Below are 72089 nucleotides of genomic sequence, written 5' to 3'. Positions count from 1 at the left end.
TTGTTTTGTTCTCAACAAAATCCTGTTTTCTGTTATTGGTGTGGCTGCTGATGAGCTCCATCCTACCCTGCAGGCATTCATTTTTATCTCTGAAACAAACATGTGTGAGTCCTCTTGGGTTTGGGATGACACTAGCCTCCTAGCATATTTTACCAAAATCAGGTACTAACCTGTAGAAATAAAATAGAAACCTTTTTGCGTATGATCTTGTAAAGAAAGGCCTTTGCCTTGTCATGCTGCACTTCGTTGTCCCCCCCATCCCAGTCTGCAAGGCAGGGAGATGCTTGCATAGTCTGTAATATTTAAAGAGCTGTCAGAGGTATTATATAGTGCTAGAAGAACGTTGGGTACACGCTGGTGTGTGTGTGTGCGTGCATGTGCGCCCCTCGCTGTTGCCTCCCAGATGAAATATACATGAGGCCTGCTCAAGTGTTTATCAATTCTTTCCACTGGCTGAGCCTGCGAAAATGCTCTTGTAGATTGCTGGGTAGAGATGTGTCCTTTGGAGGTAAAGGGCATAAATGCTGTGACTGCATTCTGCATGCATATAGTTATCCTGTGTATAGTTACACCAATTATTTTACCATCTGAAATCACTCAGCTGAAGAGTTCTCCTATTTGTCTGAGCATCTAGTAGAGGGAACAATATTTCTTAGACTTGAGTTTGATACAGACCACTAAAGGAGGAGGTTAAGGTGGTAAACGTGCCACGGACCACATTTGGGTGCGGGTCTGCAGAAAGGCGTGTAGGAATACGAGTGAATAACAGCACCCCAGGGAGCTGCAGGGAGCATTAATTCATGTGCTCTTCTGCTGCCTGCTGCCTATTGCAGCCCCAGTGGAAATACTCCAGGTCACCGAAGAGGTGAGTCCTTATCACTCCCCCAGAGCACAGCAGTCACTTTGCATCTCCCTGCTCCAGCTGGGGCAAGTCAGGAAAGTCTGGGTAAGGATGTATCTGTCAGGAGCACCAACCTGGTGGCAGCTGAGTTATTACAGGAAAATAGAGTACAAGTCTTGCTAGGAGCCTGGTAAAAGCCAAAGGGGAGCATCATTAAAAGGTGCATTGTTACGGATGCTTTACAGCTAACAAGAGTGATGCTCCCGGGGGGAGCAGGGCCCTGTTCAAGGCACTGTCTTGCTTGCCTAAGATGGATCAGCAAGTAGATATACTCTAGAAAAAGTTAGAGCTAAGATTAATAGCAAAAGTGCAGTTAGCAACTTCACAGGGAACATTCGCGAGATGATTTATGACAGTGAAGGAAGGAAGGGTATGGACTGTGGTAAGTGTTTGTGTAAGAGAATGGCAGTTCTGCAAAACAGGCTTATTAATATGAAAAAAAGAAAAATGAGATTTTTGCATTTCCATAGTTGAGGAGACTTGAAGGTACTTCTCATTTGTTACTTTTTGTGCTTTCTCCATTAACTCTTTGCAAGTACTTGGTTGCCCCTACAAGAACATCTCTTCTGATTTTTTTGTTGGCTGCTTCCCTAGGGAAAGCCACTCCGAGCTCAGTGGCATCAGCTTGACACTGAGTGGAGGTGATTGGGAGCCAAACGTAGCCCTGTGCCATGGTGCTGCTTCCCTGCCCCTTGGGCTGGTTGGAAGGCAAACTGACATCAAGTCAGGGCACAAAATCATTCACAGACCAGGTCGTTAAGAGCAAGATGCCTTCGTGAAGGTTTATGTGTTGGTAAAATTGCTGATCACTTCTTCATTCGTCAGTGCCTGCTTTTCCTTTGACAGCAGCAAGCTAACCTGGAACAGCCTGGTAAGTATGAGACACTAGGTGTTATGGATTCGGCCTTCTAGGCTTGCTTGAAACAAACCTAGTAGCTTTCTGTCAGTGGCTTGGGAGTACTTAGCCCACCTTCACTGTGGCCCAGTGCAGCCTGAGGTGAGCTCCTCCAGCTCATCATCCTTCAGCCCTGAAGGAACCTCCCTTGCCTGCCTGCTAATGCCTGTTCTGAGGTCTGATTCTGAGATATGGGCCTGAGGTAAGAGATCCATTGCACATATCTCTCCCCAGTCACAGCAGGAGGCATATACCACTGAGGGGACCTCCGGTTTAGATGGCAACTGTCAGATCAATCCCACCTCAAGAGCACAGGGTCATGCAGGGAAGCAGTGGCAGAGTAGAAAATGGGAATCAGGTCTCATGGCCTTCAAGTAGGGGGTCATCACCACGGCCCTATCTAGTGGAGGATACAGGAGGGTGCCTTGTCAGTCCCTAAGGATGAGGTGTGTGACGGGGCAATGGCAGGGATTACTGTATGTGAACGTTGGTTTAGTTTAATAGCAGAGCTGTTAGGAAACTAGCTGGAAGGCTGCACAGCGCCTCTAGATTAGCAAATGGCATGGCAGGGGTCATGACAAGACAGACAGAGCTGGCAGGTTGCTGTTCCCAGAAGCCAGCTGCAGATTTCTTTTGCTAAGAGAGGGAAATCAAGAGATCCCAAGAAACCTGGACATTAGAAAGTTTCTTGAAAAAAGGCTCAGTAAGCTGTCCGGGAGCTGTTTGCAGGGAAAGGATAGACAGACTGCCAGTGTCCTGGAGAAGCAGAGCCTGCCTTTGTAGCCTGCCTTAGGAAGAGGTCAGAGGGGCAGCAAACCCTGTAACTGTGACAAATCCTACATCTCAATCTTTTACACACCGGCTTTCCCATCCCTCTAATCCTCTTTGTCACCTGTCCCCAGGCCCCTGCTATTTTTACTGTCTCTCTTTTCAGATCTGAAATGGCTGGAATGAAATGCAGTCCTTCAATTTATATAATGGCACAAAAATAATACTAAAAAATCTCCCCTATGGAGTCTTGAGACAATGGCCAGCATGAAATAGCAGAGGTTTCAGTGAGTTGTTGAGCCCTTTTTTTTTTTTTTTTTTCTGGATGGCTGCAGTCCGTTCAGGACACAGCAATGCATGCAAGCAGTTCAGATGGTTTCTCTGAGCGTGCATTACCTTGCATTTGTTATTTGCCATTTCAACGCGGACTTTCCTCATTGTTTTTCAGAGGAGATACCAGTGCATCAGCTGATGTTTTCCAACAAAGTACAAAGAAATGGCCATTTTGAGGGCAACGAGGGAAGGGCCCAGAGAAATGCGAGTAAGGGAATCCTAGGAAAGCACTGGCGGCAGATCATGTGATATATTTTTAATTTTTTTTGGTCTCTCCTCACCTCCTTTCCTCTGCTGATGTTGCAAAAGCCTTGCAAGGCGTGCTTCTGCGAGAGGTGCCTGCTGTTTGAGGCTTGTTTGCCGATGCCCCTGGTGCACGCAGGGCTGGCTCCTCCCTGGCAGCAGGGCTCCTGCCACAGATGATGGTGCTCAAGAGGTTGGATGCAGACATTTGCTTGCTGGGGAGTCTCAGGAAGCATCTGGATTCCTAACGCTTCCCTTCTGAACCTGACATTGGGTAACAGCAGTAATGAGGGACCCGGGAAAACTGTTTTTCTCCCCCGTCTGTCTCCTTCATCTGTGGTGGTTTCACAGTGACGGGCAGCTGAGCTCCACCACGCTGTTCTCTCAGTCCCCCTCCTCAGCAGAACAGGGGGAGAAAATAAGATGAAAAAAGGCTCATGGGTTGAGATAAGGACAGGGAGATCACTCACCAATTACTGTCATGGGCAAAACAGACTCAGCGTAGGGAGATTAATTAAATTTATTGTCTATTGCTAACAGACCAGAGCAGTGAGAACCTAAAAGCAACTAAAGACACCTTCCTCCCATCCATCCTCTTCTCCCTCCTCCCCCCAAGCGGAGCAGGGCAATGGGGGCTGCGGTCAGTCCCTGATGCTTCGTCCCCACCGCTCCTTCACGGTCCCTCTCTGCCCCTGCTCCCCGTGGGGTCCCTCCCACGGGATGCCGTCCTGCCCGAACTGAGCCTGAGGGGGCTGCCCACAGGCAGCAGCTCTTCAAGAACTGCTCCCACATGGCTCCGTACCATGGGGTCCATCCCCCAGGAGCAAACTGCTCCAGCACGGGTCCCCCACGGGCGGCAGCTCCCCCCAGACCTCCGGCTAAGCCCAGTATCTCGGCCCACCCTCAGACCCCTTCTCTCCTTTTTCAAGCCTGCACCTCATCCTCCGTCCTTCCTTCTAGTGATGTCAGAAGAAAAGTGTGTAATAGGCAGAAAAATCAAAACTATCGACATTGCTGCTGATTTCAGCAGTGACTCATCCGCAGCCTCACACGGTGAGAGCTAACTTTCATTGCTCATTATAAAACAATATCTCCTAATGGGGGTGTGGGGGGTGCAGTGCTCTGTTCTGCCAATAAGAGGACTTTTAGCCTGGAAATCTGTGAGTGTAATTTGCCGTCAGGCATGCCCGCCCGCACGCACACACAGGTAATGATGGTGTTAGCCGCCTGACAAATTGCGGGGCTTTGCACGTTTGACCTCCTCCCCTGCCCTGCCTGCAGTATCGCATCTCCCAGGGGGTTCATCCTGACATCCCACCCCGGAGCAGCTTCCAGACGCTGCCATTTTGGGTATCCTGCTTATTTGTTTCTTTCCAAAGATCCTCCCTGCTCTCACCTCTGGGGTTACTCTGTCTCGACTGCCACTGCACCCAGGGATTGGGTTTGTGCCAAACCTTGCTGAAGGAGCAAATACCTCATCATTTGTCTGACTAGAAATATGAACTTTATATCGACGGTGGAAAGGAGAGCTTCAAAGCATTCTGAAGAGACGTTTAGCTTTCACCTTTACCCCTGAATATTCTCCAAATATTAGACTTCAAAGCTGAGACCTTCTTCTATGTACAGCAAAATTATTCTGGACATCTTCTGAATTCCCTTGGATTGATTAAGTTTAATCTTCGTTTCCTTCCTAGCCCTGTACTGTTCACCTTACAGTAGCTAGGGCTTGAGAAGGAGGGAGATCTAAAAACCGTCTAAAAATTTTTTTAAAGTGTTCACAAGCCTTGCCACAATAGTTTTACTGTAAAAAATGCAGTGTATAGTCTCTGATTCAGCCCATCTTTATCTTCTCCTGGATTTTAGTACAGGTTATGTACTTAACTGCTGAATGGTAATAGATTAAAACACGTGTTTAAACACTTTGCAGAACAGTGTCCATACAAAATACATGATGTTGTGCTGCAAGGTTTTTTCTTCACCCACTCAGGGCTGAAAGGACACAAATGCTCTGGTGGCTTTGGTGCTTGTGACTAAAGAAAGCTTTTCCCCTTTAGCCGGGTAAACAGCTTCATACCGCATTATCTGATGTCCTCGTGCTCTCTTTCTAGGCTGTTTGTTTATTTGGGCCTCTTTATCGTAGCATTCAGACAAAATACTTAATCAGATATGTTTGTATCCTAGCATGGTAGTAAATGACCTCAAATTACAGTGTTATGTTTTCAAATTTTCTGATGCAAAGATATTCCCATTGCAGGAACACATTAGTAGGAGTCAGTCCTTGACATATATTCTAATTAGTAGATCGTGATTTTAATTGCTAAACTTTAATAAATGTCAGTGTTGGCCCTGCTCCCTTGGATCGTCTGCTTTTGATTTCTGATGATTTGCAAGCTTTTTCCTACACCCTCCAGCTTCCTTCGCTTCTGTTTGGTTCAAGAAGAGTTGTTTCACATTTCCCCCTGCTTGCAAAGCCAAGCCTTCCCTTTGCTCTTCTCAACCTGCACGTTGTAATTATAATCAGTAATGAAAAATCAGCAAATGGCAATTTAAGCAGTTGCTTTTCAGTAAAAATAGATGCTGGATCCTCTTGAGCAGGCGGGGCAGGCGCTGAGCCTGTCAGTCAGGAACTCTCATGCTTGGCAAGGCGATTTACCTGTCTGATGTTCCTTCTCATTCTCCGTCATAAAATAAAAACACTTCACTTGTCAAACATCTTTTTTTTTTTTTTTTTTTGGGATGCGTCTCGCACGCCCACTGCTCGGCCATTTGAAACTCAGCTGCGCCTCTAGCAGTCAATCTGACAGCTCAGCCAGACTCTGTCCTAAAGAGATTTCCCAGGAACCCACTGAAGCATCTTGAAAGCTTGGGGACTGCACAATGGAAACATTTTTTTTTTTTCTGCATGATTTTTCTAAACAGTGAATTAACTCCTTCTAGAAACAGGATAGGACTTTTGAGTTCTTTGAAATGGGGGAAAACAACAACAAAATCCTTTCTCCAGTGAAGTGTCCTGGCCAAAGCGCAAGCTCTCCCCTGCCAGGAGAGCTTGTGTTGAGCCAGCAGATCTGGAGCTGTGCTAGTGGTGGGCCTGGCCACCCCAGCTCATCGGGCTTGGTTGCTCCACAGTGACTTTGGGATGATGCCTCTAGTACCAGCCATGATTCTTCTGGCCATTCCACCTGGCTCTTTATCACAGCCCTTAGCATTTCTCCTGAGCTTGGCTCTGAGAGCCCAGCCTGGCTTTTATACCTTGTCCATGTGGGCGTCAGGAAGGGTAAAGGCTGACCCCACTGCAGCGTGGCCACAGTTCCCAACACGTACCTATCAGGTACCCTACCTACCAGGTAGGACGTTTGTTGTCCTCAACACCACGCAGACCCTCCCACCAGTCCCTCCCCACAGCTGCCCCAGCTGCAGCCCTCAGTGGGAAGCCTGCTTTGCTCGGGGATGTGGTCTATTTTAAGACACGAGGCTCTTGCCATGCAAAGAAAGGTAGTGTTGCACATCTTCTGAAAAATCACCACCACTCAACTCATCAGCCAGATATTCATCTCACATCGTAATTGTGGTGTGTGTGCCACTCACCATCTCTAGGTGCGTTGAGTGAAATGATCTCATATTTAGGAATTTGCCAACAGTATAACTCGATGCAATTATTTTGACAAAGATTTTCCAACACGGGATTTTACAACACAGGTTTTTTCTCCTGTGTCCTAAAGTGAGGGTGCAACCTCAGTAATTTAAAGAACAGTATATTTCTTCCTGACGTTTACACCTGGGAAACAAGCACAAGGTAGATGGAGTGATTTTCCGATGTCCGCCCAGGAGGACAGTTGCCAAAATGAATTAAAATCCAGAACTCAATCCACTAACTTATCCCCCAGGCCATATCGCCCACAACAGTTGTACATAAGCTAGGAGGCAAAAGCAAGCACAAAACTGATTTTGGGAGAAGCCAAAATGCTCCTCAAGCTCAAGGCTGACAGAGGCAGAGCGGGAGGATAAGCTAGCTGACGAGCAAAGGACTAAGATGTTGGAAGAGTGAAAAAGGCCACTGACAGTATGAAGCCACCTCTTCTTCCCTTTGCCAAATGATGCACCAATTAGCGGCTGGTTAATATTTAATATAACATATGTTTTAGCATTAGAGTAATGTGCCAGGACAAAGGGCATCACTATTTTGATAAGTGATTGAACTTTCAGCAGCAGGGAGAGGGAGATTTTTATTTTCAAAGCAAATAAAGGGATTGGCACACGCTATGGCCTAAAAATTTAATTTCCTATCTTTTCCAATTATATTAAAGGCAAACCAAATGACTCTTATGTTGGCTGAAGATCTTAGGGTATTGAATACTCAGTTGAAAGCTTTTGCATTATAGCAGCTTAACAAATTACCACCCATCTGGTAAGCCGTCCTATCTGGCCCCATGTGTGCTCTTAGCAATCCTTCTATCATGAGCTAAAGCCCAGCAGCACCGGTGGGTTGGCCTGTCCCTCAGAGGTGCTAATGCCATTTGTTTGGAAGGGCGACAGCACTCTTTGGCCAGGTGGTAAGAGCTTGCAGCCATCTGCTGGGCTTCTGAAACATGTGGCAATAAGGGCTGGGAGCTGTTGTCAAATCTCCACCTTCTGCGAGACAGATCCTGTGGGGTAAGAAAATGACAGGAGCTGCAGACATGAAGCTTTCCGGGATCTAACCCAGTGATACCTCTGGCAGACATCTGCAGCCTCTTCCACCTGTCCCAGGCTAATAAATGACACTGAAGGCACATGATGATGGCCAGCTGTTTGGCTCCTTGGACAGCGAGCACTCTTCTTACCAATCTGAATGACTTAATTGTTTTGAGAAGGTCTTTAGTTTGCAGATTCTACCTTGAGCTAGCCTGTACGGATGCAGCCTGATGAGGTCAATTACCTGCATTAATGAGAAGGGGCAGTGCCTTGGTGCTCCTGCAGCAGCACTTTCGGATTACATAGCAAACATCCGAGTGTGGCAGGACAAGGGGAGACAGTGCCACTGAAGACGTTGATCTGAGCTAGATGCCTCTTCCAGAACCACACGTTTTTGCTGTACACGCAATCAAATATGTCAAATGGCTGCTAAAATGTAAATGTTAGCAGTCAAGGTCACCTTCCAAGGGATGCCGAGCAGTGTGCCCCAGGCAGGCCCCATTAGCGGCAGCACTGACAGCGTTCCCAACACCTTCTCCTCCCCCAGCTCTTTGCTCCGTGCTGAGAAATATTCCAGAGGCAAAAGTCTTTCCTATCTGATGCTAAAGAGCTGTTCCCTCCTCCCAGCCAGCCGAGGCTCAAGTTTAATAAAAATCCTCATTAGTTGTCATCTAAATATGCAGGAGGCCCATGCAAAGTACTGCAGCTGAGTGAGGGAGAGCCAAAGCAGGTTCTAATTAAAGGTGGGGCCAGACCAAAACCTTGGGTCACAAGCTTGTACCTTGTGGAAATATGGATCCAAGCGCTGAATGCTATTGATGAGGACGATCTCTTCACTCAAAGCCCTGGGTCCTACCTGAAAGGGCTGTTGCAGACCCCTTGGAGAGACCCTTTGATTCATTTGCCTTGCGTAACATGGTGGAGGTTCACTGACTGCTTCGTTTTAATTAAGGGATGGAAATTTTTAATTAATATGACATGACAGTGAAAATATAATCAGTGGACTGGCCCCTGTTGTTTGTTCGCATGTTAATTTTGCATTTTGCATGCTTTTTTTTTTTTTTTAACACGCTTGTTTTCTTTTAATTCTGTGCAGCTATGCTGGAAAGCCTGTAGCCACAACGAGGTGTTCCTCAAGGAGCCCGGGGGAGCAGGGTGTTAATAAGTGCTGGGTTTGGCACCTGAGGATCCACGGGTGGTGCTTGGGGGTTATAAAACAAAGTAGCTGGGTTTTTCTGTTAATGTGATCATCAGGGAAAGAGTGAAAAATCAATGGTATTTTGTATTTCTGTCTTCATGTTTCAGGGTCAGCAATGCACTGATATGTGGGATCAATAAGACACAGATTTCTCATATTAGTTTCATGTGTTCTGGCCCTAGCAAAAGTGAGATTCTTTTTTTTTTTTTTTAGGTCTCAGGTCTACAGGAAAGAGTGTCACGTGGCTGTGAGGTCTACAGCACAAAAGAGAAATCCCGAATCTGAAACCCTGTGGCCAATTATGCTCACCTTGTCTTGCATCTAATGCTTCAGAATTGCTCCCAGTTTAAACTTCTTTTTTCCTGGTCTACTAATATCCAGAAGGAGCTGAGTTCCCCTCCAGCTGAGCAGAGATGCTGTTTTCATCCTTCAGCATTTGCGATGAGATTTTTTCCCCTGCAGCTTCATTTCTGTCTAGCAGGGCTCTTGGGTTGCAAAACCACGCGTCTTTGAGCAGCGGAGATGCTGTTGGCAAAAAACAACGCTGGAGCTTGGACACATCATCACATTTACAGCAAATCCTACAACAGGAGCTAATGTTAGCACTTTGTTATTGACAGGGGCCTCAGCTGGAGGGCAGGTATAAATATGGGCTTTACAGCCACCAGGAACACCGTGTTCTCCTGATAGACCATGACTGGCACAGCTCAGATGTCCTAACCAAATGTGTCTGCATCTGAACTGCACGCCTCCGTTTGCTTTAGGGCTGATGGTGTGGAACAGACATTTCGTCTCACCAAAGGGGCTTCAGAAACAAACCTTAAAGTGCCTGTGTGTCCTTCCTGATCACAAGTTGTTCCTCTGGCGACTTGCTTGTACACAGAATTCGCATGGTGGGCATTGAGAGCCAAATGGGATGAGTCCCACTTGTCACATATATCATCCATGAGGCCAGAATCCTTCCTGGACATTTTTAGGAGTTCTAGTGAGTGGTATTTAGACTAAAAATTTATGGTTATAGAACTTCACAACTGACACACATTTTTCCTCAGCTTATTCACCTGTGCCTAGAGCTTACAAAACTCCTTCTGCACAAAACATTTTTTTATTGAGCTTAAATTTGGACACATTGAAAGTAATTGCATTAAACTTGATGAAACTTTCTGCAGACAATACCTGCTTCTCACCTGATTCTGCTTGCCAGCAACACCTAAGAAGCTCTGAGGTGTCCATGCTGGACTTACAAGTCATTTTTCTAAATCGCATCTGTGTTACACTGTGAACAAGTAATCAGAAAAAAACCCTTACAATATTCCAATGGCCTTAAAAATTCAGGGTCTTTTATTTTTCACCGAGCAATGTTTTCCATTAATCACCTGGCAACTCAGGGCCACAGAATGAAGAGCAGGTTATATTGGATGTGCCCTCAGCCAGAGCTGCAGCTCCTGACCTGCCGTGCCTGCAGATCCAGACAGTGCTTGCCTGAAACACCGTTAGGAGCTGCAGTCGGCCACGTGCACACAGAAATGTTAGCTGGTCGCAGCAGAAAGCATTGCGAGCACTGTTAATTGAAATTGCATGCTGTTGGTAGTGGGCTAGGACTCAAACAACCTTTGGGAAGCATCTGAGAGAAGAAATCAGAGCTGATGGACAAACATTAATATTTCCTTCAGTTGTGTGAGACTCCTGTGAAGATTTACATAATTAATCTTCAGCAACAAAACATTTATAACACAGTTTAATATGCTGGGTGATAGACTGGTCATGTTAATTACCATCTTGCTTCCCGGTTTTAAAAGCCATTGTTTCCAGGCTCTTAGCTCAGAAGTGACTAGCTTGTATCAGCTTGAAGACAGAGCAGCAAGTTTGCAGATGATTAATGCCTGAGTGCCTCGCACCAGCTGAGGATCTCTGAGACAGGTCCAAGCCCTTGCCCTGCCACAGGCTTTGCATATGACCGGGAGCGAGTTGTGGACATCGTTCTGTGTTGCTGATGTCCCAGCAGCTGATATCCCAGCAGCTACCTGATATCCTGATAGCAGGTTCAGTCACATCCCTCCTCAAAAAAAAAAAAAAAAAAAAAAAAAAAAAATTGTGGGGCTTAAATGCACGTGTAAAATTGTGTATGTAACTTGTGGTTGTTTTAGTGGGTTTTGTTTGCTTGGTTGTTTGTTTTTTAAAGATACCTCTTTGAAAGATTTGTTAAATCCTTTTGTGCCGTGGTCTGCTGAAGAGGCGCTAACTTCTTGTAGGAGAAGGGCAGAGGGGAATGAACAGCTGGAGAGGGACTTTTTGCCAGTACCCAGAACTTGTTGCCAGCTATTATAAAGGCTTCTGTGGCTCTCCTGTACAAAGTGGGCATAGAGGAAGCATTTCAAAGACAACAGCAAGGTGGATTACATCTCTTTGGAGACATGCTGTTTGAAACTCCAAGGGGTACCTTGCAGGAGAACATGGTAGGAAAGAAAAGGTGCTTGTTTGGGATTCAAAGGGGACAGCAGCAACTGGAGCAAACAGGAGACAGAAATCACCTCTTCAGTGCTGAAAAGACAATGATAGCACAGGGACATGCAGGGACAAAAAGTGGAGGGACTCACTGGAGATCTGGCACAGTCAGGCTACGAGAAAGGTCTTTGCAGAGGTGCTCTAGAGGAATACTGGCAAGGCAAAGCTGTGCTAGTGCTAAAGGAAAGGATGCTGCAGTAACTGAGACCCGAGATACCAAGTGCCTGGTTGAGAGTTTCAGTTGTGAGAGTTTCAGTTGGATAAGCAAGCCTAGATTCTACTGTTATTTAAAGAAAAGGTGAGACTGTAAGATATGGGCTGGATGTGAGAAGCCAAAGAGAAGCTCACACCCAGGCTGCAAACTCGATGCGAGGTAATGGTGTTACCCAGCTGCTTGAGAGAGCTGTCAGGAAAGGCTGGGCTTTGAGAGGAGGAGCTGTGCTGCAGCCTGGCACAGCTGGCTGGCTTCTCCTGGTGAACCAGGCAGGTATTGTTGCTTGGACAGGAGAAGACCTCTCCTGCACAAAGAGCAGATCCATCTGCCAAGGAAAGGGACAGCCAGCCAGTGGTGTTGGCAGACTAGATTTCCCAGAAGGGACAAGGGCAGAGCCATAGAAGCAAAAAGAAGGAGCAGGTCTGGTGATGATGCAGGTGGCTGGAAAGCAGGGAGGGCTGGAGTGGAGATGTGTCCACAACCTTGCTGCCCACAGGGCTGGGAGAAAGCCAGAGAGGCTGGAGCTCAGGATGGTTTCCGAAGGTGTGAGCTACTGCTTTCGAGAAAGGACCCACAGAGATCAAGGTGAAGGTGGCTGTATGACAGGGCAGAAGGTATGGGATGAAGCAGGGAAATACCACTTTAAATTACTTTATCTAATAAGCTATTAGAGCTGAGAATATACTTGCCCTGTAATTCTCATCACCTGGTAGTCTTCACTTCTAGGCATGTGTAAGCCAAACTTCCCATCATGGTGGCTCAAGAAGTCTCTTGAAACAGTCATTGTCTCACCAGACTAGGAGATAAAACCTATTTCTAGCAGTGTCCTTTCCCTCCAGGCTGTACAACCAGGGCTTCCAAGGGGGAAAAAAGGGGTAGCTGGGCTTCTGTGAGTCAAAACCTGTTTGGTTTCCTTACCAGAGTAACTCTACAGAGTGCATATTGTAGGAATGCTTACATGCTTCTGTATCCTTTGCTATTTTGCCATTTCTGCATCAGTGCAGAGTCAGAAGAGCAGAATTTCACCCTACAAGAACTGTTATCCTGGCATCAGGCTGAGTATTGTATAATGCTCTTGGGAAAAGGTTTTAGTGCAGTCATTTGAGACTCTGGTGCCTGAAGAGGATGGGAAAAAAAAAGAAAAGAAAAAAAAAAGAAATCAAATAGGGATCTCGATAAATAGAATTTCAGATCTTGCATAATATCATTCAATGGCAACAGCAGGTGTTTGACAGTACTGTGAACTTCCTCAGAATGGGATCCTGCCAACATGGCTGTGATTCAGTGCAATGATTCAATGACTGCAGGACGGTATCCTGCCAACCAGCCTTCCAGCAGAAAACTGTTCACCCCACTGCAAACACTGCCAGTCCATTAGCATTTCAGATTTTGTCTATCTGCATGTCAGTGGAAGGCATGCATCCCTTTCAGGTAATGGAAGGAGGGAGAAAAATTCCCTCTTCTCACAGTGAATAAAAGACAAAATTATCACCTGCAATGTTATCTCTGAGGAGGAGCATGGGATGTGCTTTCTTTAAAGCTCAGAGTTTGAAAGAAATGGCTTCCTTTTGCTCCCCAGCTCTGCTTTTCCTTCCACCTCCAACCAGGAGCCCTGTTATAATAAGACAAGAGATTCTCATCAGCTTTCACTTGTACCTTCCAAACTGTGCAGAAATACTACCAACATCCTGAGACACGCAAAGAAACTCAAGGAGCTGTTGTTCACATTCCCTCCACAGATACTTTTTTCATCTGCTTCCCTGCACCTGTGCTCCCCATGGTCCTCCCCACGCCCCCACACCGAGCCTCCTGCGCTCCTGCAGCACTGATGTGCACGTATAAGCCCATGGCAAGGACAGTCCCTGCATGCTGAAACCAGAGGCGGTGACCGCGTGGCTCCTGGAAATGAAACATCTTCCAGACAAACATGCCATCAGGGGTGCAATGCTTTGGGAGCAAGTGTGATTTAGCTCCGCTCTCTTCTTGCTCCATTTTCCCATTGTGTAGCAGAAAGAAAACCCAGAGTGGCGCTGAGAAGCAATTCACAGCTCTGCTACTGTAATCTTTGTTACAGCACAATGTTCTCATCCTTGCCCGGCTCTTTTAAACCTGCTGTAATATGAATAATGATCTACTCCACTTATGGCGACTTTGTTAAATACTTTGCCTTTATCGTTGGTGCTTCATAACCTTCCAGGATCAAAAGGGACTCTCTGAGAGGTGATTAGAGCAGGAGGGAAGGGTTTAGTGGCCTAAGCATCACATTTGCAGTAATTAGGCTCCCTGGAGTGATAGGTTCAAATCCTAGCAGGGTTGACTCAGCCCTTTATCCCTCTGAGGTAGATTAAATGAGTTTTCTGTAGTAGGGTCTTTTGGACAAGACCTTAAAAAATACACAGGCACACGAGTTTCTTCTTTTTGCTCCGAAGCTGAATTTTACAAATGTGTAAATCAAAGACTTTGGGCATTTCACATAAACTTAGCTGTTTGCCCAAGGACTACTTGCCAAAACCTGTGTTCACCATGGCAGTAATCAGGCAGATCTCCCACCTGCCAGCCTCCTTCCCAGCTGGGGTCTTCGGTGGTGATATATGTAGCGTAGCGATGGCCATGATTTTGGGTAAAACAATGTAGTGTGAACGCATCCTGTTACTAAATAGAACCAGCAACCTCTAGCTTTTAGATTACTCATTCAAAATGAGCATTTTCTACTATACATTATATTCTCTCACTTGAGGTGTCTAGCCACAACCTCCACGTTGGGCCCAGTCGTGAGTCAAACCAGAGTGTGGGCTCACGTAACACCACAGACTGAACAGGAGTTCATTCTGGCTTCTCTGAGCAAAAACAATTAAAAACCTTTTCCAGAATGATCCAAGTTCTTGAGGAGGTATCTTTGCTGTGTGCCTGTTGAATCTGTGTAAGAACCCAAGTTCATTGCCACCAGGGAGGTGTTCAAGAGGAGTTTATGTCCAAGAGCAAGCCTTTGGGAGTCCTCCTTGGAATAGTGGAGAAGAAGGTGAAAAGGATGTTTCAGCCTTGCATCCTAGGGCTCTCCTTGGCACATACAAAATCACAAAACCACAGCCCCTCTGAAGAAGATAGTGAAGAGAGGGATCATGCATGAAACACAGTGCAAAGCTCCTCTTGGTGGAAGCAGGGGCAGGCAGGCAGGCAGAGATGCAGGGAGGTATCCAGGGCCCGTGCAGGGAGCAGCGGGTATCCAAAGGGAAGAACGGGCTGAGGAAAAGGAAATGAGGAGTGGTGACACAGAAAGCAATCATGCAGAAGGGGAAAAGAAGGCAAGGGAGAGGAACTGGCAGGGACAAAAGAAGCAGAAATGGCTAGAAAAAAAATGCCATTGGAACCAAAGTGTAGGGAACATTTCATTTGCTCCTTTTTGACTGTGTTTTGCTAGTAGAGGAGGAGTGGGTTGGGGAGGCAAGCAGCGGTGGCCGATGGGCTTTTCTGAGCTCCTGTGGAAGGTCCTCTTGCATTTCTCCACAGCCTGAAGATCCAAAGACCGTAAACCAGGCTGGTGCATTATTTGTCCAACCCAAGGGTTGTGTACACAGCTCTTCTCCAACAAAGATAACTGTCTTCCCCACACAGTCAATACTGGGGAAAAGGAGGGGAGCGAGAGTGAGAGATGCAAGTAAGACTGAATAGCAGTCGAGTACAGCTAGCTAATTGCAGCTTCATGTAATCTCTTTCATAGCTGTTATCATAACTGTATATATTTCCAGCCCAATTCGTCTATCTTTTCCGGCCTCCTGTCTTTGCAGCTGCCTCCTCTTCTCTCCTTCCTGATGGCTGCAAATCTCTGCTTATCACCCGTTTTCATGCTGTGTTTTGTCTGTCTCTTTGTGTTCATCCCTGTACCGGCTTCTTGGCTGCATGTGGCAGTTTCTTGTTTCCTGGATGTTGTGAGAGACTTCGGTATGAGCCGCTTGCTTCAGTTAGCATGTGTGACCTTTTGTCTTATTTTGCTTTTCTGGATGATTTAATTTTACACATGTTTGCACCAAGGACTAGTTTTGCAAACTGAAGTGGTCAACATGGAAGTGCAACTGCTATGTGAGGCAGTAAGAATTAAGACAGTTATTTATTTATCCTTTTTTTGTATGAATGTATCCATCCACTGCATGAATTTTTCATGCAAACTCATCTTGAAAAAAACATTCCCTCCTCCCGGGAAGGATTTGAACTCTTTGGGGAATTCCCCCAAAATTCTCGTCTGTTTTTGTTGTTGTGTTTTTTTTTTTTTTTTTTTTCCCTTTAATTGAACTCTGCTGTGTAAGAAGAGCTCTGTCTACAATATTGATTGCAGAAAAACACGCAGACGTGTCAGTCTCTCTTTTCCCAAGGCAAAACTCTCTTATTGTCCTTTTCTGCCAGGGTATAATCTCCCCAAAGACAGACTTCAAACAGTTAAGCTTCTTCCCATTGTATTGGGACTATATGTAATGCTCCACTTTACATTCACATTTAACAGGTTTCAAGCTTCAGTGATAAACCAGAAACGTTTTTCCTTCATGACAGCTGTTTGACAGCTTTTGAAAATGGATAAAAAATGGAAAATTACCCTACAGAGGAAACATCCCCTTCTCTTCACTACTCAGGCTGAGACATGGCATGAATGAAATAACACACTTATTACATTCTGGGCACTGTATGCAAAATGCATTGCCTCCCTCTATTCCACTTGATTTGATAATCTAGTACAATTTAAGTCCCTAATAAATTAAATTGTTCGGAAACTTGGTTCACTGCCTAAACTCTGTGCAAGGCTGTGCTATTTAATGATGCTTTTCTTTCTTTTGGTGTTTTATCTTTGGGATAAATAATTCAGCCAAATAAACCCTGTGATCTGTGAGGTTAATTGACACCCACAGTAATTCTCAGCTTGTGTGCAGCACCCACATTTGTCTGTTTTTCACAGAGTCCTGTAGCATTACCTAATCTCCATCTCGCCATGGCTCACCAGCCAGGTTCCCGCATTGCCAGAAGTCCTGGTCATAGCAAACGCCACTTTTGCTCCTGAATGGGCAAAGGCCCGCGCTCCACGTGCTCGTTCGCTTTCCCCCAGGTGGTTACTCGGTTGATTTGTGGGAAAATCTTAGGGTAATTGGACCTAGATGGAAATTAAAAAAAAAAAAAAAAAGTAAAAAAAGCAGAATGGAAAAAATGTTGTGAAAATCCACAAATACATTATATGGGAGTTTTGTTTGTAGGTGAGGTGCCTGGATGAATACATTCTCATTAATTATTAAATCGCTCACATGGTCCTCCTCCCCAAAGCTGATGTTTATTGAAAAAAAGTAATTGAAAAGGATTTGGCCAGTTCCCCACTTCGTGTTAGAGTGTTATATAACAGATATCTCTACCAGCCCGCTCGCTCCGTCTCTTTCTGCTTTTGGGCTAACACACAGTTTATTGGGTATCAATAAAACATAAGAATTACTCCTGGTATAACAATAGCACCTCCCTGCAACCTTCAGCCTGCTTAGCTCCCAGGAACAGCGTGCTAATGAGGGTGCGCTGTGTTTTGGACAGATGCTAGGATGTTGTGCTGGGCTGATAGCTGCGTCTCCTAGATCAAACGCTGCGCTGGGATGACTCATGCATTTTACTAATTTATAAGAGCAGTCTTCCTTGAAATCCCCATGTAAATACTATCGCCCTGTTCTCCGTGAGTGACTGCAGCCCTGAAGTCAACATAAGTCATGGGCACTCCGTGTGGAATAACGAATCACTTGGCATATTCCTTTTTATCCCCCCGGGTGGAATAGTTGAATTTTGGGTTATTTTGCTTTGTTATAAAGTTGTGTTTTTCTCGGGGACTGCAGGAACATGAAGGCTGAGTAGCCCAAAGTGAGCCACAGGACTGCATGCAGAGCAGCACCAAGGCAGTGACTGAAAGGGCTGAGCCTTGCTGTTGTAAACTCAAGAATGAAGACATGACTCACGTCTTCCCTCACTGAAATACTGTGCTTTAGCTGAGCACAAGAGCAGATTCCTAAATTGCCTGAGCAAAGCCACATTCAGAGTCTGTTTTAAGTATCTGCCACCTCTGCCTGTGGACTGATGATTGTTACTGTCCCCAGCATGACATCCCTACCCAACCCTGGAGTCCTCTGGGATGGGACAACTCACCTTCATGTTTCTCTCCACTGGCTCTGAAGGGAATGCAGATGTGTGACAGATCTTTAGGTAACTAAAAACAGGTGAGAAGATCCCATCCAAAATGTTGCTCTCCCCCAGCTGGAACGGAGCCAGCACAAGGTATTGATGATGTGCAGCTGAGGTGTAAAGTCTAAAAGTTCCACATCCCCTTACTGCCATTAACATCACAAATTGTGACAAACCCACATGTGCTTCCAGTAGTTTTCCAGGTCAAACCAGAACCTCTTCTCCCCCAGGTCTAGTAAGACAGAGGTTTCACACAGCTCCTCCTCCCCTGGACACAGCTGGCATCCCTTTGGGCGCAGGCTGGACACCAAACAGGCCCCACTCTCCCACAGCCTGTGCTCAGTGCTCTCTCACTAGAGTAGACAACTCAGGGTTCAGATTGATTTTAATCCTCTTTTTTATTACCACATCCAGAGATGACGTGGGGCTGGCACCAGCTCCAGTCATGAGGTTGCTAAAGGACTGAAGCAGGTCAGGAAGGACTGACACAAGGCAAAGGGGAAGAAGAACAAAACTGAGGCCTAAAGCAGCCTCAGACATCCCAGTACACGACAGCACTTCTCCTTGGTTTGCTCACCTTTGGAGACCTAGCCATGAGCTGGAAGGCATTTTTCTAGGAGCTGGCTGGTCCTGAGGAGCTAACTGTCCTAGTGTGTGCTCTGCAGTTTAAGGCAGAAGTCCTCATATCCTGATAACATCGCTGTGCCAAATAACTCCCTTCTGTGCATTGCTGTATAGGAAGTCACAGCTATTCAGATGAAGCTGGCTGCAGCTTTTTGACAAATAGTTTCTATCTACATGCAGAAAGTAAATGAAATTTGCATGAGAAATAGGGAAAGCATTTCCCTGAATAAAATGTCCATCCAGTTTAAAGGTACTGTCATGATCAAAACCACATTCAGATAATTATTGACATTTAAAAATTTTGATTTTTTTTTTTGAGGTGGTAATACAGGTATATCTTTAGGAAATGTTGCTAAAGCTTCCAATTTGGGAAAACCTTTCTCTTGTACACGGCTATAAACTGTCCTCTTGTAATTACTACCCATCTGCTCATTCTCTCCTAAAATCCCTACCAGCTAGATAACGGGCAGCGGTGCATGTTCTTATGTTACGTATCTGACATGTTGGTATGTCAAAGCTATCACAACTTCCAAAAATCAGTATATTATTCCCTTGGAAAATGCATTTGCTTGTCATCAGGACATATATACTGATCAGTATCATATATACTGATTTCAAATCCACAAGAGGCTTTGTAATTCCCACTAACGATGAGTGGGACTCAGGTGTCCAAATGCACATTGAAAAAACAGACCTAGGGTTGTGAAAAATGCCCTGTTTTTTGGAAGTGCTGTTCACACACAATCCTCCCTGAAGCTAGTATGGACTTGCAAATGCTCAGCTCCCCTGAAAATCAGGCTTGGGTACAAACAGGCAAACCTCATTGGTAATAGTTTATTTCTTCCCAATGTTCTCAATGTGTTAGATGCTTCCAAAAGAGCCTCTTAAAAACATGAAAAAGTCATGTTTTTAAGAATTTATAGTAAGTTTTTTAGAACTTGTAATAAATGTTCAAACAGGCAGTCAGTTTAAGAGGGAGAAAAAAAAAGTCAGAAATCAGGTGTTAACTGTGTTCTGGACGTTCAAACCCATCCTCTTACTTTGTATGTAGACAAGCTATCAGGACTCCAGTGGAAGGCGACAGTGATGGTCAGGGGCTGGAGCACCCAATGTTCAAGGAGGGGCTGACAGAGCAGGTTTGCTTAGTTCAGAAAAGAAAAATACAGGGGAGGCCTTCCTACACTGGGGGAAATGACAACTGGGTTAAAGGAAACATTTTCTTGATGAGGATGGCAAAGCAGTTGTGCAGACTGCCCAGAGAAATTGTCAAATCCCAGTCCTTGGAGATGCTTTGAAATTTCAGTCCAAAATTTGACTCAGCTACACAAGACTCTGAGCAGCCTGCTTTAACTCTGAAGTTGCCCCTTCAAGGGTTTGGACCAGATGACATTCAAAGGTCCCTTCCAAACTAACTCCCCCTCAATTCTATAAATGGCCTGACCATACTCGGCTAATTACCCCTTTGCTAAGAGAAAAGTGGGTTTTCAAGAAATGCCCTAATGCAAATTGAGGAGCCAAAAGCACTGGACAAACTCAGGAAAGGGTGTTTCTGCTGCAGGAGGCAGCATGGGCCGAAAAGTAGAGTACCTGTGCAAGAAGTGGGCAAAGTGGTAAAAAGAAAGCTTTTACTGGAATGGGGGGCAAAGGCAATGGAAAAAGGGCATGGGGCTGATATGCTGGTGCATATGCCATGATGTATGTACTTGCTGGGGGCTCACTTCGCAAAGAAACCCATTCCCAAAGAAAACAATGGGGTTTTTATGTTTTGAATGGCCAAAGCCTTGATGCTGTTCCAAAGCATGAGAGCAGCATCCTTCCTCAGAAAGACATCAGCAGTCCCAAGTGGCTATTTCTGCTTTTGTAGAGAGAGAAAAAATGGTAAGTGAGAGAAAGAGAAAATGAAGTGTCTCTGACAAGAAAACAATGTGCCAGAAGCAACTCCTTTAAATACAGAAAGGCAAGAGGACAGAACTTCATTCATTCTCCAACTTTTTTGTGGTTTTGCCCATCTAATATTTTCCCTTCAATTTATTTCTTTTTCCTCTTGAAATCTTGTGCTTTATACTGAGAAATCATGCAACTGTAGAGGTTAGAGATGCAAGAAGCCTATTAGATCATCTGCTCCACCACTCTTTGCCAGAGGAGAATTGCTCCCTATGGTACATTTTCTAGTGTTTTGTCCAGCCTTGTTGTAAAAATCCTGAGTGACCAGCTTCCACCAGTCCCCTGGCAGCTTTTCTACAGCTGAATACATCTTGAGAGATTTTCCTGCTCGTCAGCCTGCGGTTTCACGTTGCTAATTTCACCCCAATTGGCTCTTCTGTGTCTATGTAGCAGTCTAAATTGTTTCCTCCCCTTTGGCTTTCATATCTTCTGAGTCTATCTGCTTAGCTTGGAGCATAGTGCGGAGTCACAGAAAAACAGGACTGAAAGGACCTTTGCTGTTAATACACACAGAGCTTTTAAATCTGATTTTTAAGACAAATAGTCTAGATTCCTGATACTTTTTGTTGTTTCCCACTGTATTTGTTCCAATTTGTCCATGCACAGCAACTCCCCCGAATGTATTATTCCAAATACATTTGCATTAAAATGATGTAGAAAATAGGTTGCTACTGCCTTTGATTCAAATATCAAGGGAACCGCACCCTAAAATTGCATCAGCATTTTTGCAGCCAAACTGTAATATGCTCTTATGTTCAATTGGCCACCCACTCTCATTGCAAAGTGTTTTAGTATTCCTGCTAGCAGTTTGCCATTGACTACAAGTGTTTTGGAGGATTTTGCCTTAGGTATGTTTTCATGCTTACGAGTGGCAACTCATCTTGTTGTTTTCTCTAGCAATGTCCCCAGTCTCAGCAGGTCACTTTGTGTTATTTCCATGTCCTGACTTACCCTACAGCTCCTCCGAAGCCAGGGCCATCAGCGAGAGCCCTTTGTGTGCAGCTCACATTCCCTATAGATTATTAATAAGGACACTGAATCACACCGTTTCTGACACCAACACCACTTATTTTTACTAGATGTCTCTGCTGTGTTGCCTAATGGTTTCTCCCACCCTTATCCTTCTTTTGTGTTCCAGTCTAGACTCCCTTTTCTCCTGGGACGGTGATGTCACCCTTTGCACCTCTTTTTTGTTCTACTCATTTTGGTTTTGGTGTTGTATTTTTTTAGAGGATTTTTTTTGGGGGGGGGGCTTTCATGTTTTCTTGGCTTATTTACAGCTGTATTTTAGGAAGACAGGATTGGAAGCAATCTTCTGGATCAATGAATCCAGATCCCTATTATTTCAAACAGCTGTGCCATGAAATCCCTTTCAAATATTAATTGAGATCTAGTTTGATGAAACTGTAAAATCAATTAAGTCTTCTGCTTCTGATTTTTTTCTGCAAGAAGGCCACTCTGGAGCTATCCTTCTTGGATGGTTAAAATCCTTCTTCAGATTTCCAATTTGAATTTGCTCATGGCCAGTTTTTACCACTTGTCCAGGTGCCAAGGTAGTCCTCGAGCTTCATTAGCATTTCTTCCTCTCTGTTGATTCCCCATTCCCTCCATCAGCATATTTATGGATGGCAATCAGATACCATCTCAGCATTTGCTTTCTGAGGTTGCACATGCCAAACTCTCCCATAAACTGGCTGATAAAGGACAGTGTAAAAACAGCTGGATTCATTTTTAGCAAGCTAACCCAGGCGCGGGATTTTGCATGGGCTGATTTATGCTGCTTCCGTGCAGGATAATCTTTTCAGGAAAACACCATATTTTCATAGCGGTAAGTACCTGAATTTATGGTTCACTGCACCATAAGCATAACTTCTCTCAGGCTTTGCTTGCGTAGTTGTTTCCATTTCTTGGATCATCCTAACAGCCCTTCCTTTGCCTGGTCTAGTTTTAAGTCACCTCCTGGAAGATGAATGATTACAGTTGCATGCAAAAGTCCAGATGAAGTCTCCATAACTGAGTTTGTGCTCTGGTATTAACGGTTTCATGCAATAAATGGAAATAGCTCAGTTGGAGTACTTTTCCTATGGTCAGGTCATAGCTATGGTTAAATGAGTCCACCCAGCTCTTTATTCTCTGTCATTTCCAATCAGCAAACTTAAAATTACAGCATTTTTTTTCTTTTTAATGTTACATGATTTTACATTTATTTTACATTTTGCACAATTATATTTCTTGCTGTTTCGTTTCATCCAGCCCATGAGTTAACACAGTCCTTCAGTCAGCCCACTCCTTTGGAAGGCTGTCCTTGTCCTCATCCCAGGGTCATGCCTCCCAGCTCCTACTATTCCCTCTCACTGATCTTGATTTGCTGATTTTCCTGTTTTCCCCACTATATATATATATTTATTCTGGAGTTCAATGCCTTTGCATATCTCCAGTTCATGACCATCTCAAATTCAAGAAGCTTGTTTACAGTGGATCCCAGCTTCCTTTGTGGCTGTAAGCAACAGTATCTTGGGTCCTCTTATTAAAGGTCAACTTTTTGGTTCTGTGCACATGGTTTGGAAACTCATTTTTTTGCCTCCTAAAGCCTCTGTTCATCCTGTCTACGCACGTGGCATGTCAGAGGCTGGTAGGATAATGTGTCAGTATAAATACCTATCATTACCATAGGGTCAAATAGTGTTATGACCCTATTGCAGAACAGTACAATCTCCTATATAATACCTGTTTCTTTTATAAATTAAAACTTTTGATTATTTGATAAGGCCAGCCTTTTCTTTTGTCCTACACCTATGTTTTGCAGCTTTTAGTGGCTTTAAAAAGGTGTATCTGTGAAAAACTCTATTGTAAGCAACACAAAATTTCATTTACGAAACGATGCTATTTTCTCTTAAAAGTATGTAATTGATCCAGTTACATTAGTAATATTAATAAATTAGTTAATAATTTGTACTCCTTTTAGTACCTGTCCATGAAGGCTGGACAGGAATGCACTAGTGATACCATGGTACAGAAAATGTTGATTTTGCCATGTTTCATGAACAGTAAAAGTACCTCTGATACCAGACTATCTTGTTTTGACATTTTGGGAATTAAACACTAGTTTTTTCTTGTTTTGAAAGCATTGTCTTCCTTTGAATTGTTTAATTTTACATTCTATTTTATGTTATAATAACTTTCCTGAGAAATAAAATCAAAATGAGGTATCATAACTGAAATGTATTTTGATCAACCTGAAGTGAATCTTCAAAAAGTTTTCTTGAAGAATTTTGAAGCATAAGTGTTTCATACCTAACCACAGTGAAAACTGACATCAAGACCTTGAAAATTTACATTAAACAGAATTTCTATTCTCTGCACAGCTTCAGTCTCAACACAAAAATGCTCAACAATTCAGCGCAACACACCACAGCTAGTCCTGGCACGGTTTTCTCACTCAAGACTTGAAGAACTAGAAAATAATATCGAAGGTTTTTCTGCCTATCTGAGCAGATACGGTTTTCTGCCCTAGGATTGGTATAGATTATGCAGCCACACACACCACTCAGGGTGGTTTTCTGCAGAGCTGAGATGTTTCTTTTCCCAAGATGAGCTGTCAACATGTTTATCTGTAATAGCCTCAATAACAAGCAGAGAAAGAGTAAAACCGGTCTGATGTCAGGAATACGTGTTGTAAAGTCTAATTCCAGGCTACAATTCAAACCTTCTTTTTCAGAAGAAGGTTGCCTTTGGCTTCATTTCCACCTATAGATCATCAACTCATGTACCAGTTTCTAGAAATCAAAGTTTTTAATTCCCAGCCCCTCGAGTGTTTCCAAAGAGGGAGGCTATTTGCTGAAGGCCTTGATGATGGAATGGAATTTAGAGCACGACTGATTCAAGAGGTCATTGAAAAGGTTTCCAAACGCTGTTTTGGCACACAACAGAACTATGAAGGTTTCAATAAAGAAAAATATATAATGGGACTTAAGTAGTCAATTCTTTTGAGTTCCCACCCATTCTTTGCCTGGAAAACAAGAGAGACAGATTAAGTACATACATAACACATAGCTCTCTTTTAAACAAAAAAATAAGAGGAAAAGCTTTTCAAGTGTCTTTATTCCCTGTTCTCTTCTCTTTTACTCTCTGCCTCTCTCACATGTGCCCTCATGTGTCACAAAAAGAAAAAAGAAAATACAAAAGAAAAAAAAAAAAGAAGAGAGATTCTGGTCCCTTCATCATATTTTATTCTATTCCACATTGACCTGAAGTAACAATGGACTAATTCGAACATCCTTGTTTAACAGTGACATCATAAAACACTAAAACCCTAGTATTAGTGTTACTAGGACCCTTTTCTGGCAGAACAGATTCTTCTCTCTGCATGTGGGTTGTCCACCCTTACCAGCCAGCCCGTGCCCACCAGCAGAGCCAGGAGCTGGAGACATCACACTGGAGACATCACCATGAACCTTCCAGCAGGTCAGTGCCAACCACTGTGGTCAAGGGCAAACCAAAGCAACCCCCCTCACCTTGCTGTGCCTCTGTTTCCCCTTCTGCCCTTTCACTTCTTTGTGCTGCAGCCCCATTGCTGCAAGGAGCAGCATGTTGGGTTTGTTTGCAGTTTGCCTGGACCAGTGGGCTCACAGGACTCTAACTGGCTGCTAGGCGCTCTGGCTACTAGACATTCCCTGCTCCTCAAACCCTATTTTCCTCTTGATAACTGAGGAAAAAGATCGTGGAAAGGAATGGGCTGGAATCTGAGCTTTGCCTTTCCCCATCCTCCCTGCTGGATAGATATCCCTCTTGGACAGAGCCAGGCTCTGAGTAATGGGGACCATAGTTCAGATGATTTGTAAATGCCTTGCAGTGACAAGTTTGACTTATATCTCAAGTTTCTCTTGTTCTTCCACCCACCCAGCTGTGCCTGCGGACCAGCACGGCCTCCTGAGCCTATCTTGCAGCACCAAATGAAGCCCATGAGGGCTGTGCAGCCACCCGCAGTGCTGGAATAAGGTCTCTGACGCCCACCTGACTCAGGTCACTGCACAAAGGCATGCCAGCCTGCCAAGCTCATTTGTTATTTTGGAAATGACCCGCCACGGTTTCTGCACCACTAATTGGCCATGATCCATTTCCTGTTTTATGCATTCATCTCCTGCTTCTGCTGCCTGGTCCGAGGGATGCCAAGTACATCAGTTAGTGTGCAGTGCTTTGAACTCGGACTTAATGCGCAGGGTATTAGGCAGAGATTTTGATTAGATTAGAGATCGGGATCTGTTTGTGATAATCTCTGCAATCATTCTCACCAAATCATCTTACTGCCTGCAGTGACTACATCTCTGGAGTGAAATGCAGGAAGAAAATATATACAACTCAAGGCAATAGAGTTACATTGGCGATGGCTTTGGCCCAAGGGTTTATGCAAAACAGATTTGTAATGTTGCAAATTTGTATTTTTCCTTTCTGTTTCAGAGGAAAAGAGCAGCAACAGTTGATACTGCCATGAAGTTGCAAGCCTGAAACACAGAGTGGAAACCTCAATGTCTTTAACACTATTAATCCAAGTCTGTTGGACCTGTGGACCATTTTTGCAATCAAATGCTTATGAAATGCATTGCAGTGTGCCGAATACTGTAATTCCAAGAGGGGAAGTTTGACCCTAAAATCAGTGAGTTTTCTCCACATTAGGATTATAAAATTGGTTAGCACTTGAACAACTGTTCTTCTTCTGTAAAGGAGATACTGCTTATACTGTACCAGCTTCTTTTCTTTGCCTCCATGAGACCACTATGGTAGCCAGAGGATGGCATGCTCTAAGTGCAACTACCAACACATGGCACATTGTTGTATCTTTTGTTCTTAAATGACATGACCTTTGAGATAGCTAACAGGTCAGAAAGCAGCCCTTGGATGAGGAAGGCCAGATCCCAGCTTAACCTAAGCAGCACAGACAGGAATCACACCAAAGAAATGTGTTCACTCAGGGTGTTTGTTGGAGTGGTGCAGAGCCTTGGGCTTGCGTTGGGTCTCATGAAGCTCAGAAAGCTGGGCAGTCCCTGCTTATACTAACACTTTTCTTCCCCTCCTGCCTGCCCAGAGGCTGAGACTCACCAACAGAGCCCCCATGGGCTCCTGAGGCTGCACGAGTAGGAAGCTGCGTGTGCCCCCAAGCTCAGCCAACACGGCACACAGCTCCCCATCAGCTTTCTGCTTGGACCCACCGCTTCACAGTCAACTTCCAGTGATGATTCAGGCTTCCCAGGTGCAAACTGCTGTCTGTAGTTTTCGAAACAATTATGGGTCCAGCTTCAGGTTTTCTCCCAGATAAAAGTAGATAAAATGCTCAGACATTTTGTCCTGTACTCCCTTCACCTGTCCAATCACACGGAAATTACTGCTGTGATATTTGTATGGCTGATCCAGAAGCCAAGCACAGCACTAACTCACTCTATTGCTGAAATAAAGATAGCATCCTCATAAGCCAAACTAACAGCCTGTTACCATTTCAGAGCTATCATTTCCCTGGCCTAGCAGGAAAAAATGAGCAGGAGGGTAGGTGATACTCTCATGGGGAAATCAACTACCCCTTGCACAAGAGGCTTTTAAGCCTAAGCACGTGTACTTGACATACTCATTTTCTGAAACTCTGTATGTTCATGTATCTCTCCTCTTATGGCATACCTCTTATGGTATGTTGGAATCAGTTCTGTCTTATCATCATTGCCATGGTTACCTTATCATCATTACAGTATATATGTGTTGCTATAACACTATTGTGGATGTCATATCAAAATTCCCTAAAGCAAAATGATCCCAGAACTTACTCTGTACTCGTCTCAAACTACTAAGCATTGATAGCTTTATGATCTGTTTCCTAGCTAAAACAAGGTTGGCTTGTATGTCTCTGCTGACATACAGCTGTTTATCCTTTCTGCTGGAAAGCAAATTATTCGATGTATCTTCTTCACTGTAAGTCACTTCCTTACATCGAATAAAAAAATATAATAAAAATAATAAGAAAATGCTTGACTGGGCCTCTCAGCAACCTGATTTGTCTTTATTTGCATTACTGCATTGCTAAAAATCATGAGAGTGTTGATATCTGTAGCAAGGAACACGTCAGCTTCTGAAGTGAGACCACTGTGATATTGCAAACACAGAGATCATAATACCAGGGGCATGTCTCAAAGCCTGGGACAGAGCAATAAATGGGCTTGGGACAGAGAAATCTTCGCTGGGTGTATGTGGCTATGGGTTGGTTTTTCAAAGTAGAGTTGGGGTGCCCAGATGTTAACATCTGTTTTTAATCCAAACTCTGTATTACCCCCCAGTGGACACTGGGGGCTATGAATGCAAAAACTCTTATCCTAAATAGACATCCTTACGTGCAGTAAAGATTTTGATAATGTTACTGGCTCTATATGGAGGATGCACAAGCCCCATATGTCATAGGCTAGATTTTGTCCTGTTCTTCCACCGCTCTGTGGACAGACTCACTCATGGGACAGACTGTCACTGCTTTGTCATTGCCACATTCCCACTGATGATGTGTTTGGTGGAACTGAGCGTGTATATAACGTATACATCTTATATCTTCAGTGACTGAATTCTCTTTTATTTGAAAGACAAAACCAAAGCTTTGACTGGAAATGAGAACGTGCACACGTTTAACTGTGCATCTGTGTATATAATTGTGTTTTATGTGTGGAGTCTCAAGAAACCATCTCTGGATTGAACTGATACTCAGCTCACTTCTAACTACCAAATTTCCCCTCACATTCGTCCTTATAACAACAGCTCCTTACTACGCTCACAAGTAGAGGCTTTGAATATGTTGTGATAATGAATGTCATTATAAGGTTAGAGTACAGTGGTGTGAAGAAAGTGATTCATTACTGGGAAAAAAAAATGCAAAGCAAAACAAAACACAGTCTTCATGGATGATACATTGCCTACATGCACGATTCTGGGTTTAGAAACGAGAGGTTACATATTGTTCCACAGCTATAATCTAATATTGCCAAACTAGAGGAAACCAAATACACCTAAGATTTCTAGGAGAACTCCTATGATAAGAAGAGTGAAATAAAATAGACACAACTGAATAACAAAATCTTTAATGATAGAGGATATGATAGTGTTAATTGTAGCTGTGAAACTTTGCTTCTTAAGCTAAAGATGACTGGAAAAGTGTGGGCAACTACAAGTGCAGTTAACTGGTCATCTTTTTAAGTGGAAATGTAAGCAAGAAAATGAGGCCATCATGATGTAGCGTATACAGAGATAAAAATAGTTTTTAGCTGTAGATGAAGTAAGGTAACACTTCTCTCATCATGTGTTCAAATTACACAGTACGACCCAGAACTGACAGCGATCCCATCATCCCACTATACCTGCATTTATGGGACATGGAAAGAATGACAATCATGCGGTAAAATTGTCATGGCACTTCTTATTTTCCTCTATGGCATTCAGGAGGTTTTGTCAATGGTTATCTGGAATAGATTGGAATAGATGAACTTCTCTGGGAACACTACTGACTTTTACTATTTCATATTTATACCTGTTAGCAACACTCCCCCGTAATGTAGCCCAGGATACTGTTGGCCTTTTTATTTATTTGTTTGTTTGTTTGTTTGTTTGTTTGTTTATTTATTTTGCCACAGGCATGCGTTGCTGGCTCATGATCAGCGTGGTGTGCACCAGAACCCCCAGGTCCTTCACTGCAGTGTTGCTTTCCAATGGGTTGGACCACAGCACGTACTGGTGTAAGGGGATGTTCCAGAAACTTGCCTTTCCCCTCACTGAAGTTCAAGAAGTTCTCCTCTGCCTATTTCTCCAGTCTCTGCACATCCCTCTGGATGGCAGCACAACCATCTAGTGTATCAGCCACTCCTCCTGGTTCTTATTGTCTGCAGACTTGCTGAGGGTGCACTCTGTGCCATTGTCCAGGTCATTAATGTAGATGTAAAACAGTACTTGCCCCAGTATTGACCCTTACTCAGTTGCCTATAACTGGCCTGGTCATTCAGCCAGTTTTCAATCCACCTCACCAACCTAACAAAGGTTTTAATTCCTGCTGGTCTCAAAGAATTATGTGATGGAGCCCATGCTGCTGGCTGCTGTTCTGCAGGTCTCCCTCCTTTTCCAGCCATGTCCAGGCAGCCATGAGATAGACTGGTGACTAACATGCAGGCTAACATGTCCTGGCTGGTTGGAAAATATGGTTTGTAACCTGAATTGAAAAGCTCTGGTGAATCCCACAACACACAACATAGTAACTGAGTTAAATGCAAATTGCGTCATCATTTATGGAGTTTCAAAAACGCAAGTGAAATAGAATTAGAAATAAACTGTTTTTTCCTGGGGTGCCATTGAACTTTACCAATTGCTGGTGTTTTGTGCTGTGTAATGGGCTACATATGATTACCCAGTCCCCTGTGGCACGGGGATGGAGAGAAGAGGCAGGTTTCTCAGTGGGGCTGGCAGCAGAGCCAGCTGTGACAGTCCCTCATGGATGGAGATCTCAGGAAGATGTGGAGTTCTTACACATCCGAACCATTCCCAATCTAGAGAAAAACCATCAACAGCGTCGTGCCTGAAAGTCACTCAAGAGGGCTTGTTTTTTACTGTAACATGCCCTGGGATGTCTCAGTATGGTAGATAGGAGCTCACTCAATAAAAGTTGACCTTAAAATATTAAAATACTAAGTGGTGAGGCTGGTTCTCAACTCTACCTGTTCTCCAGTCAATAACCCAGGATGTGGCTACACAAGGCCATCTCAGAACAGCAACATACAGCATCAGCATCCACAAGGAGCGGGTCAGTGGAGGTTCACAAACATTTGACTGCATTGGTGCTTTTGCCTTGGAATTTGCTTTTTAATCACCTTTGGCTTCATAAAATTCTTTATGGTACTTATTTAGATTATCTACTTTTGCTTGTTCAAGAAGCATGGGAACTTATTCCATAGAAAGGAAGGAACTGAAATTTGCCTGAAATTATGCAAAAAACTAGAATTACAGTTTTATTTTTGCAGAAAAAAAGCATGGACCTCATTCCTATTCAAAGATACGAAGAGAAAGTCATTTTATCTAGTCAGGTTTCATTCTAAATAATGACTTTTCAGGGAAGAACAGTTTTTGGTCAGCCAATGTTGATGAGCAATGATCCCAGTGTGCCTGTACTGCTGAGTCCTGCAGCCTCATGCATGTTTAACACATGGTTGCAGCCCATCAAGATGGCTGGCCGTGCCTCAGGATGCTGCATGCAGCAGATCAGCAAGGCAGGCTGGTGCTGTGCTCTGTGCAGGTCCTATTTGCTTATTAAAAATGAAGGTAGCTGTATTTTGCTCTGCTTCAAACAAATCTGTGACCCTGAATTTTCTGGCAAATTCCCAGATGTGGTCTTCTATGGGAAGAATTTTGGGTCTTTCTCGTGTTCATTAAAAATAAAAGAGAAAAAAACTTAGCACCTGGCATAATAGCATTTGTCAGTTCCATTTACAGGTTGCTTAGCTCAGCTGAATTAATGTCTGCCAAATGGGCAAACTTGAAAGACACTTTTTCCCTCATTGCCTTTAAAAAGGCTATGTCATTAGACATACTTAAAAATCACAGGTAGAAAAAGATCATCTCGGCTCTCCACTTTGACCCCTTACATTTACAGAATTCCTTATTATATCATTCCCACCATTATCTTATCTAGCATGGTCATACAGATCCAAAGCTTTTGATTCAGACAAACGGGGGCCCGTCTACACTACTGCCTAATTATCCTTATTAACTTGTTCTTGAATATAACTTTCCAGTTTTAGCTTTCACTTTTCTAACTTCCAGCACATGTTGTTCCTAAAACTATAGATGAAATACAAGAACTTTTGATGAGGAAACTTAATAGCCTGAGGGAGGGGGGAAAAATGGAGGGCAACTCCTGCCCTGCTTGGTTAAGCAGGACTTCCACCGACTTCCTGAAACAGATGAGGTCCTGATAATAACAGCCATGATTGACTGTGGTGCTATCTGGCTGCATTCTAGCTTTTTAAATGAATATGAAAACTTGCCAGGCACCTAATCTTTTTCAAAGGAACAACCAGGAGAGAAAAGAATTATGCTATGCAGTTTTGAAACTAACAACCTACAGTAAATGAGACCTTGATCAAGCACAGTGCAATATCCGTGTCACTGCAGGAGGCATTTATATCACCTGCTGTTACTTATCCAAAAGCCTTAACTAGTAGTTCGTATCCCTGGCAGGGAGGTACGGAAGATGGGTGAGATACAGTGGGCTCCAGACTGGCCATTGCTGCCTGGTAGCAACAGAAGGTGAACTGGGTTAGAACAGACACTGTTCTTTTCATTGGCTAAATGTGGGAGAATGAATCCCAGCCTTAATTTAATTTTTGTTTAAAAAAAAAAAAAAAAAAAGAACTATAGGATCTGGGTTGTTCGCTGTTTACTGTTGCTGTTGATAGGAACATACATGCTTTTTGGGGTGCTCCTAAATCATTCCTGGAGATCAGTGTTATTTTGCAGCAGGGTCAGTATGTAGGGTCAGATACATCTTACTTTATTGTTGGGAGGCCTAATCCAGAGCTGACTGATATCAGCCAAGAGATTTAGAGTCACTTCAGTGGACCTTGCTTCAAGATCAAGGTTGTCTGAATCTGCTCAAAGATGGGTACAGTACATTTGTGCAGGGCGTGTGTCTGTGGCACCAAAACTCTAAGTCGCATTATGTGTCATCTTGGACTTCAAGGATATGGTTTCTGTTCTGGCAAAACACTAAATTCTCCAAGTAAGAAAAATCCTGGCACCAAGTCTTTGCCTCTAAAAGCATTTCTAAAAGGATTCCTTTTTAAAACAGAGAGAACCATTATTCCCCACTTCTTATTTTGAAGAAAGTACACGATGTAGATTAAAGTGTTGTTATTGTTTGATCAAACAATGCATTTGAATGTTTGTTGGGAAAAGGTATTTCAAAATACAGAAAAGTATCCTTTGATAATGCAGTGTCAGACCTTTTGACAAATTACAGTTTATCACCCAACTCCGATCCCTCCTGCTCAAACAGTGAAATGTGTTAGCATACATTGTGTAGGCTTAATATTTCTCTTTAATATGGGTGTATGGAAAAAAACCACACACCACACAACACAAAATGAAACAAAACAAGCAAAGAGTAAACATTTCTATGGCCTGCGAGGGCAATTAAGACCACATTTATCTAGTGTAATCCCATTCAGATTCCAATAAATAAATTATTTTTGGAATAAAAAGTGTTTTGTGTTTGTGAAGGCAAAACATGATTGTGTATGCCTCAGGAGACTAGACAAGCAGAGCAGAAAATGTACAGGACGGGGTGAGAGCTGCCCATGAGAAGGAGAGCTCCCCTGTGTGTTTTACCCTCTCCAGTTGGTTCACAGAAGCCTCCTGGAGGTTGTCAGCCAACTCTTGGACAGTAGGTGTAGGGACATCGGTCCCACTTGTGCGAGAGGTCTGCACATTAGCAGAGGTGAGCTGTCTATCCAGCCAAGCACCCAGGGGTCTCGCTGTGAGGAGGGGATAGGAACAAGCACTTCCAGAGGCTGATTCATGCATCCCAAGGTAGGAGTTCAAGAGAGTTGGGATGAATCACAGCCAGGAGTTACCTGCTTTTCCCCACTGACTATTACATGAAGTCCCTGACACGGACAGGACTGTTTTCCCCACTTCAAAATTGGCTGGAGCAGCCCAACAGCTTTAAACTGTACCCCCAGTCGTGGAGAACCTGGGGGGTCAAGTCAAATCTAAGGGTTTGTACATGAATGGTAGGCAACTGTGGGCTAAAACGTGATTAAGAGCCCTAGGTGGTAACTTCAGATGGGCTTTATTACCTCGGTTGTTGGATACCCCTTGACCGATTCCTCTGTACTTGTATTTTCCACAGATATCTCAGCCTGTCTTTGTTTGTATACCATCAGATACTTCTCTGAAGCAACTCTGTTTATTGAGGTGCCGTGAACACAGGAAGCATTTTCCTTAGCCGAAATTTCAACCCCTTTCTTTCAGCCAAAATTCTGCCCCAAAAGGTTGTCTGTCTCATGGTTTTCTCATGAGGCCATGCTATGGTTTGCCACACTTGCTGTTTCCAGACTTCAACCCCTGGAAGGAGTTTTTTGTGTTTTTACCTCTGATTTACAGCCTCATGGTATGCCATCAAGCATTTGCATCAATACTCTGACACTATGTGCCCTGGCTGTCATATTAGCGCATAATTTGGACTTCTTTTTGATCAGCTAACAATGAGTAAAGGGATATTTAATCACTACCTCTTTTAGCCCTCGTGGAAGGCTATTATAATCCCCAGTGGTTTTGGTAAGGTTTTTGGATCACGCAGACTTACTAGAAATCACACAAAATTGACCATAGCAGTGAAATATGAAATCTTTTCCTGGCTTCAGCAATGTCGCAGCATGTGTAAGCTGTGTGCATAACAAGCCATGGTGGCGCATAATATTATTTTTGTAGCCCTCCCACCCCTTCCATCCATCCTTTCCTCATCCTGTGATGCTTAAACACATAAAGAAAGCTCCTTGTGTTAGGCACCTGCCAGTAGATGAATGTCTATAAAGTGCAACACCCTCTGAACAGTGCGGCATTAACAGTGGATCGCATTTGCTTTGCAGGTGGAAAACACCTATTTGAGGTTTTCCTTCTGCATGTCAGAAAGCACAGAGGCTCACTACATCCAAAGGGTAGAGAGCCACCACTGCGATGGGGATTTCAGCTGTGGTAATCTACCTGTGACAGGACGGATAAGACTGACCTTCTGTCTATTAGCAGTAGGATTTTGTTGTAACAGCCTCTCTACGGCTGCAGGCAAAGTGAATTACCATGCCATTAAAATGGACACTGGGCCCACTGGTATCCAATTTTACTGCAGTGGTACTTAGATAATCAAGTTTCATTACATCAAAGGCTAGGGCAGGCAGTTATCTGTGTGGATATTTTTCCTGAGGTAAGACAGCCCAGATCCCCTTTCCTTCCCTTCATTTATGGACATCAAAGAATTCAGGCAGGAGCTGACTACAGAGCCAGGTGGATGAGGAAACAGAAGGAATATTGACTTTTAAAGTAGCTCCTTGCCTATATAGGATTAAGGAAGTTGGGTAGACAGATGGTCACTTTGTCTCCCTCATCATTTGCATCTTCTAAGCACAGGCTATTTTTCCACTCATTTCAGCTTGTATCTCAGCACACCATCCCTCAGCCTCCTCAGAGGATGGTCTACCAGCATGGCAAACACAGGGAGAAGGAACAGAGCAAGGAAAAACAGCCTCAGGGGTCTCACTTGCCCTTTCACTTTATCACTGGGGCGACGCACACCCCAGCTTCTGTGGGGGACAAGTGGCCAAGCATCACTTGGATCTGGGCAGTGTCCCCAGGGAACAAGGACAAGATTGTTCATCTTTTCACCATGGTGGAGGAGTGGGATGCATAGCTGGAATTGGTTACTTCTCGGAAATGCACACCTTCCCCCTGAGTCTGATGGCAACAGGAGCTTTCCCTTGGTATTGTTGAAAGCAACAGAAGAATCCTGCTCCATTCCTTGCACTTGCTGACATTTCCATTTAATGTTGCATTCTTAGGCTACCTTGTCTATGTCCTGCCTGGGACTTGGCCTGTGCCTCTGTTGCAAGCTAACCATTCTCCAGTGCATTTCCCACTACAGATATTTCTTTTGCATTAGTTCAAACCATTCCTATTTCATGATAAAAACATTTTTTATTATTTTTTGGCTTAGCAGCTGGCTCTGATGTCTTTGAGTCACCTTTTTAAGCACACCATGGGCCAGTAGCCAGAATGGTGGCTTGGGTAGCTTAAGTCAGTAATTCTTATTATGGGTGAGAGGCCTTCCAAAAGAACTGAGTCAGGCAGGCAACTGCAATGAGCCCACCATGGGCTTTGGACATCCCACCTTTGAGTCTTGCAATCCTTGCTCCCATCAGCTACCTTCGGATGCTGGACAACCTGCTTGCTGTTGGCTCTCCCTCCTCATCTTCATCCTGTTGGTCATACAGTGTGGGAGCTCTTGGATGCAGGAACTTCACCAAAATCAGACGATTCCGCCACGTTGTTTTAGTCAGATGTTCGATGCTGCCCGGCTGCAGATCAGCTGGCTCCCAACTGCTTATCAGCAATGTCACATCTCCCTTTGTGCCCACCATCATGCATAATTCCTACAGGGTGTACAATGGTGCTCTGTGAGCAGGAGATAAACTTTTTCCTCCCTGCACGTTTGCTGTAGCTTAGGAGTCATCCCTCTATTTACTAGCGAGAGATTATAAAATGGACATGAAATATAAAGATGTGAAAACTCTCATCTGATCCAGAAAAGGTGGTTTAATCCCTCCCTGCTCTTTCAGCCCTGTAAACAACCTGAAAATGGACTGACCTTGCAGCATATGTGAAAGTTAACAATCAGAAGCTTTGCTGGAGGGATGGGGGCTCTCGAGTACGGTTTCTGAGCTGGGGATTCCCAGCCTCATGCTCCAGAGGTACAAATCCAACTCCGCTGGTAGCTGCATCTCAGCTGGTGTGAACAAAACACTCTGGGTAATATTTTTCATATTATTTTCCCTCTCATACATCCCAAGACTGTATTTGCTTCCCTTAATTACGGCTTTTCATTAACTACTCATCCTAATTCCTTCATGAGTGATTACCCCAGGTTCTTTCCCTGCACTGCTCTTGCCCAGTCATGGATACCCTGCTTTAGAGTTGCATTTGTAATTCTACTAGCTGTGCTGTTCTTATACTTGTTACATTTCATCTCCTTCCTGACAGCCCTCTAATTCACCCAGGGCATCGCAGTCGCTCCTAGATTATTAACTGCTGTCCCAAAGTGTTGGGCCACCTCTGTACTAACATTTCTCCCACTCCTTCCTGCAGATTTCTCTTAAATGTATCGAGAAACACTAGGCCTCTGGGAAATGCCTGGGGAGCCCAGTCCTTGGCAGGGGGATGTGGGGAAGGGATGGGCAGGTATGCTATGCTGTGGGGTTGCATGGTGGCAGCAGGTCCCTAGCCAGAGACAGGCACGATGAGCTCTGTCCCTCCTGGGTGGGGACACAGCCAGGATCACCCTCCAGAAGAAGGGGAGGCTGGGTCAGAAACTGGAGGTGGCCACTGCAGCTCAGTGCTCACAGCGAGGTGAGAAACCATAAGAGACCCAGAAGATCAAGGCTTATGGATATGAGGGAAGACATGGAGAGAAGCAGTCAGCTCAGAAAGGTGGTTGGAGAAACGCAAAAACATCCCAAGGTGTGGAAAAAGTGAGGCAGAAAAGAAGCAGCAAAGCATGGAGACCTGAGATATATTATTGTCCTACAAGAGGCATTTTGAGAGCAGACAGGGTTTGTCGGGTTTAACCCTTAAAAATAAAGGCTGCAGAGCAAATATCACCTCTCCTTTTCCCCCAGGACCTGTCTGCCTAGGACTAGCAGGCACTTGCAGCTCTGGTAGGGTATGAGCTAAGCGCTGTGTGGTATGGGCTGTCAGTGCTGCAAGAGCTCTGGGAGCCACAAAGAGGTAAATGCAGAGCTGCAAATGTTGGTGTAATGACAGCTCTGGAGTCTGGTAACTGCTGCTTCTGCTTAAATAGACACGTCCCTGCAGAGCCCTTTTAGAAAAGATCATGGTAATTGCATGTGCAGCTCTTGATGGAGGGCTGTCCTGGGTGCCATTGCAGGGGTCACGTACCTGCAGGGCACTGGAAATGGTGGTCTAAGCCTTTGCTTCCATGGGATACACTTTTGGGGATGGAGAGGAATGGTGCTGGTCAAAGAGCAGACCCTTTATGCCAGGCAGGACAGAGCTGCGGAGGGAATGTGTAGATGAGTGCTACAGGTAGGAGCATTTTGCTGAGCAGTGAAGGTTAATGGTGCTGGAGTGCACAAAGCCTGTCTGTGCCCTTCACAGCCAGCTCAGGGTGGTGGTAACTGAGCTTCCTGACTGCTCTAGTGGGCAGCCAGAGGTATTTCAGAGCTCACCGCCTCCTTACATTGCTGGTGCTGTGACAGTACCTTAATGCCTGAGCCAGGTGGTGCTGTGCGGCCTGGCACAAACACTCAGTCAGAGACATTTCTCACTCGGGAGAGCTGAGCTGAGCCACCTCTTTGGTCATCACTGGGGCTGTTGTCTCTGAAAAGGAACTGGAGCCAGCACCCTGATTCATCTCCTGAGAGATATGGGAATGCTCAGCCTCGAGTGCATGCTTGAGTCGTACACAAACCATCTGAGAACAACCAGGCTGTGAAATTTTGCTTGTCCCCCCTCTACTGCACCAGAGGAAGCAATGACTTTGGTTACAGGTAGGATATCCATCATTAGAAACAGACTTGTTCTTTCCTGACTAGAGGAGAGAGGAAGATAAAAGACAGACCTATTTGCTGCCTAGAAAACTTCATATTCAATTTTTTTCCTTTCACACTGACACAATAAATGTACATGGATGTTCCTGCCTCACTGTGAAGGCTGTGGCCTAGCCCAGCCTGTTAAATGCCTGACTTCCCAGTCCCTGGTGTTATGGAAAGGCGAGGATGGGCCACGAGTTCGTGTCCTCACGCTGTGCCTCCGTTAGCTTCTCCGTTACACGGGGATGATCACACCTGCCTGCCTCACAGCCTGGTAGACGTATCTACAAGGCTTCAGATGGGAGATGTTGTAAATGTCAGCTCTAATCATTTATATGTCACAAGCTGGGAGCACAGGCAGAGTCCCATGTGCTCTCCTTTCGTGCCTTCCCTACAGAAGTGGCATTCGGGGAGCTAGAAAGGGTCTGGCACCTCCTCTGGAGCAGCCCCTTTGGGCAGCAAAAAGGGGGCTGAGATGAAGGGCCATCTCTGAACACAGCCACACGTCTGTGCTCCTCTACTTCCCTTCCCTTCCCATCGCAAGAGAGGGTCAAACTCAGCGGGGGAAGCTTACCAGTGAATTAAGGTGTCGCAGGCCGGGGAGAGAGGCTGGGATCGCAGCACAGCGAATATGCAAGAGCCAGACTGACCTGGGTGGGTGGATAACGACTTGTCAGGAGGAGATGTGGCAGCAGAACGACTGGGTTTGAAGTGGGATCATTGAGCTGCTGATGGGAAGGTTCGTGCCTCTACCTTCTGCGGAGGGCGGGTAATGAGCAGCAAACAAGGCAAGAGTCGCACCAAGCCAAGAGAACGGGGAGACAAAGCTTTATCTGTCAGAGAAAGGCACAAATTGAAAAAGTCATTAGCAGAAGGAGATAAATCTAGGGAGGGGGGAGAGTGACAAGAAGGAGAGGTTTTTCTGTACGGTGGCAAGTGTTCATTTTTTAATGCCATGTATCCCCAAAGAGCGGCGTTAAGATACCTGCTGGCTGCTGTGGTATACCTGGTATGGTATATTTACACTGTGCATGCCATGCCATGGCACTACTGCCCGTGGCTTTGCTGGTCCGACACGTGCGTGCACCCCGATCCGTGTGTGTGCTACTGAGAGCACGGTGCATCTGTGTGAGTGATGAACTGCTTTCATCAGTCCGCATTAAACGTTGAGAATTAGCACAGCCCCAAGCCGTATTTCATGTGAGGTTACTGGGGAAAACAGTAGGAGATAGAATTTATGCTCTCTGTATAAATGAACTTTATAAGCTTTTTTTTGTTTGTTTGTTTCCAAGGGAAAAAGAAATTGTGCCTGATAAAGTTCTGCACTTAAAAAAAAAAAAAAAAAAAGGCAACATTTCTAAAGTGGGGAAAAAAAACAGCTTTTGTTATCACTGGTGATTAATTGAGTTGATGCGTAACTGGTGTTCCAGAGCAGTAGAGATTAGAAACAGTGACAGAGTGTGCCTCAGTGGTCCCCATTCTGCTATTAGCTGAAATTACAGTCCAAAGCAGGCTGACTTGTGTGCCCCACAAATTCATAAAAATTCAAGAGCCACTCTCACCAGTCTACTTTTGATAAATTCTTTTTGATTCAGTAACCTTTCTTAATGGAATTTCTCTCTCTCTTTCTCTCTTTTCTTTTACCTTTTTTTTTTTTTTTTTTTTCACTTTGGTCCACACATTTATTATTCCCTCCCACTCTCCTCCGTGGGAGTGCAGACCTCTGACTAAACACCCATGTTGTAATCTGTACAGGAATTTACTGATGGTGCATGACAGAGGGGACTTAAAAAAAATTATGCATTTCTCAGATCTACCCTAGGGCACACAAATCAAAGTCTCCCCTGAACACTGTCTAGTAAAACTGAAAGTAGCGATACTTTATATGGAAATTAGATGATCCTAGGACATAATGTAGCTAAACATATATCAAAACACAGTGACAATGAACGTAGAAACTGCTTTTTCTTTTGTGAGTATATAAACCACATTTTTGTTTTATTTCTTATATTTTCTCCTAATGTATGTCTTCTTCTCAGGTAATGAGAAAAAAAAACTACAAGGAATACGGCTTCTCCGGGCAGGCTGCAGAGCTCATGATTCTTTTTTCATTTTTATTTTGCTTATAGGCCACCTTTATTTTGCACCTTGTCTTTCCACCACTTTAAGAAGTATATTTAGAAAAGGTCAAACAATAGCAAATACTTTGATCTCAGCTGTCTTATGGGCTCAGTCAGAGATGGAAGAGCATAATTTGGGGCGGTTTGATAGCTGATGCTACCTCTAGGGTGGGGGTGCAAGAGAACATCTCCAATTTTGCTTTTTTTCTCCCTGCTTTTGTGCTTGTTTTCTAACAAAAGGCAAAGTAAAGCGTGGCAATGCGATGCCTTGTACGCAACGCCTGCTGCTTTTGCTCGCACTCGCTCCTTCCCGGGGGATGAGCCATTACAAGCAGAGCCCCTCCAGCTGTTACTGGTGATGGCTGTGCAACAGCAGCTGCCACATGCAGGTTCATTGCAGCTGGGACATAGATCCTACAACATCTGTGATTGCATCACTTCCCCCGGGGCTTCTGCAGACCTTTCGTACTCCTTTTTTTTTGTTGTTGATGAAATGGGGTAGAGAGATCTATGTACAACTCGTGCGTGGAAACAAGCAGAAGAGGGATAGAGAAGGTCCCGTGCCAAAAACAAATGGGAAAGCAAAGTAGCTACAAGGAAGGTCGTGTTTATTCCGCTGGCGTTCCTTCTTCGGTACATGAAGAATTTGCTTTCTGCAATGCTTTGTATTGTCACCTTATAGCAGGAGGAATCAACTCATTTTCAGAAAGTGTAAGAAAAAACGGAGAAGCCCAAGCTTGGCTTCTCCTGGGGCTCTGCATTTTGATGAGCACACGGATTAGCCCAAGCCCTTTCCTCCTTCCATAGGTGCATGGGACCTGATGGCAGCCTGCAGCTCATGCTAGCAGCGTGAGGTGATACAGGTCAGCTCACCCATGGATGCAGCTGGGCACCAGAATAGAGGCAGGGAAGAACAAATAGCCAGAGCACGGGGCGTGTTAACAGGTGTAACAGGTTCAAGCTCCTATTCTGTGACAACCTTCCTGTGGGCAAGACAATTAGTTTCTCCATGCCTCATTTACATATTCATAAATTCAAAATGAAACTAGTTTCTGGTCTCACAGGACTACTATGAAAGGTAAATTATATTAAATATTGTAACCCACTCTAGTATATGATAACAGCAGTGATTTAAGCACCGAGGAGAGAAAAAGGGAGATTTTATACCCAGCTTTCCTTTGTGGCAGAAGAAGAACTGACAGGGATGTCACCCCTTAGAAAACCAGCATGACACTGGAGACAATTGTGACTTCTCCCAAAATATGCCTAACAGCTGCCCACCACCTGCAAGGAGACCATCGAGAAGAGGGAGCCCGGCCCTGCACAGTGCTGTGTGGCAGCAGGATGAGGGACAACATGAAGTGAAACACGAGAGCAAGAGATGCTCAGAGTGGCCTTAAGGAGAAATTTTCCCCATGAGGAAGCAGAGCAGGTTGCCCAGGAAAGCTGAACAGTCTCCATCCATGAAGGTTTTCAAGGCCAGAGCCAACCCTGAGCACCCTGAAGCTGTGCCCGCTGTGAGCAGCAGGTTGGTCTGGAAACTTCCTGAGGTCCTTTTCCACCTCCTGAGGCCCTTTCCTACCTAAATTAATTGGCCAGTCAAAATATCTGTATCTTTGTTAATGGCAAAGAAGGGGAGACATAGTCTTCCTCTGTGGAAAAGTGTTTATGTTTAAAAAGATAGCTTATGCAGATATGATATCTGGAAAGGTCCATGCCAAGTACACCATAACTGCTGAACATCCGAGGACATGGAATGAGTCCTGCTACAGTGCCTGGTTGATATTTCTCAGAAGATATAATCTCTTAATTTCTTTTACATGGCAGATGAGAAGGTGTTTTCCCTTTAACATGCACATTTGTTTCCGACATCACAGGTGCCACTGAGAAATAGCCTTCCTGCTATGTTTTTCCTTTCCTGTTTTGAACAATACATAAACTGTCCTATTAAAGACAGAGAAAGGGCTGGGGTTAAAAATGCCCCTATTTACAGCAATGCTTCCATACTGCTGGTACTACAATGTTCTTACCCATGCAAGCAACAATAGTAAGATAACAAGGAGATAAAGGAGGAACCAGAGACAACGCTTCCGCTAATGACAGTGAAAATACAGGTACCAAAGCAAGTCCCTGGCTGCCCTGTTATCCTCACCAGCTGTGTGCAGGTGTTTCTGCTGGGCTGAGGAAGGGCACGGGGGCAGAGGAGCAGCTCTTCTGTGCACGCAAGGGAAAAGACAGTGTGTGTGTGTGTGTGTGCGTGTGTCCTTGGATGGCCAGCCCATACAAACCTGCTTGGGCTTGACTCGGACTGTTATTTATCACCTCCTTTCATGTGAATGTGGCTGTGCAGCAGTGCGAGCAGAGAGCTGCTAAAACTCCAGCCCAGCGCTTGAACGAGAGCTGACGCTGTTCTGCATTTCTATAAACCACAAATGCTTTAGTGTCCTGTGGGATAAAAAGCTATGACGTAACTAGGAGGGGTATGGTCACAGTATTTGTTGTGCAGGCTGGATGAAGCTAGGCAGTACATCACCCTTCCAGAAAATGGCCCAGAGAGCAGTTCTGAGACAGGCTGCCTCCCTGTTACACAGCACTCCGTATTACAGCAGTTGAAACTCAGCCAGTTGCTTCCCAAAGAGCAAAGCATGGCAGATGCCTTCACCACCATGCCCTGTCACACGAAGATTTATAAGCCATGAGAATGCTAACGATTTAGCTCTCCCACTTGGCCAATGACATAAAATACTTGCTATGTGCTGGGAAAGTAAGGACACTTTCTGGACAGGTACAGCCATCGTGCCTGCTCAGAGGAGCAGTGACCATCACCCTGCTTCTCCACTGGCACCACAGTGCCAGGACCTGTCTCCTCTGTGAGCAAGTATTTGGGGGGGTCGTGTGCTGCCAGGAGGGCACGGTGCTTGCCAGCTGAATCCCAGCAGTTGGTACAGAGATGATTGATTGGAAGGCAGACGGAGGGAGCTTCACCGGGAAACACAACCGCTCGACTTTGGGAGGGAGGGATATGCTCCAGATGAGAATGTCACAGCAAGAACAACGAGTGAAGGAGGATCCTGGATAAACTGCAACTGGAATGAGGCATGCGTCTGAATAAGGAGCCAGAAAATAGACTGGGGAAAAGGGGCAGAGAAGGAAGGAATAAAGTTTAGAGAAGATAAGAGGGTTCTCTTAAAATGGGATGTTAAGGAAAAGTGAAGGAGATATAGAGAGGAATGGAGAATTTGGGTAACAGGTAGAAGGCCAGAAAGAGGACTGTGGGGAAATAAAGTCAAGAAAAAGAAGCCAAATAGGGGGCAGGAAGAAACAGTGGAAAAGCAGCTGCTGCAGCAAGTTTGCCCAGACTGTTGTGATGATGACTGCTCGGGTGCCTCTGCGTGCCCTGCTTGCCACCTCCTCCAGGCTGGCCCCGTGGTCCTGATGCCCCCGCTGGCCTTGCGTGAAGCAAGCACAGCCCTGCAGCACCTACAGGCTGTGCAGCACATCTTCCTTCCCTCGGGTTTGTGTATCACCAAAAAGGCCTGCTTACAGATCGGTAGCCACGTGCTGTAGAGCCAACACCTGAAATGCAATTTAATCTAGCGCCTGAAGTCACCTGGCTATTCAGTCCTTTGGAAAGGTGATGCCTCCCCTTTCTTTTTTTTTCTCTTTTTTTTTCTTCTTTTTTCTTCTTCTTTTTTTTTTTTCTTTTTTTTTGTCCTGTCCAGGGCATACAAGCTAGTTTGGAACTGTTGACGTGTTCAGGACAGGTTTATCTTGAAGACATCTGCTTATGCCAAGGGAATAGTCTGAACTCCCAGTGACCTACAGAGCCTGCATTCCTAATTCATGGAAAAATATTCTGTAATCAGGGTTTTGCCACTTCAATAGAGTCTAAAGATAGAAAGGTTATGTTCTTGTCTGGGGTCACAAATAATCATTTATGACTTTATAGCTTCATTCTGACCTAGAGTTAACCAGGTGCAAAACTGGGAAGTAGGAGGAGCAGGTTATACTGTCTCAGAGTACATCTACCCTGAGGGCTTGCCTTATGCTTTTACTCACATTCTTGCTTCCAACCTCTAACAAACACTTACAATCCCTTTAAGCATGACCGGCTAAGTGCTCTGAAACAATGCCTGCTTTTATGGCTGCTTTGCTGCAGGCCACAGGCCCTGAGAAGATGTGACAAGCCCAAGGAGCTGAGCACATGCCCTCCAGCATCCTCACACCATTCCCAGCACCTGCCAGCCCTTCTCACCACTCAGTCCTCATTTGCCTCCTTCCCCTTTCCTTTTTATATTCTCCAGAGCAGCAGTCAGCTCCTGGAGCCACCAAAAGTCCCCCATCCACTGCTCTACCCCACCATGGTGAGGGTTCAGGAACTGTTTTCTCTGAGGGCCTCTCACTGTGTCCCACAGCCTAAGAGGGTTATATCCATTGGGATATATCATGGCTGGATGGATGGTACGGATAGGAGAAAAACAGGATGGCAATAGAGAGAAACAGAGCTGCTCATCCAGACCACATGCTGATCTGGAGATCCTCACACCTGCCCCGTCTTCTCTCCTCTCCCAGTCTGTTTCCTGATGGGTGAATCTGTCACTACATCTCTACAGCGGAGAACTTCAAAAACTGTAAATCTCCACAACTACGCCTTGCTCCTTCTGTTGACTGAGGCACAAATTTAAGGCACAAATGTAGGTTGGAACGTCTCTCGTATGGCTGATTGTAAGTCTGTCGCTGGGGAAAGACATTTCACTCTGATTTTACACTTTCGCTAGAGGCACCTTCAGAACATCTATTTTACAGCAGGCACTGAGTATCGGGTTGAGTTTGCATGATCCATCTACATGGCTTATCTATAGAACAGCCACTGAAACCTAAACATAGCGCTTCTCTTGTGTGGTGGTGAGGGTGGCCTCTCAAACTGGGTGCTTCCAAACTGGGTGCAGCACAAAAAAAACAAGAGGAGTCCTCCCAGTGCAAGAATACTTTCCAGGAAATCATGGACTGTTTCTGTGGATATGATAATTAGAGTTCAGTTAATACATGAAGATCAGTTTCTTCCTTTTGGCAGTGGTCAAGCTCAGTGTTGACATCTGCAGGAACTCTGCTGTGGACTAGAAGGAGAACCTCAGCTAGGCATGCCTCTGTCCACCTTCCTTCCCTCAATTACAGGCAGCTATGTTATATCCTGTTCGGAGCCTGTGAGAAATACACCAGCTTACTTGTCCAAAAATATAAAATCTACTCTGAAATTTAAAAAATGTATCTTAAACTTAAAGAACTTGGTGGTGAAATAATTTGATAAAAATATCCTTGGAAAATCCACAATGGATGTTACTTTGCAAGGCTTTGTCTCTCTCAGGCAACGTTCCCTTACAGAATATACGCGTTTGTGGATGCTCAGTGTTATCTTTGAATTTTTTTTTGCTTGTAGAGGGGAATAGCGACAATAATTCATGGTTCAAGTTGTCTAGAGGACTAGGAAGTAATGATGGTAGACTTCGTTCTTTCAGGAGTAGTGCCCAAACAGTGAGTATTAGAGCTGAATAATTCAAAAAGTTTTCAGATAATCTTAGCTTAGGCCCTGATCTTCCCAAGACAATGCTCATACTTCATCTTTTGCTTGCACAGTCACACTGAATGCAACAGGAGCAGGGCAGCACATCTAAAGCTAAGACTATCATAAATCACCTTTCTGCATCAGAGACTCAATCACAGTCTGTTCCTAGATATGCCAAAGGATTAAAAAAAAAAAAAAAGTAAACAAGTTTGCTCTGGCCCCATTTAAATTCCTTCTGTGTTCATTTTCTGTGACACTTTGGGAAATAGACTGAGAGAAAGAAAGAAAGAGAAAGAAAGAAGGAAGGAAAGGAAGGAAGGAAAGAAAGAAAGAAAGAAAAAGAAAGAAAGAAAGAAAGAAAGAAAGAAAGAAAGAAAGAAAGAAAGAAAGAAAGAAAAAGAAAGAGCATGAGGAAAGCCACATGTAAGTTGTTTCCACATTATGAAAACCCAGTCGTGTATTTGTGTAAACAGGGATTCAGCCTAGGTGTTCCCACAATGTTCCTGTCAGGAAACAGATACAATGCATGTGATTAATCAGACCACCACCAACTAGGTACAGTGGATATTTACTTTCAGACCACCAAGTTCAAGATTAGAAAAGGGTATTGTTGAATTCATTTGAATACCAAACAGACCGGGGAATCACAGTCTGTTCTTAGCTATTCAATGGATTAAAACCAGTAATTCATTGAATATATTACTCTCTCCATTCTAATAATCATTAGAGCAGAGTCAGAAATTTGAAAACTGTAATTTCAGGCATAGTACATTATTTCTGCATGGAACTGGTATATGATTTACTTCAGTACAGGTGCTCCTTGGCTTCTGGATCAGTCCCAAGCAGCTTGTAACAAACCCTCCCCGCTTGCTGTTCAGTGGCTAGCTGACAGTGCACCCAGAAAAGCACAGGTATGAGGATTTCAAAGATCAAAGCAGGAGTTAGCTGCATTATTCATGTGGTATTAGATTTTGACCCCTGCTTGCAACTAACAAAGTGCAGTTATGAAACTTAGTCACTTATGACGCTTGCAAATTAATTTCAGCAACCGTTTGAGCATCTGAGCTGATCTGCACTGTGAGTACACAGGGAACCAGATCTTGGGAATTTTCGCTTTGTATGAAAGCAAGAATGAAATGATTTCAAGGACAACTAGCAGAAAAAAGCAAAAGTGCTTTGGGGAGAGGAGAGACAGAACTGGAATCTGTCAGCATTCAGTATTTCCAGGAGGAGGCCTCAATTTGAGGGAATTTGGCCAGAAATTTGGACAGATTTTGTGACCTCCCTACCAAGGCAGCTTTTCCCCAGAGCACCCATCCCTTTGGCAGCCCATGGCCTTCCCGACCGCAGCCTCACATGCTGGCTCAGAATTTGGAGAACCGGGTGGAAATTCAGCCTCTCTGCTTCACAGAGGATTTAGGAAATGCTTGCTCTTCACTCAGAAGCCATTTCATCAACTCAAGTCAGAAGCAGCTGGATGCCTACAGAAACACCTGGAAAATCAGCATTAGACGTGGAAAGAAGAGGACAGAGCACTAAGAGAGATGGCGGGCTGCCATTTAGTACTCACCCAATTAATACGATCCTTCCTCCAGTTGCTCACTTTGTCTTTCCAGGCTTCGTAATCTGTGGTGGACAGACCAAGGGGTGGAGCTGGGCTGGCAACCAGCGCCTGGTAGCAGCGCTCCTACAAACACGTAGTACTAGCACGGGCAGAAGGCACCGTCGTGCTGATCATCATCCTCTGAGTCAGCCATTTGCAAACACCTTCTCCAGGCTGTCATCTTGCCACTATGAATTCAAAATCTGAGTCAGAACCCGATTTAAACTGCTATAATTAACAGTCCCAATTTAACCGAATCTAGCAGTTTGTCATCTTGCATTCTCTGCGTACATCTGAAAATCTCTCTCCTGGGCTCCCAAAGAGCCTAAGTGGTTTCAGGCTCCCGTCAGGACCGAGTCCAACAGCAACCAAACAACAAAACTCATCCTTACTGGATTTATTTCACCATTAAATAGTGAAGTACCAAACGTGATGGACTGGATGCTGCTGTGGGCTTTTCTATAAATACTGCTGGTGAGGGCAAAGCCCAAATGCTGCATAAGGGAAAGAGGGGTGGGAGCATCTTGTGTGCTCAGGAGCCCCAGGAAACTTAGACCAGCCAAGACTTCTACACAGAAGATAATTATGTACTGAACAAGCTGAACACAAGCACTCTTGTGCTATATATTCTCCTATATTGTTTTTAAATGCTGTTGTTACAAATGAATGTTCACTCTGAGGGAGGTCTTGTTACTGTGGATGGCTTAGGAGAGCCCCTGCTTTTTTTTTTTTTAGGGAGTCCAATGCTATTGCAAGTTGGTGACTTAGGGACTAATGGGTAGTTTTTTGGCCATGGGTGATGGCAAGCCAAAACTGTGGGTAGAAGCATATTTTTGGAAACATTTAAGATTTAGGGAGGAAATTTTTCCTCCACTTTTTTTTTTTTTTTTTTTCCCTCATTACTTCCATCTAAATATCAGAATCGTGGAAACATTTAGGTTGGAAGAGACCTCCAAGATCATCAAGCCCAATTGTTAACCAAGCAGAAAAAAAGTCCTTTGCTGTGCAGGTGTCAAAGCACTGACACAGGTTGCCCAGAGGGCTGGTGGAGTCTCCTCCTTGGAGACCTTCAGAAGCCACCTGGACGTGGTCCTGGGCAGCCTGCTCTGGGTGTCCCTGCTTGGGCAGGGATTGGGGCAGGTGGCCTCCAGAGGGCCCTGCCAGCCTCAGCCATTCTGGGATTCCGGGATTCCTTTCCTTTTTCTCACTATCAATGCACCTGAACAATATATTTGGTCTTTTGTATTTTGCTGTTACTGTTTATTTTTGCAGAGCTAAGTCAAGGCCGCCATTAAGAGCTCCTGCCACAACCCAGTGCTGTGCAAACACATCTGGAGAGCCACTCACTTACCATCTACACAGACAAAACACATGAAGAGATAACCCCAAATTAAAATAGCAGGTCAACCATCAAGTTGGGATAAATGCCATGTCTCCAAATCTGCTTTAGATAGCCTGTGCCCCAAACTGCACCCATTCTGCTGCCTCAACACTTTGTTGTCATCCTCTTCATACCGTGGCCTACCATGGATGCCCTTTGGGAACAGCCTTCTGTGAACTGACATAGACATTTCTCTACATTCTTGCAGAAATACCTACATGTCAAAAAGTATGGGCATTTTTAGAGATTTCACTGAGAAAGTCGTGACTGCCATGCCAGCTGTGTCAAACATTCATGTTTTAGTGTTGATCAATTCACTGTCTTCTCATCATGTTCATTTTACTGTGTTTTACGCATCAGTGTATAAATGAACATAATATCTCCTTGGAATATACTTCTGACGACAAGTTTTTAAATGTCTTGAACTACACGTTTCCATACTCCACCAGGAAAGAGATCCTTAAATCAAGCTCTTGTTCTTAAGTGGGTATTACATACTGTGTGCATATATATACTTGTGGTATTATATATCTGTATATAAACTTACACATATACAGAAAAAAATCAAATGGGATTGTCATTTATACTCTCAATGACGAAGCTGAGAAATAAATTCTTGCCTCGTCATACATCTTTCTACTTCAGTGAATTATTTTTATTGATGTTGCAAGTCTTCATTTTAAACCCGGTTTTGACAAAAAAAGTAGCTGATCATCTGCCCTGTTATTATACAAACTATCAAGTGGAAGGAAATATAATTTGTAGAATGATTAATTACATAATGATTATAGTGGAGAAATATATTCTCTAACATAATTCGTTAAACGGAGGAATTTAATATGAAATAGTAGATTTCCAAATTTATACAAATAACACCAGATGGTGAGTAGCTAGTTTTAATTAAATTAGTTTTGATAATTATAGCTGATTAATTTTTAGGTTTGACTCAGATTAGAAAGAATGTATTATTTTCCTGTAAATTTATTTTTAGATTCCTTACGAGGGCACGAACATCGCAGCGTGTGCCACGGTCCGGCTGGGTCCCGCAGCCGCCAGCTCACAGCATCCCCACGGGACTAGGCGGTGCTCCTGCAGTTGGCAGGATGCTTGGGCCGGGGCCACCTAAAGGAAGTCGGAGGGAGTTTTGGCAATGGAAGCAGGAGGGAGTTTCTGCCACAGCACTGAAATATGTCTTCACAGCCCGGTCTACTGGCTCAGTGGCTTTTGAGCAAAGGAAAAAGCCCCACAACAGGATGGTGTCCTTGGTGTTGCTCAGAGCATGCTCAGCCACTTGCTTTTCTGTGCTGTGCCTGCAGTGACCTCCTTGCACACACACACTTGCACTCACTGTGGCTTGTGTCCTGAGCCGTCTCCTCATGGACAAACAGGCAAGGGCCAAAGCCTGGAAGTGAGGAGCCCTGGGGCTCGTCCTCTACTCCAGCACACTCTGTCTCATCACTGCTGCTTTCCAGAAGTTCATCCTGTTTGCTCTCAGCCTAGAGCTCACCAAGTCTCACTGGCTCCACTGAACCATGGAAATATGCCTACATATTGTTCAAGCCCTTTTAGACCATGGCCAAAGCCTGCCTTGCAGGACCAAGTCCCTCATACTCAAAGCTCACCATCCCATGGGAACTGCCTCCCACCTTTGGATCAAGCTAAGTATAACGTTGCCAAATCAGGACCCACATAGAATCACAGGATGGTTTGGGTTGGAAGGGACCTTAAAGCACATCTAATTCCACCCCCTACCCACTATAGGCAGGGATGCCTCCCACAGACCAGGATGCCCAAAGCCCCATCCAGCCTGGCCTTGAACACCTCCAAGGATGTGGCATCCACAGCTTCTCTGGGAAGTCTGTGCCAGGGCCTCACCACCCTCATAGGAAAAAAATTCTTCATAAACTGAGTCCGTTCTTATTTATAGATGTTGCAGTTTCATCTACAAGCCCAAATGAATGTTTTCATTAATGTTTGAGGTCACATCTGCAAAATGGGTAATGTCTGGGAAAACCTCAAATTCTCCCCAGTAGCAAGAGACTGAAGGTAGAAATATTTGTATGGGACTAACTGTGAGACATGTACTCTTTCTGATGATCAGGGAAGGACTCTTTCAGCGTGCCTGAGCCTGTGGCATACTTCTCATTTGCTTGAGCTATTAACCTGTCTCCTGGAGCCTGTAAAGCATAAAAAGAGTTTGAAAAAAACAGAAAGGTTTGATTCATTGGATCATCACAATTTAAAGGTACTTTAAATATTGTAGTTATAACTGAATAATATAATTATAATTGAACATTGTAATTTAAATTATGAATATTCATTTAAAAGGGGTGTTCAGGATCTGCCTATAACTGCTGGAAGCCATCGGGTGCTTCTGACTTCCAGCAAAGAACAGGTTAGACTTTAGGAAGCCAGTCCAAGGGCTTACTCTCCATTCCGGATGACATTATGAAACTTAAAAGACACCTTAAATCATCTCCCCCACCAGAGCTTCCTCAGAGCCAGCACTTGGGCTGGCACGCAGGCAAGGTGGTGCTGTCCTGCCTCCTCTCTCTAAAGTCCTTTTCCTTTTATCTCAGTTTTCTCTCTGCAGGGTTCTTCTTCCATTATCTGCCTAGTGCAAATCCTGTCTCCTGCTCTGCTTTCTTTTGTGTGTGTGCGTGTGCGTGTGCTGAAAAGTGGCCTCCCTGAATTTGTATTATATTGATTATGTAAATCAGTGCTTCTCCTCTAGATTGCTTTTTCTTTGTGAATTGGGAGTATAATTTGCAGTCTTCTACCTGATAATTGTGAGTATAATTTGAGCTGTCTCTTTGTGGAGTCATCAGTGACTGTTTTAATTTCCATATGTGAGCAGTCCTTTTTTTTTTCTTTTTTCTTTTTTTCTTTTTTTTTTTTAACTTTTTACCTAATCCTGCCTCTTTCTGAACTAATGGATTGATTCTGCTGCTCATAATAGCATCACCTAAGTGTATTTTGGAATTTCCGCTGCTAGTGAGATTGAAATTTATCTACAATGTGACAGGTTTTTTCAACATTTTCAAAGAAGACATAATCTCATAACTATCAACCTGACAATAAAATTGTCTATCTGTAAGGGAAAATTGAGGACTCAAATATGGTCATTTTTTTCTCTGTGAAAATGTTTCAAAATGAAGTAAAACAATATCGTTTTGTTGTGAATAGTACATGTCTTTCATCGACTTGAAATGCCAACTATAGATATCAAAATTAAAATAATGAGAGGTTCGTGACATACTGTTCTTTTATTCAGCAACGAATGCAACCCACTTACACAGTGCCATGTAGCACATTTAAAAGCAAATGAGATATTATAAATCTATTCAAAAGGTTTCTAAAGGATAAAGGAAAAAATTCTAATAGCCTCTTCCTGGCAAGTGCCTCAGAGAAGGAGACGATTGCTTTATCATGCCATTTTCAAAAAGCGCTGCAAGCAGTTTCTTATTCTCTTGTTGGTATGACGTTGGTGTTGGCTAAGCACCGACAATATCCTGAAGGTTTTATACAGCACAGGTGGACAGGAGCTCTGCCTGGTATATTTCAGCATGAGACCCTAAGCCAGCTCCTCTTTGTGGCTGTGGTTTCTGGAGATGGTTCCCAGAGCATCCTGGATGTCTCTACAGGGCTCTGGGACCTACCAATGAAAACACAACCATGGCACTATCTTCTGCCTTCCATGTCTGATCAGGCATTTCAAGCCCATCCCCATGGAAAATCTGCCTAAGATGCACTTGGGTGGAACTAGTTTCTCTGGGACTGAGTTTTTCTCAATTTAACGAGAAATTTTACAATTTTCTTTACAATTTAAGAGAAAGTCTCTTAAAGTGTAGCAAAATCTAAAAAAAAAAAAAAACAACATGAGATTTCTCACAAAAACATTTATCCGTAATATTTCATGTTGACCGAAGAGTGTTATTTTGATAAACTGACCATGCTTCATTCTGGTATTTTAATTACTAAAAGTATATCAAACACTACATAAACTTTTCTAAATGCAAGGTAGTTTGGAAAAAGTATCAGCTTGTTCCACTCCAAAAATGTCCAAAATGGGCGATGTTTTGACCCAATCAACATGCTTTTTTAAATTTCTGTCTGCAAAGAGAAATGCCATCATAATTAGTACATTTATACGAAATACTTCATTTTGGACAAACTGATGTTTTTTAATGGGAAAATATTCTGTTAGAAAAATTCAGATCAATGCTACTGCTAACGCATTGCTCAATTGCACCTGCAAATAAATTCAGGCATGTAAACCTGGGCTGTGCTGAAATCAGTGGTAATTCTGACAGAGGCTTCAAAGCGTCCAGGAGTACAAATGTGTAGGTACGCGTGCATGAATATACACGTATCTGCATCATTTATGTATATCATCTATCTTTTACATATCTATACCTGGATAATTATAGCTATTGCTATATACACACACCAGAGAAATGACTGGTCTGACAGATGGGAGTCCTGCAGGAAACCCTAAGAACAGCCAGGGTTGGGGGAGAAGCGAGGCAAAGGCATATGTTTTGTTGTAGCTTGAATTACCAGAGAGCTAATCCCCAGGAAGGGGGTACATTTGACCTTCTGCAGCATGGGGAAGGTTAACCTTTCATATTTCTCAATCAACACATTCCAGGGGAAACTTTCTGCTTCACTGCAGTATTAAAAAAACATTGAGATATTAGAATTTTTAGCAAGATGGAGATTCTGGAGGATTTTTTTTTTCAGCACTAGTCATGCAATTTGTCAACACTGTACTAGCTGAACAGTCAGTCAAATGCAACTCTCTCTCTTAATCCTTGAAATGTGGCCGGTTTCTCACATTTAAAAAACGTGGCCTAAGATGTTTATTTTCATTCTCGGTTAGCTGGTTAACATTTGAATGTGATATTGAGCATCACTATCAACTAATGAAAGGTGAAATGAGTGAAATGAATGAGAAATACTACATTTTAAAATGCATGGGCCAGCCACGCTCCCATGAGAACTCTCTGATAGATTTAGGGAACAGAGAGTCAACCTTTTGTCAGCACTGTTTTTAAATATCCTGAAATCAAACTGAGCAGTAAAGTGTAACACTGGAATATCCCATGCAAGTAATAATAATAGAAACTCATATAGTCATTGGAAAGATTTCAGAAGTGGGTAAACTTGTGTTTAAATGGAAGGACTGGGGGAAAAATGTCTGTGGATGACTAGCAAGAGCAGATTTTCAATACATGCACAAGAGCACACCTAAAAAATATAGACATATGCTCTGTTAGCAGCATGCAAGCATGCATGCATGTGCCTGTGTGTGTGTGAGTGCATGTGTGTACAGATGTGTGTGGAGTTACAAAGCAAGGGCATCTCTTTCTCTTAGACATCTGCACAGAAATACCTCTCCCCACTAGGTTTGCTTTTGAAAATTCAGTAATATTCTTTGTCTTAACCCAGTGCAGAAATCCTCTGAGATACATCTTCCATCCTGACCTTAATTCTTTTAGTCATGTCTAGATATTGTAGCAGTCTTTAGGTTAAAGTATGATGTATTGCAGACATTCAGAGAAAGGAAGCTTTAACTTTGAATTTTTCTGCTTTTGTGTGCTGGTGTCAGAACTCTATCATTGCTCTTTCAGTGGGGAAAGAGGGAGATTATGGGCTTGTTATCTGGCCAGGAGTTTCTGTACTTCAAAAAATATAGGTCTTGATAAGCTGTCTCCCCTGGCAAGGAAATTAATATCCCCGTTTGGTCTCTTAGGATAGTAGGCACTGTATATACCAAGTGTCTGCCTATTCCTCAGCATTTTCTGTAAGACATGCACACGTATATATATGTGTGGCTGTGCCTAAATGTGTGCAAATAAATGTGTGGATATTTGTACTTGTATATTAATTACAGAGAATGTCTCTTTACATGAAGCTGAAATGGCTTTTAGAAAATGTGTTTGTCCAGACTGCTGTGTTCTGCAGATTCACATTGGAAGCCTTCAGATTTATTTCTCTATCAGCATATATCAAAGAATTGGCAAAGGAGGCTTCAGAGTGTTGGGTTAATTACAACAGCATAATCAGAAAGGTTAAAAAATGTTAATGTGCATCACTGGGGCAGCACAACCTACTGAGCACCAACTGATCAGGATTTATTGTGGGGGCCGAGACAGGTGCATACACAGAGTGTAAGAGGAGCTGAAGTGCACAAGAGCCCTTTTACATCCAGTGATCCTGATAATGTGCTGACACGCTCACACCATTTGATTTTAATGGTTCAGCTGGCTGGGTGGTGATCTCCAGGTATCAAGCACTTTGGCTATTCCGACTCCCCACTGAAGGAGCTGGGAAGTCACTGCAGATGTCCACTGCATGGGTTACAGCCCCGTAATATGTTTACTTTTCTCATCCCCAGGAGCACGCTTTGGGATCACAGGCACGTGGCGGGCTCCCTGCTCCATCTGTAGCAGGAGGTCAGAGAGCAAACCCTGCTAATGCACTCACGGCATTGCTGTTATAAAAGACATTGTCGCTTGCATTTGAGATGGCAGCAAAGTAGCCTGAGGGATACGACTGTGTGTTGTGTTGACAACACGTTAGATCTGTGCCAGCATGCTCCTGCCTTGCTCTCCCAGGTGTCCCAGCTGCAGCTGTGGCAAAAAGGATGGTTCTCCAAGGGGAGAAGAGCCAGGGCCAAAGAGATAAATGCTGGAGACAGCTTTCAGGGGTGGAGAACGTGCATGATGCAGCATGCATTTTTTTGGTTTCAGAGCTAGTGGTAAAGCCAGACCCCTGGTAGGACCTAATTACCTCCCTTCTGAACAGTAACTCAGAAGCTAAACGCTGTCGAGGAGAGATGGGGACTCATTTCCAAGAACACAGGCACAAACACATTTTTATTGGCCATAGAAAATGGTACTGTGCGTGCCAATATAGCATGGATGTCTGACTCAGAACATAAAGTGCAGGTGCCAGCAGCAAGAAGATGCTGCTAAGAAATACCAGCTCTCTGGGACTGCAAAGTATCAGCTGTCTGGGGAGACCAGAGCTGGGAACAGAAAGCCGCTGATGACTGAAGGTGTTTCTTTGCCATCTCCTGCTCCTCGCTGCAGCTTCAGAGCAGCGAGCTGTGGCAGCAGGAGTGGTGGAGCTGCCCCTCCTGAGCCAGATCCAGCAGCTCCAACCCATCCTGCAGGAGCCTGCATGCGTGGGAGAGCAGGGAACACACAGCATTATCCCAGGGCAGCTGCTCCTCGCCTCCTCGTGGGATGCTCCTGGCCACGGACAGCACCTCGTGGCTCGCCCTCATCCCTGGAGCCTGCTCTAGGAGCAGAAAGAAAAGAGAATCGGAGAGCAGAAAACCGACAGCGTTAATACATTTTGTGCAGTGCCCTGCACAGCGTGCCTTGCACAGCTGGGCACGCCAGAGCTACAGGTAATGGCAACAAGCAGGGACTGTCTCTGAGGATGAGAGTGGGAAATGAAATTGTCTTTGGGTAAAAATAGTTCCTTTCAATTGTGTGTTTTCTGCTGGCTCTTTGCCTTCAGGCAATGTATGAGAACTTGAGGAACATTTTTTCTTTCCCCCAGGTGATGTTTTAGTGCTCTCTGCCTTAAAGCCAGTCAATATTTATAATTATTTGTCCATCCCACAGGTAACCATAAGACTTCTGAAAAAAAAAAAGAATGAAGATGGCAGCACAGTACCTGCCAAGATTTGGAGAATTAAGATGACAAAAAGCAGGCTGGTGGGCTTAAACCTCCTGCATTGATCCAAAAGACTGTCTTGTTTTACACATCCTTCTGGTCCTTTATACATTAATGTTATGCTTACTACGCAAAACCCATGTAGGTGCAACTGTATGTGTTTCTGTGTGTATGCGCTCGCATATGACTGTATTTTCTTATTTGCATATGTGTATGAATACATGCAGCACGTGTGGGCGGTGAGAAGCTAAAGGAACATTTTCAAGGTTGACAAGACCAAAATTTGATCCTCCTGCAGCCGGCTGGGTATTTCTAAGCATGTGCTGAGGCAGAAGGAGCAAGAATCCCCTTGCAGGCTGGAGGGTGCTGCAGGAGGATGAAGCCCCAGCCTGCCGGCTCAGCGCAGAGGAGTTAACCCAGCACGCCAGCTCTGCTAGCACAGTTATGCTGCTGACAGGCTTCGATAACAGGGATATCCTGGTCCCAAAAATAAGCCAACAGGAACCTGCCTTGAGATGGGTGTCTGAGCTCTGAGCAGCCTGGCGCGGGGTCCTAATACCCAAGTCCCCTGCCAGCCGTCGGTGACAGGGCTGACACGGGGGGCACAGCTGGCGTGTAGAGCAGGGCCTGGTCCCTGTGCTCCTGCCCCCAGTGTTCCTGCCCCAGCTCCCACAGCACTTTGTGGGTTTGGGAGCAGGGGGCCTGGTGGGTGGTGGTGAAACGAGGGGGTGGGTGTGTGGCACAGCCGGCCCTGGGCTTCACAGCTCCTCCAGCACAGCTGCCGTCGGCAGGAGCTGATGGCGTCGGGGTGCTGGCGGGCCTTGTCACCTCCCAGGAGGCTGCCACCAGCTGCCAGCTCTAACAAGCTTTATATTTCATAGATGGACGTGGAGATCCCGGTCTGACCCACCAGATTTCTCACCTGTCTCCCACAGAAGTCATATTTTAGCAAAGCTCCTTAAACTGCATTTGTGTGATGGTGCTTTTGAGGTCACAGGACGTGGGTGCACGTGTGGTGCAGGAAAGAGGTGACTAGCTACAGGAGCCCACAGGCCTGGATGCATTCATGGTTCCCCTCTTCCTGCTTCCTCCCCATTTCACGCAGCATCCTCATGACTGGGGCTTAGTGTGGTGGAGATCCCGAGCAAAAGTCCCTTTTCTCTCAGCAAGGAGATTGCACTTGGTAATAGTCCAAAAGAGAAGGGAAGGAACCTCCTATCCCCCCTCTTATAGCTCTTCGCTTTTCAAAACCAGGTATAAAATGTGTTAAATCTGACTTTCTCCTAGCATGGGGCGATGCAGGTGCCAGTCCTTGCTCCACAGGGCTGTTTTAGGCAAGACACAAGAGCAGGGTAGTCCCCAGCAAGGCAGGCAAAGGGGATTTGATCTGCAGGCAGGAGAGGAAACCAAACCCATATTTGCCACAGCTAGGGCAAGTACTTTCACCACTCTGCTGGAAGATAAATCACGTATATCCCTTTTCTCTATCCTCACTTTGTGCTCAGAATCTATTTTCCCAGCTGGACCACCCAGAAAATACACAGTGTGTGGATGTCATTGGGCTCAAGCATGCGGTAAGGGCTCAGTTGCTAAGCTGTGATAAGGCGCTCAGGTACTTAAGGATCCTAGAGAATATAGCTGTCAAAAATGCAGCTAAAGATTTGAAGCGTCTGCAGGAGCAAGCACAGGTTTATAGGCTCTCGCTTCTGGACGGTGTTACCAAAATTTGCTTGTCCTTTTCCAGACCTGAGCCTTGCCCAGTTCATGGCACATTAATAAGAATCGATCACTGACCAGTTTTGTCAATTCTTGTTAAGTTATTGAATGAAATGTTCCCAAGCCACCAAGATGATACAATGAATAGCCATGTCTCTAAACTGGTAAGTGTATGGTCCTTCCAAGAGAAAAAACATTTTTATTTTTCCAGACTTACAGCTCATCTGGAAGACTAGAAATGTAGAGGACAATCCTGTATTTCCCTCCAAAAAAAGTGATGGACGAGGTTTTTGTTTGTTTGTTTGTTCTCCGATCAAATATAGAGCAAAAAAAGATGGTTAATTACAGACTTGCAGTCCATTGCACAGGAGCTGCAAAAATGAAAAAGAAGATCAATCTTTTAGAGATGTGGTAAGAAAAAGCAGACTAGAAAGGACCCATTAGCAGCATGAATCCATTACATTTGCCTAAATATTTCTAAAAGAGCTGAGAGTGGAAGCAGACAAATAGGCAACAAAAGTCCCTGTGAAATTGCTTTGATGAGCTGGCCAGCTGCTCTGTAGTTCTTAAATCCAGCTTTTCATGAACTGGAGAGAAAATGATAGAGCACTGTGAACATCTCCATCAATTGACCATGCAAAGCAAGGTAAAATATGACCATTCATCTCTAAATTTAAGGAGTCCAGGAAAAGTCCACCCTGGTCTAGCTCTGATGAAGTGGCAGTATTGCATAAGGATATATTTTAATCTTAATAGAGAGTTTGGACCAGATGATTAATCTGTCTTTGATGGTGATGTGGATAATATTGCCAGCTCACTACCATACTTTGCCAGTGTTGGATGAAAGTTATTATGTAAGCAAAAAGTGATGGTTTGTTGCTCCCTGGTCAAATGCTTACAGGAAAATCTGTTGCTGGCTTGTTGGCTACAAACAGAACCTGCACAGGGAAAATCAGAGTTGCGTTAAACTTCAGGCATCCCAATATTTAGTCTTAAACGTCATACTTTGCAGCAGGAAATGTGAAAAAAAGCAAATAACACATTTTTTGGAAAGAGACAAAGATCATTTAAAACCTGTCTGAGAAAGATTAAGTACTTGTTGGGAAGCCAGAACTGCAAGCAGAACATTGATCATTTTATCTTTTTATTTTTTTCATGCCACACATTCCTTCTTAATCCAAATAAATATTTCCCTTTCAGATACTTTTCTCTCTGGAGTTACTGAATGCTGTGGCACTTCGAGGAAAGGGGTTTGCTCTGCTCCTGCCCTTTCCCACTTTATTTTCCAGAGTCTGTGTTTGTGCAAGGTGACGTTATGCTTGGGCACTTTGGGGATGCTTCAGTCCCTGAGTCAGACAGACTTTCTGTCATTTCATAAGCTATGCCATGGGGGTTAAAATTGTCAGTAACAGCATCTGCTAAGAAGCCCCCGAGGCTGTATCACCCATAGGCTTTTGCCAGGGCTTATGTTCTCTACTGAATATCCCACAGGACTTGCTCAACCATGAGAAAAGTATTAGCCTGTAATATTTTGGGTCCCTGAGAGAAGCCTCCAACTCACTGACTGGAACCTAGGAGCTGTTACGTGCCCCAGCAAGTCAAATATGTGCAATTATAAAGTTACTGTGAGGGTGAATAATGTATCACACATCCTCATTTGAACATATGGACTCACAGATTCTATGTAATGAGCAATAGCCTGTGTATTGCTGGGCTCTCATACAGCTTGGGGAGGAGGTTATATATTCATATAGCGTGATGTAGAGGAGCTGCCGCAGTACTGCAGCGATGCTGCTGGATGTGAGGCCCATCAGCAATGGGCATCTGAATAAAACTATCAGTTTTAGGGCTGTGTGCATCAAGTCCCCGAGCCCATTATAGAAATGGTGATGCCAAACTACAGCTCCATGGGGTGCCTGAACCAAAAACTTGTATAGGTTACATCTGCACTAGAAAAACAGACAGAGGGCACAGGCAGAAAACGTTGCATGCTCTTCTCCATGCTGACAAACAGTTAGTATGGGCCCTGGAAAGGTTAAAAAACAGTGTGTTTGCAGACTGGGGCCAGACATAGGTCAGGAACTGCCACAGGTCAGAGTGCTTTCATGGCTGGACACAGCAAGGGGAAAGGATTTCCTGGCTCCAGTTCATGCACCTGGCATTCGAGTCATGTAGCTCCAAAGCTAAAAGTATCTGCTCAGCTCAACCCCGGAGCTCTCCATCCCTGCCCCAGGCCTGGTTGTCCCACCAACACGACGGAAGTCATTGCAACCATCCTGGTGGCAACCTCTGCGACAACCCTGCCAGACCGCCCACACAGACCACCCTGCCCACCTCAGGGATTTGGGACTAGGGAGCCCAAGGTTACCAGCTGTAGTGCCTGGGAGCAAGTAGGCTTTCCGTCCAATCTGGATTTTGCTGCTAAAAATGGGAGCCAAAAATTTCCATCCCGTAGGGAATTCTGACATTCTTCATTCATCACTGGCATAAAAAGCCCCCCAGGTTTATAATCCCCCTGTGCAGATTTCTGTGAGGAAATATAATTACAGTCATCTAAAAGGTTTTATTTCTATTTTGATTTGGAGAGCTTTTTTGAGTTTGTAATTTAATTTTTATATATGAATAGAGCATAATAATTATTGTAATTATAAACAATATCAGATATGGTAATGCAATAATTCATTAGTATTCTAATTGGTAAGTGTTACTGTAACTGGTGTTTGCTTTGGTAATTGGTATTTTAATTGGCAATTGCTGTTCAAAATGGCCGTTGGGGTAATTCTTACTAGTGACTGGTAATTACAATGGAAATTGTTAATTGGTATTCTAATTGGTTTGGTAATTCATATTTGGTTTGCTCATTGGTGACAGAGCAAAGTGGTCATTTGTAATAGATAATTGGTTTGGTAATTGATTTAGCAATTGGTATTATAGTGAGTACAAAATAAGTGATCAAAACACATTAATTTACTAACAATATAAAATATATATCATTTTGAAATTAAAACTTGTTTATGAAACTGACGATCCAACTTTTCCAAACCAAAAACATTGTATGAAAAATGCCTAATTTTAAGAAAAATGCCCAATTTTAAGGGCTTTTTAAAAATGGAACTTTGTGGAAACCAACAAGATCCTTTCAGTACTTCAGTTTCAGCAAATAGTTATTTTCCATTAAGTGTGTATTCTCCTGGAGAATTTTTGACTGGCTTGGCTGTACCATCCGGAGCCTGTCTGTTACCTGCCTGTTGCCCCTGTGGGATAACACAGCCAGGTGAAGTATCTCCACAAGTACACAGGCAGTCTGTACCCACTTATATCATAGAATCATTAAGGTTGGAAGAGACCTTCAAGATCATCTGGTCGAACCATCCCCCTACCACCGATGTCACCCACTGAACCATGTCCCTAAGCACCGCGTCCAACCTTTCCTTGAACACCCCCAGGGACGGTGACTCCACCACCTCCCTGGGCAACCCGTTCCAATGCCTGACTGCTCCTTCTGAGAAGAAATGTCTCCTCATTTCCAACCTGAACCTCCCCTGGCGCAACTTGAGGCCATTCCCTCTAGTCCTATCACTAGTTACCTGTGAGAAGAGGCCAACTCCCAGGTCCCCACAATCTCCTTTCAGGTACCTGTAGAGGGCAATGAGGTCTCCCCTGAGCCTGCTCTTCCCCAGACTAAACAACCCCAGTTCCCTCAGCCACTCCTCACAGGACTTGTGCTCCAGGCCCTTCACCAGCTTCGTTGCCCTTCTCTGGACACGTTCCAGGGCCTCGATGTCCTTCTTGTAGTGAGGGGCCCAAAGCTCAACACAGCACTTGAGGTGTGGCCTCACCAGAGCCGAGTACATGGGACAATATCACTCATAGCCCTATGGTACCAACATTACTGCCTCTGAAGAAAGTTCTAAGTCGTTACTGACCCAAGGGTGAGTCTACTGGGGTGATGAGTGAAGCCTCTCCTCTCCTGTTTTTAGGGCAGGTGACCTTTACCTGCTGAAACACAGTCCTGATGGTACCCGCTTGCACACCTCTTGGGCACGGCCCCCTGAGGAGCATTTCCTCACTATCCTGCTTTGAAACATCTACTCCTGAACTGTCTGAACATTCAGGAGGGCAGAATTTTCCCTAAGATTGCTCTTCAAATGGTATTTTTAATGCTGTGTGAAGTCAGATATGGTAGAAGAAGCTGGGTCAGCCCATCAAACAGGTTGTTCCCCCTTTTCCATAGATACATGACAATTGTTTCCAATGTTGGGGGTCCTTTCCTTGACCTTCTGCAATACAGAGAACTTGCAGTGTAATCCATTGGGTGGGAAACCATGTGGCTTAAACAAAAAAGACTTTGGAGTGCTGAGATATGCTAATGACATCCATATAAAGACAGCAAAACTAAGATCTGAAGGGAAAAGTAACTAAAATTGCTCTCTACAGCCTTTGATGCAAAAAATACTTGGTTGCTTATATAACTGATGGTACAAATTTTCACAGAGAAATATCCAGAACTGCCAGAACTATTTCTGTCCTATTATGGCCTTTGGAAAACTATTGATTTTCTTTCAGATGCATCAAGTTGAGCATCCAGTGTACATTCTTCCTGGCCAAAATGGTTTGCCTGAAGATGTTTGAATATCTGGCTCATTAGACTGTGTGCTTCCATGATAAGCATAGAAATTGGAGATAGAAAAGACCCCTTTGGTCACACAGCCCAACCCTCAGCACTGCAGAATTGTTCCCTCTCCCTCCTACACATTTTTGGCTGTTTTGTCCAGCCCAGTTATAAATGCCTCAGATAATGTTTTTCCCCTGGAAAGCTGCTCACCACCAGTGACCACTGTTATTAGGAACTGGGACTGGGATTACATCCAGTTACAAGAAGGGAGATTTCAATGTGATACACACAAAAGGAGAACAGAGGAAGCAGCCAAAGGAAAGCTATGAACTGAATACAAAGAGCCTGTGTTTCAAACTAAAAGTTTGAAACTTTTAGTTTCAAACCACCACTTAACAAGAGAGCATAATTTTTGTGGATGCATCTATTTCAAGTGATCAGGAGGTAAACTGAACCTTTAACTACCAAACAGAAGTTCCTTAGAATTGGGCAGGTTTTTTATCATTCACCAAACCTCCCTCAGCTGGTAGCAGCAATTTTTTTGAGGGGAGTTCAGTTGCTGAGATGGGCATTTTCAGGGCCATACCTTCAAAGCTCTGATGGCAAGTTCACTTGGTTACAGTCCAAGAGAGACTTCCTTCTCTTTCTTCTACTTCAAATAATAATATGGAGGGGGGATTATTTTTAAGAGGCTCCTTATAAACTGAAATATGAGGGTGCATTTCCAGATCATTTTTGAGACAACCTTTATCGTTCTTGAATTAGTTTTGAACTCCATGAGGGTTTCAGAAAAACAATTCAAAATTCCTGTCTCTGCTACCTGGTAATTCAAGGCTGATTTGTAAATCCTTACATAATGTTCATGGATATTGTAGTGTGCAATTACATTTTTCAAATGCTTTTCCTTTCACTTATTCTTTTCCCAAGTCTTGTTTAATTTAACCAATCAAAAATCCATTTATTTCTGATTTGAAAATTAGTTAATGCAAATAAAGCCTGGCTGACATTTGCAAGTCATTTGCAAACGCCCTTATAGCCTGCAATCACTATTCCTTCCACTCTGAAGGAATTTCAGAGTAAATGAAGAGACATTTACTCATGTCTCTGTGTGATTGATTGTGGGTTGGGTATAACTTAGCGATACATCAAGAAAACATGATATATCACTGCTGTTCATTATGTGTTCCACATATGAATTATTATTCACATGTAAGAGTTTGGGCTATGTCTACATTTTTGAAGCTAGTTTAAGCCTGAAGCTAATCTTAAATCAGGTATCAGCCTCTGGCTGGGGGACACTTTCCATGCTAGTCAAGTGGTGCTGGTCAAGTGGTTGCTATCATTAATAATTTAGCTTTTTTTTTTTTTCTTCATGGGTCTTCTGAGCTGTGGGATGCAGATGCCTCATCTCTCCAGGAGAAAATGCAGGGAAAATGCTGGACATTTTGTTTTGACTTATATGTCTAATGGCTTTGGTACCAACTAAAAAAATGCATGGTTACATCACTAAGTTAATCTTCACTTCTCCTGCAAAGTGCAGTGACCTCATGATCCTGGAGAGAGTGGTTCAATGGCAACTTTAGCCTCAGGACCAGGAATCCTCAGGTGTGCTTCCATTGCAGGCAGCAATGCAGCACAAGGATAGCACTGAGCTGTAAATACATTAGCTCAGGTACTGGGAGCTTTTTTGCTGCAGTGGCACAGAGCTCTGCATGTGCTAATTTAAGTTGATCCTCAACTAACAGTTGTGTCCTTGCAGTAAATGCTATGACTTTTATTGTAAAGTATCTGTTGTTTCTTAGAGTCTCACTACAAGAGAGCCCAACGTAAAATCAGCTCTAGATTGAGACACCTGCATTTTGGCATGCGCATGCAGGTCCTTAGGTGTTAACTTGCTGTCTAAGTCCCTAAGATACGTCAGTAGAGAACAAGTCTGTGCAGTCAGTGAAGTTTGCAGAGTAACTCAGCTCCAAATTAGAAACCTAAGGCTGAGTTCCCCAAACTAGGTGCATTCATAGTGCCTGCATACCTGAAATGTCTACCCTGGGGCAGCAGGCATGACCTGGACCTACAGGAGATGCATGCATTTCTGGAGAGGCATCTGTAGGCAAGATGGGATGCCCTAAGGAGGACTGGGTTGCACCCAAGGTCTGCATTTAGGTACGTCCAGTGGTGGGCCACCAGAATCACTTGCCAGGACTGACTGTATTGACTGGGTCTTCACTGACTACCATGGGAGCTCAGACACCTCACATGCAGATACCTACAAGCACACACTTAGGTTTCTTAATATAGAGTTGGCTGCCACTCCCAGGATGTGATCATGAACTAGAGCATACTGGCCGGCATGCTTGCTGCTGTGATGACCCTAGGGGATGGGTGAAGGCTTCAGCCTGTAGCAAGGGACCAGACCACAGTGACTTTCCATCCTAATGCACAGCAGGGTCTCCCTGCGCAAACAAGGTTATGCCAGCCTTCTCCCTTCCTTCCCCAACAGATCTCAAATTCAACCTAACTTCTGCAAATGCTCACATAGTCCCCTCACTGAGTGCATGCTGCGTTCAAGTTAAGAGTTAATAAGCATTCCTAACCGAAGGTGGGATTTTCCTCTATACCAACATAAAAAATACAAAAATTGCCCAGGTAAGCCTGGCTATTGCTTGTCTTCTCCTCTTGGGAGCTCACTGCCTGGCTCCATCCAGCTCACAAGCACTCCTATGATCCTAGCAGCTCCACTCAAAACAGCCATGCCACCGAAGTCCCAAGAATGGTGCACCTCAGTTAAATTACCAGGATGTGCTACAGAAAAAAAAAAAAAATCCCCTATTCCTGCCCGTAACATGTCACACACACCCCAGTATCTAAAATCTCCCCTTCCTTCCTGATGAGGTCAGGAAAGTTTTGCTTCGTGCCCTTCATGCCATAAATACAAGAGATGACAGATGAATGAGGGTACAACATCCACTGGGAAGCGGGTAGGGGTGAAAAAGGACGTGAGTAACCAAAAAACAATGATGTAGCAGCTCCGATTAGACATGTCTTTGTCAGTGGGGGTCGGGGGGGAGGGTCAGTTGTTGGTGGCTTATTCTTTCTTTCCTCTCCTAAATGTGAGATGTCGGTGGCGAGGCAGCTGGTGCGCCGTGACAGCTGCTTGTTACGCTGTTCATAATTGCCCCATTGATACCTTGCGCTGCCTCTGGCTGTTTGTTGCACCCACCTGTTGTCTTTGGGCTGAGCTCCTCATCTCGGCATTACCAGGGCTGCTGCTTTCCTGCGTGCCTCATCGAACCCCGCCACGGGCCCCCGTGTGCTATCACAAGGTAAGTGATAAAGCACAAAGCACCCGATTATCCTACTAACGGCGCTGCAGCAGTTGGTGAAAAAGTTCAAGCTAAGCAAAGCCTGGTGGAAAGATGTGGTGATTTGCTGTCACGGGAGGCGACACTGATAAATGTGCAAGGGTAGGAAAGGAAGGAAGGAAGAATTTCGGTGTGTGCTATCACTGGATATGTTTTATTATGGCCACGTGGCTCATTACTAACATACAATTTCACCATTTCTCACTGCACTTATGTCCATGGAAGGAAAAATAGAGTAAGAAAAAAATATGTTTATGATGTATGTATGTATACATATTATCCTTGTGTGTCACTGTATTCCCAATACGGGGCTCTGGAACATTTGGAGGCTTCAGATCTGTAGAGACTTTCATCTACTTCTAAACACTGCCAGCTCAATGGACAGATTGATTGCACTTGGGACAGGCAATCACATCATAAAATGTTGTGCTTCATGAAAATAATACGTCCCTCTTTTTCTTCCACTTGAGCCAAGCTTTCCAGAGCATACAACCCAAAATTATGCAGGGAAAGTCATGATTTTACAAGGTATCTGTTATCTGCAAGAGACACTGACTCTGGGGGTCTTGTTGCCTACATGGCATTATCCAGTTTATCAGAGATGGAGGTGGAAAAAAGCTGGAGGAATTTGTTATATAGCATGAAATTTCACAGTGACTTTACACACAGCTAAAATGAACTGATGACGAAACTAATATTCAGAAAATACTGAAGACTCAATAGAAACGCTCTAGTATGTCTCAGTAAAAATCTGAACTTGCACATGGACGGCTGGTTCACTCCGATGGGCACACATTATCGGAACAACATCCTCCTGAAGAATTTGACCTTGACTATGATTCCTCCTGGTAACCAAGTCCTGCAGAAAAGAAATCTAAAGTAGCAAATAACACCGAATCATGGAAACTCCAGATCAGAAGGGATCTCTGGAGGTCATCTGGTCCCATCCCCACTCAAAGCAGAGTCACCTTTGAAGTCAGATCCAGCTCTGAAGTCACAGCAGGTAGCTCAGGGCTTTTCCCAGCCAATGTTTGAATATCTCCAAGGCCAGAGACTCCACGCTCTCCCTGGGCAGCCTGCTCCAGAGCTTCATCACCTTCACTGTGCAAAAAATATGAATATTTAATGTCAATTTCCCTTGCTGTAACTTTCCTTTTTCAAATTGCTTTTTACAAAAGACTGAAAAGTCTTAACATTATCTCTTACGAAGTAGAGAAGTATTATCCACCTCCTAGCATGAAGAATCAGGGCACAGAAACATTATTAAAAGGAAGAAGAAGTCAAGCAAAATTTCAGGGTGATTTCCCAAATAAAAGAGTTTCACAAGATCACACTTTCAATGTGTTTGTGCCTGTCCGTTCCCTTCTAATAATTCCCAAATCTGATAGGGTTTTTTCAACCAGTTCTGATGGTAGTATAGTGATCTGATGGTAGATTTCTACAAGTTTAATGAAAACTGGCGTGTGGGTAGAAGAGACAGACCCTGTCAGTACCCTCATTGACAAAAAGCTGCAATTGAACCCAATTGTTGTTGGGTATTCGAGGACCCACATGGCAGGGAGGCACTCTGAATGCCCCAGCTAACAGAACAGATGTGATCAGACAGCCAGCACTGTATTAGTCACCAGAGAATCCAACCACGGGTCCAAACCCATAGGGAACCAGGCTTCATTAGTTCTGCTGCTCATGAAATGCTCTGTTGTGTATTTTTTTTTTCTACCTTTACTCTTACACTCCAGCCGAGCAGTCATAAATTTCCAAGAGGAAAAAAAAAAAAAAAAAAGCTTCTTCATATAATCTCCCTTTATATATCATCCTTCTCTTACTGAGAAAGAGAATGGCTAAGAATAGCCAGTCAGATGATTTACTATTACAATTTTCTGCGGGTATATGGGATTTCTGGATGTCACTCAGCTGCCCTTAACAATAGCAAGGACACAATTGTTTCCATAGTAATACCCATTCCAAAGGGGTGAAGGTGTGTGTGTTGGGGGGAGAGTACAAAGCAAGTGGGAGGCACAGGTTGCACAGACTTGCATAAAGGACAAAAATCAGGCACAACAGAGTTGGGTTCTGCGATCCGAGCTATAGAAATTCCTCTTTTAAGGTCATTTCTGTTCCACTGAATCCAGCAGAAAACTTACTTCAGCAAGTATGCAGGCTAAGACTCTTTCACATTTTCGACAACGCACGTACATGGGAGAGCTTTATGTCTTTCATAACTCTTCTGTCTTGTACAACTAAAGCACAACTGCACCACTTTTAATGAGAGGAGACGTCCCTGGTTTGTGGCAACAGAACAGTACCCCTCGCCTTACTATTACATTTCTTACTCAGTACAATAGGCAAGCGTGGTGCAGCAGGCTGGCCTCTCAAATAACCTAAGGGTATAAAATAGAAGGTCTCCCTGTGTTGCACTTAAATAGAGTTAACCAGTCAACAGTCTCCTGACAAGCAGGCTAAACGTGTCTTACACCTTTTCATCCAAAAATACCCTCTGAACGGAGGAATTCTGACACTGCAGCATGTGTTAGGGCTTTTCTGCTACGTTTTAGTATTCCTGGTCACCCTGAAGAAAATAAGAATTGCAGGAACAAAGGAAAGCTAACACTGAAGTAAATAAAACCCTTCTGCTTCTTTCTTCTATGGCTTAATAGCAAACGCTCCTCATATGGTCTCCCAGCTGCAGCAGGAGAAGTACCCAAGAAGATTTTAATAAAAGTAGCTTTTATAAATGGCTGATGGGGGAAATTTGAAGAATGTATCCGGGATTCCATTTGTCCAAGATGGTTCCTGGGTCTGGTGCTAAAAGCTCTGCTATTGACTCAGACGGTTATATGACCCTTTGAGCCAGAGCCAATATAGATGAAGAGAAGTTAAGCTCAGGCCACTGAAAAAGGAAAAGGGCATTGAAAAGTAGATAATAAAATAATCTAGTCCATCTTCTAGTCCTTAAATGGTCCTCTTGTTTTTTAATATTCTGCAATATGAGATGTAAATCTAAATATTGTAGGGAAGTAGCTATGAAAAGACCACATTTTGTTACTGAATCTCCTCCCTAGGTTGGATCTCAGAAGTCAGCTTTCCCTAGCCTACCAGAAAGGCTGCTTCCAAGGCAGTGCTCTCTCAGGGAGAGGTCAGGTTGTTGTTTTTACTGAAGATGAAACACATTCTCTGGCCATCATTTTTTTTAGTGTTTTCTTCGTAAAGTGAATCAATTATGGAAGCCAAAAAGCCCTTCCCAACCACAAAATGATGTGAGAAAATCTAACTATTCACAACAGGGCTTCAAGATGAGGTCATGCCAAAACAATCACAGCAAGGCTTCTGAAGAACCCCTGTCCTACCTGCTCTCTTCCTTAGTTAATACTTTGTCCTGGAAGGTGAGCTGCATGGGCAGATCCCAGGCTGAGCTGTGTCCAGAGCATCACTGCCTTTACGGTGGATTTATTTTCCAGTGGATCCAGTGACGGTGTGGGGCTGCAACACGATCAGCTTGTGGCATCCATTTACCCCTAAAAAGAAGAGAAAAGGATGAGTGGGCTTGAGCTTTGCCACTTTGGTTTGGTTATTTAAACACACAGTTTGCAAACCTCCCCTTGCCCCCCACTTTGCAGAGCTGAAGATGCTAGGTGACCTCTCAGTCACACGGGTGCCCCAAGATTTAAATTGAATATTCTGGAATAATAAAACCTGGGCTGACAGTGCTTCCGTGACCAAAGGGTTTTATTAAATGAAAACAAGCACGCAAATGTACATTTTATGCTGAGGCTAGTGACTCTATAATGAATAATTTGCAGGGGTGGAAGGGATGGATATCTGTGATAGCATTAGCAAGCGTTGACCGTTTGAGCAAATGTAGCCACAGTAATTGCAATAACGGTGGAAAAGACACAGAAAAGCTGGCAGAGATTTAAAAAAATAATTAAATAAATAGGCCGTCTCTTGAAGGCCAGACTGAGATACAGCCTGGCACAAAAGAAGAGGGGGAAGTTTCTGTTTCTTGCTGCAGGCTTCTCCTGAAACACAGGGGGAATTGTCTTCTCCAGGCTCCCTACGCTTCCCTCTGCCAGGCAAACCGGTGGGAAGACCAGTCTTGGGGAGGGAGCACAGCCTGAGGAGAGCCTGAAGCATGCACACCCTGGGTTTCCCAGGAGCACAGCTCTAGCGGAGTGCTACGACAGGGAACAGCCCCACTGGAGTCCCCTGCAACCTCCTCAGAGCTGCAGGGAGGGGAGAGGAAAAGAGATGATGAGCTGTCCATCCCTCTTCCTTCTGCAGCAGCAGCAGAGCAGTGCTCCTCTCCCTGGGACAGCACTTATACATTGATGTTTTCAGTAGGCATTTCATCACAACTGGGTTTTATAGTTACGAGAGCTCTTTCCTTCACCCTCCAATAACAGCGTCTTCTTATTAAGCACCGTACAAACGCGTATACAGAAGCAGTGCCTCCTCCGCACAGCTACATCTCGCAAGGAACTTGAGCTAGAAAATGTGTAGCCCGCATCCAGACTCGTAATTGTTTCTCTTTTCTGGAACTGAGCATGTACGCTACGCAGACTGGTATATACCGTCCCTATTTAAAAAATGACATGATGGGTTGTTTTCATATCTAGCAGGAACAAGGAAAATGTGAACAAAAGTCAAGAGTGAAAACAAATCTGTATATTTCCATGAAAGAGCCAATCTATTTTAGAGTCATCTTAGGTTGTGTTTTTAGTTGGGTTTTGTTTGTTTATTTGTTGGTTTCTCTTGCCATATTGATGAATGATATTAATTTGCATTGCATAGAAGTTGCAGATACAATCCTACACCTATTTACATTAAATGCAACATTCAGGCACCCAACATCGCTTGGAGACTTTCCTGACTTTGATGCCCCTGTACACCAGCAAAGGTAGAGCATCAGGGAAAAGCTTTGTCATCTTGTTTTTCTCAATTTCTTCCCTTCACCACACAGCTATTTTGTTTATTTATTTATTTTTGCAACCCACTTTTTTTTTTCTTTTTGTACTTTGCGATGCATATTTATAATGAAAAGATGATCTGTATCCTCATTACTGTTCTATTCCTCAATGATGAAAAAACATGTTAACAAAGGAAAATGCTTTTCCGTCAGCTCTTAATGTTCCCTGCTGTTCAACTGGGACTGTAAAGAGTATGGTTTAATGAAAGAAGGTGAGAAGGTGAAAAAAAAAACTAATGAGGGTGTTTCTCTGCATTGAAAGATCACTTAGGAGCAGCAGTGATTTCCTTTGTGTCAGAAAAAATATAAAAAATAAGGTTCAAAGGCAGCTTCCCCAAGGTCAAAGAGGCCCATCCTCCCTAACACAGTATACTCACTCTCCTCCCTGGCAACCTCCTTTTTCTACCTAGAGCAGCATTTTGTAATTTTCAGATGGTGGAGAGAAAAGAAGTTCATGCGCCTTAGACAGCTGCTGACTCCTAAGGAACAGGCAAAAATGCTGTACTAGGTGCTCGAAGCTGCATGCGTCGTTAACAGAGCAGCTCACGAACCCTCCAAAGGGCAATCACCACGTCATGGTTTCACACTGAACACAAAGGCTCCTTTCCAGTGTACTGGAGCTGAGGCTTGGGCATCAGGGAGGGAATGAGAAAGGAAAGAGGAGGGGACTGTGGACTGATGCCCACATGACCATTTCTAAGAGTCCTTCCCCAAGTGTCAGGCAACAGATGTCAGATAAGCAACTCCCTGCCCTGGATCTGGGCAAGTCTTTGTTTTTAAACAGAGGATTCTCACCAGTCTTCTGGCTCTTCTCTTTTCTGTCATCTTCTTCAAGGAGCTGGTGGAAGAAACGTGACGCAGCACAGTATCGTTGCCATCAGGGCAAAGGAAAGAACCTTGTTAGTACCCTGCAGTGCCACCCACAACACAATGGGCAAAACACTACAAAAAAATCAATACAGCAGAAGATTAAGCTCCAATGCATTCTGTTTGGTATGGGTATTAACACCTCTGTCAATAATAGACTGAGATTTTTTAACAAAAGCATACGCATCCTTAACTGTGTTACGTCTCTCTCCTCTTCCTAACTCACTGAGTTCATAACCTAAATTACATAAAGCAGTGGCTAAATTAGTTCATCATTGCTCAACTCCGATCTAAAAGGACAAAGCAAGAAGCAGAAGAGAATAATATTTGGGGAACTG

Source organism: Cygnus atratus, chromosome 3 (genome assembly GCF_013377495.2).
Source record: "Cygnus atratus isolate AKBS03 ecotype Queensland, Australia chromosome 3, CAtr_DNAZoo_HiC_assembly, whole genome shotgun sequence".
NCBI lineage: Eukaryota > Metazoa > Chordata > Aves > Anseriformes > Anatidae > Cygnus > Cygnus atratus.
The sequence above is the reverse complement of the archived record's forward strand: the minus strand, read 5'-3'. Positions refer to the sequence as shown.